We start from the raw sequence: 71,760 nt of genomic DNA, 5'->3' as shown, positions 1-71,760 counted from the left end.
CCGGTGTTGCATGATGTTAAGATTCTTTCTAGATATAAAGACAAAACAAGCAGAGAACTGCATGAGGCATTCGAAATTCGCGATAAACCAACTGGTCCATCGGCCTTTCAAACAAAGCTTGATTTTATCAAAAATGCTTTGCGGTGATATGATGATGACTAGAGTGGCCGATGGGACCTATATATGCACGTGTTCTTTCCGAATAAACTACAGCTCCGAGTGCGCCTTGTGTTGGTCTTACTTTGGCTTCGTCCTTTGTGTTTTCGGCGCTTTTATACCTTTTAAATGTGTACTGAGGAGGTTTCTGAGATCGCCTAAATAAGGCGATAACTCACTCTGCTCGCTCTAAGAATCCTGGAAATCCCTAAATCATGACGATATACGCGGCCGATTTCACCACTAAAAAGCAATCAAGGATCGCAACACACCGATTTCATCTCCGGCGACGGGAGGAGCATATTCCGAAACCGGGACCTCCTCGCGCCTCCGAGGTGAAAACGGGGGATTGAGAGTCAGTCGTGTATGCGCACGCGGCGCTTTTGTCACTGTGTAACCGCGGAGTGATATCTCGGATGCGCGCGGCTCGAGGATACAACTCTGCGAGCACGCTCTCGAGTGCTCGAGAGCTGTCCACCCTTCACTCCCACGAAAAAAAAAAAAAAAATAGTTTGCTGTTTTTGAGACGATTATGGTAGTTTTCTGTTCCCTCTCAGCGAAAAATAACATTTTTTTACTACTTTTTTACTTGTTTCTATATCATCTACAAAAGCATACACATTTCACAATTTGTAATAGGAGAGTTTACAATCTCAACGAAATGTCGCGTTTTCATTGGTCACATGCCGTCCTGGCTGCCGGAACAATGCTCCTCCCATCGCCGAAGATAATTTCGATCTTTGATTGCTTTTTAGATAGAGAAATCGGCCGCTTATCGTTATAATTTATGCATTTCTAGGATGCCTAGAGCCCGCAGTGTGAGTTATGGCCATATTTAGGTGATTTCAGAAACCGCCTCGGGGCACTTTTAACCTATGGACCAACTGGCCCGAATAAGCATCTTGCTGAAGTATAGGGCGCATGGAAGCGATTTGGCGAGCGACGAGACAAGCAATAGCGACCCGCTTCGCTGTCGCTCGGTCAGTCGCGCGACGAGGGAACCGTATGAAAGCGACGGGAGCAAGCGACTAAGGCGATGAGCGACGTCTTCTAGAAATCCAAAAACCGATCGACGCGACGAGCGACAGTGAGACATCTTCGTCGCTCGTCGCTGACTCTCGGCGCTGTCGCCGTCGCTCGTCTCGTCGCTCGCTAACTCGCTTAGATGCGGCCCAGCCTTTACTGAGTTTGCGGGACGCACGCTCGCCGAGTCGCCGCCGGGGAGCATCGGCTTGTGCCTTCCGCGACAGGGTAATCTTGGCAAGGAGCGAAAGTATGTAAGCCAGCTGGTTAGGAAACATCAGAATCTAAACACGAAGAAAAGATCTTTTTTGTCTCCTTGTCTCAGGGTTTAGATTATGACGGTAACCTTGCCAGGGATTTCCCAGGAATTGAAATTAGAAGGGGGGGGGGGGGGGGGGTTAAATTTTTATGGGGGGGGGGGGGGGGGGGTGGCATTAATAATAGAGGAGTCGTTGCGAATTAAGGGGCGCCTTCAGAAAAACAAGGGGGGGGGGTGTACACCCCCCACCCCCTTAGAGGGTGTGTAAGGAAATAACCGAACCTTGCGGTGTTTGCCAGTACTTCGCAAAATCGCACAAATTTCCTAGAGCCGCTCGTCAAATTTTCAAACACGCAACAAAGCTGCTTTTTTTTTTTTTTTTTTTTTCAACACGACAGTTTTTCGCGCCTAGAAGTTCGTCGACGGCATATCGAAGCTCTCTGCTCGTAGCGCAATCGCACCAACGTAGAAAAATTCCGCACGTACTGACTGAACGTCATCATCGTAAACTCGGCACGTTTCTCCAAGTTCACATGTCAAAAACTAGGTACATTTGTTGAAAATATGGTGCATGTCAGCGCATGTCGAAATTTTCGCTCATGTAATACGTCCGAAAGGACGTCTTTGAGCAACAATCAATGAAATGAAATGCAATGAAATGTCCGGGCAGTTAGTGGCATTCTACCCCTTCGTAAGCGTGTCCGCGCGGTGTGAAGTCAACCACCAGCATGGTGCGGGGCCCCGTCCTTCTCTGTAGCGTGATGTCACGTGCAAGGCATCATATGCGCATCTCCTTAACTCTGTGCAGTTGCAACTTGTTTTATGTTCCGATCCCCCTAGTTTTCTTTTCTCTCAGTTCTACCAATAGCAGCAAAAACTGACCCTGAACTTCTTATTCCAGGACCACCCTGGCGAACGTAAAAGGCAGCTGCAGTGGAACCCAGATATGCTTCAAGTTGCGCTCGGTGCATTCATTCATGCAGTCTGCTCCCCTCCCCCCTTTTCCCCCCCTTCCCCCATAGTTAAACTTTTCTCAATCGCTAGAAAAGATATAAAAAATCAACTAACTTTTTTTTTTTTTTTTTTTTTTTTTTTTTTTTTTTTTTTTAAGTACCTGAAAAAGAGCGTTGCACGGGTCCGGGCCATTCCGAAAACCGGGGTCGTGTTGCACGCATTTTTTCGGGCCCGGGCTCAGTAAACAAAAAGTTTGCTAATTGATCTTTTAGGTTCATTGAAAACAAGCAAGCGAAGTGCAAAGTCACTTTTTTGTCTTCTTCTTTTCTTCTTTTCTGAACGGCGCGTTCAGAAAAGAAGAAAAGAAGAAGACAAAAAATCATTTTTTTAAAGTGGATAAAAGAAAACCTATAGACTCCACCAGCATAGTGGGAGATTACACGCTTTATGCTTAGACAGTTTTTAGGTTAAAACCTGCAAACGTTTTCGGGGTCATGTTTATAATCTGTCGGGCTCGAGCCGGGCTCAGGCTCATATTTAAAAATAATTTGTCGGGCTCGGGCCGCGTGCTTGGGATTATGTCTAAAAATTCTGTCGGGATCGGCCGGGCTCGCTCAGTGTCTCTACCGGGCCGGGTCGGGCCGGGTCGGGCCGGGTCTAGAAATTCCGGCCCGTGCAGTGCTCTTACCTGAATATTGTGAGGCTTCATAAAACACACGAATTAACATATTTTGGTTTTATCCAGCTGGGATAGTAAAGCCCCCGTATACCCTCCAAAAAGAAAAACACACACAAAATAAAACAACACGAACCAAACACTGAATTCGCCCTGATTCAGCTGCATTGCACGAGCGATAATAGGCGAACTCTGCTAGTCTTCCCTTGCAGTGGGCGTGGCGTGCGTAATCGAACTGGCATACCATGAAGCCCTTCCCCGTTCATGGACGCAAGTACTTTCTCTGGAGACCCTCCTCCGTCAGCCAGCGACTTCGTTTTCGCCGTGCATACACAGCGCCACTTCTCCCCCTGGCGAGGCGCTCCCATACTTGTCAGCAGCGCGAGGAGATTCGAGAACGCAGACGGACGCGGGAGGCTGGTGCGCTTGTCGTGGTGGCCTCGCGCTTCGTAAAGTAATGTACCGAATGCGAAAGTTACTCAAATGCCACAGCATCGTATTAAACAGAAAGGTATCTGTCTTCCGAAGAGTTGTATTTGGTTCCCGGGAGGTGATTCAAGAATGATCGCCAGAAGCATGAACCGCCAGCTGTGCAAAGGACAGGGTTAATTATTGTTTCTCTATCTTGTCGCATGATTCAGTAGTGCAGCATTCGCTTACTTGTCACGCTAATAGGGACTTTTCTTAGATCACACGCGAGAGCATGCAAAAGTTTTGCGTTGCTTGGGGGAGCAGTCACTTTGAGGGCGGACTGAGCTGGCGCCCGTGGTGCCCGTAATCCGACGCTGACGTTCTACGATGAGTCCCTAATGTAATAGCTACGATGGTTCCCCATGGATGTCGACAAAAGAAACCCGAATATGCAGTTACCATTTTTTTAACTTTAAATTTGAGAACCAAGCTCACTTTGCTTACCCGCCAATTTTGTTCCCCGTTGTTAATAAAAGAAAGCGGTTAAGCGGCAAAACAGTTGAGGAAGAATTAGGCACAATATCGTAGCCCCTATTAGCGACGTGCGCGATCGAAAGCGTCGCTGTGGTCGGCCGGCCATGATTGGCCGAATGCTGACTATGACGTCAGGAAAGGATTTCTCATCGACGAAAATAAGAGGAATGTATACGAGCTTGAATATTGATGTTGTTGACAGTGTCGCTTTGAGAGGGTAATGATTTCAAGCTTCCACCATGCTCATTGCAAACACCATCAAACTTGTTGTTCGCAAGGTAATGACGTCACGAAAGGAAGCCATGGGAGGGCGCCACAAAAACATCTCGCCGCTAATTGCGTATTGACTTGAACGCATAATTGAAAAGAAACTGACGGCCGTATTCTATAGTTTTTTTATGTATTATTAAAATGATGTAGTTAGCCCACAACAGGTATAATGACTTTCCAAGGGACTCTCGAAAGGAGGCACTGGAACATTCCTGGGTCGACCAATTCGAGCGTGTTGGCAATGTTAGATGTTCCTAATGTAATAGCTACGATGGTTCCCCGCGTGGTTGTCGACAAAATAAACCCGATTATGCAGTTACTATTTTTTTAACAAGTTTTAAATTTGAGAACCCAGCTCACTTGGCTCACTTGCCAGTTTTCCATTTTGATGAATTAGTGGAGACTGGGTCGGGAGAAAACTAGAAACATCAACCGTGGAAGGGACAGAAAGAGCTACTATCTCTCTTCCACGGTTGATATTTTTAGTTTTTTCGCCCCAGTCTTTGGCAATTCCGATCCAAATTGTTAATATACACCACAGCTCGCCTGAGCTCTTACAGTAATTTCTGCCAATTTCGTTCCCCGATGCTTACAAGTTAAGGCGAGTAAGCAGCGAAAGACATGAGGGCAAATGAGGCAGATGATCGTAGTCCGTATTGCGCACTGACATGAGCGCACAGTTGAAAAAGGAGTTACACTAACGGCTGTACTGTAGTTTTTTTTTTTTATATTATTAAAAGGATATAGCTAACCTACAACAGGCATAATTACTTTCCAATGAACTCTAAATCATTAAACCCTAGCACACTCCTCGGTCGACCAATAAGAGTGTGTTGGCAATGTTAGATGTATAAATTGAAAGCAACATAAAGAGGACGAGGACACTGGCATATCACAAAAGACAATAACTAAACATTCAGGGCTGAAATTTAAAATTAAATATTATTTTCTTGCAGAGAGATAATGAAGAAATATTGACGTTCCTTTCCTGCAGCACAAAGACTCAAGATATATCAAATTTAATTGTATCTAAACAGTAAACGAAACAAATAGTGACACAAAAAACCTTATTAGAAGTAAACCTCAACAGTGTTCACAATTATCATTCTGCGCTCACATAAAAAATAAGTTACAAAAGACGACGCTTTACGACGAAAATGCAAGTCGATTGAAGACCACTCTCTTCACTAATAAAATTAAAAGTGGGTTACTGGCGCACGTACATGAATTGCGATTCTACCGCTTTGACGGCAGCAGCAGATGCGCGCAAACACAGCAAGGTGTCGCGGCGTAGTAAAAGTTTTTTTTTTTTTTATTTTTTTTTTATTTTGTTGTTTGACTCGCTGAAAATACATGAGAACAGATGAGCGATGGACTTTTTTTCCCTCTATTAATAGGAGTTTATTTTCCAACAAAGTACAGGTTGGAGGGCGGCTTGAAAAAAAAAGCTGTTAGCACAGCTTGACTGGTCTCAATCCCCCACGACATCACGACGTGTTGCAATCAGGCTGTGCATGCCTCGTCATTAACTTCATTCGGATGGATTGGAACAGGCGTGGCGTGCTTCCAGCCGGTACTGACCTGAGTTCAAGGGGTGTATGCGACATCGCAGCTGTGCGCGAAAGACCATTTAAACAATATTGCATCCTCACTTTGTCCGAATAGCCCTGACTTTGAAGAGCGAGCGAAACCATAAAGAAAAAGAGCATTTATCTTGAAGCGGATGTTAAGGTCAACGCTGTCTTGCACTTGCGAGACACACTTCGCAGACGACAAATGTTCTTATGCCTGGATTATTTCCTCCACCCCGGAGACCTGACACACAGGCAACCTATCTTTGCAAAGGTTCGCCTCCCTAAAAAAAATTATCAGTTTTTCAACAGACAGAAAGTCTCAACGAGGTGCTCGCCATTACAACTGGCAGCGCGATGGGACGAGCGAACGGGTAATTAGGGTCAATTTGCGCCACGGCGCGGCGCCACTGGTATCGCTCCAGCGCGCCCCCTGGTCCAGGTGAACGGTCCCTTTGACATCATTGAAACGTGCATTTCTTTCCGTTTCACTGGCTTATTACCTATAGGCTATACGGCATTGTTAGGAGTGTACGAACATGGCTTACTGCAAAATAAAAGAAAAAAAAAACGACTTTGAAATCGTATGCGGTGGGTTGCCACAACGACCGAATTTACAAGCGCGAAGGTCCCCTTCGGCAATTAGATATTTCAAATTTAAAACCAGGGGGTGCACAAAGCAACCATAATATAACTCTAGAATTTGAATAGTTTAAAAATTTATAAAGTGACTGAAATACACACTAACACCTTTTATTACACCCTTAAAGGTGTAGAATGTTGGTCCAGAGTCCTACACGCCATTGCGACCTTTTTCAGTACCCTTATTTCGAGTAATGCCCTAAAACAGGGTGTTGTTGCTTGGAATACCCTTAATTTTCGAAGGGTATAAGAGGGTTGTGCAAAAAGATGCTGAGGAAAAAAGTGTAAGCCGCCGATAAAACACAACTTTGAAACAGCTTTAGGGGAGGCCGTTTTAGCGTCTATATGGAATAAATATTGCCTTTTACTCAGATACACACTCCTTAAACTTCGAGATCTTCGCTTTGTGTGAAATATTGACGAGAACAAAACAAGGCAAGTACTTGTAACCTGCGTAATTTGGGAAGTGGTCACTGTGAATGAATTTGTTTAAAGTGTCTACCAATAAGGTGGCGGAGAAGTCAACAGTGTCGTGATTCCAGTCCCGTGCGTACTTCATTGCGTCTTTATTTATAGTTTTTGTATATGCATGTTACAACCATATGTGGTGCATGCTGCTTGCACACGTGTAATGTTTACAGTTTTAGATGGAATGACCACATTGACTAGTTGTGCCAGGGACCAGTGTTTAAATTATGGTATCTATGCTACATCTGTAAGGAAGTTAATAACGTACACGTTTTTTATTGGACCCCTTTAAAGAGTATGCCGACATTATTTGGGATCCACACACATAAACACATATACAAAAACTCAAAAGAATAAAAACAAATGTCCTTAGATTCATTTACAGCAAATATACAAGACAAGATTCTGTGAGATTCTGTGAACCCTAGCAGATATCCATTCCCTCCGAACGCGTAGGAAAATGAATAGACTCAGTTTCTTGTATCACGAGTTATGTCATTGTTATCCACGAAAGTACAAGAGGATATCATTCTTTAGCACTTACAGAACATAAATGTCAGTGATTGCTTTATTAATTTTTTTTTTCAAAAACCATTAAAGCTTGGTACGAATTTATTCCATTAAAGCTTGGAACAATAAACACAAAACGTTCAATAGCCTACCCACCGAAGAGCGCACCGAACCGACGGAGCCGGACAAGCCTGTCTTGTGTGAGGAAGCTTGACTGAACCCGTCGCCCTGACCCATCCGCCCCGAGAACCTGTCAACTGAGCCCGTCGCCCACAAGAACCCGTCAGGTAGACCGCGGACGACCCGTCCAGTCGCGCCCAACCCGTCACTCAACCCGTTGCCAATAAAGCATAGTCAGATTGGCCGCGTTCTGATAAGTTTGGTATATATGCAGCTGTCAGTGAGACTGTTTTACAGCACCGCTACACTGTGAAGGAAACTTTTGCATGGTGGTGGTTGCTGCTCTTGACCTCGATCCAGTGGATGATTGATGTTCTCATAAAACGCTCTTTGAAACGTGGATGTCGTACGAAACCTTCCGGCAACCTCTGGATGGGTCGCTAAGGGGTTCTGGAAATGCCTGTGGCAAAGAGGAATGGGCAGTGGAAAAACGGTGTCCACTGCGGACTTTGCTTTATAGGTGTTTGGAGATCGTGGCGTGGAAGGATGTTCTATCTGACGGTGGAAAGCGCACAGATGGTTTACTCATCACTTTCCAGCGACAACAAACATCTTTGGGGGAGGGAGCAGCTAGCTCCATGAATGCCTTCGAATCATTTCAGGAAAAAGTAAGCATTTTTATTATTTTTTGTCGAAATTTGTACAGCCACGGTCTTGAGCCCCGATGTGACATTGTAGATCTCTGATTAATTTCCATGACTGTGTTGTGGCAATTTTTAGGGGCGAAGCTCCTTAGGGGCTAGCCATGTCCGTATGTCCGTCCGATGTCCGGCGTCGGGTGCTCGTGCTCACGAGCACTTGAGCACGTGCTCCCGTGCTCGTGTAAGGCAAAAAAAAAAAAAAAAAAAAAAAAAAAAACGCATCTCCACGTGGTGAATGATGTTGATTGGGGCGAAGCTCTGGTGGTGCTTGTCTGCGTAGACGCTGAGCCACAGCATGCCGAGCCTTTCGTTCGTTTTCATCCATGTCAGAAAGAGAATGTGTGGTATGGAACGTGGTTATATACGCATTGGAGCATTTGACCGTAGCGTGACATGGATGAAAACGAACGAAAGGCTCGGCATGCTGTGGCTCAGCGTCTACGCAGACAAGCACCACCAGAGTTTCGCCCCAATCAACATCATTCACCACGTGGAAATGCGTTTTTTTTTTTTTCAGTTGTGTTTGTTCTTTTTTTGTTTCCACTTGTTTTATTTTTTTTTATTTTTTTTAATGTGTGCCCTCGCGAGACTCGTTTTGGGTTTAGGGGTGATACCGAAACGCCTCTATTTCTAGACGTCGAACCCGAGATAGAAGCACGTTTAGGTATAACTCAAATGAGTCTTGCGACGTAAACATTGAGTTTTTGGGTTGTTTTTTTTTTTCTTTTTTTTTTCCGAGGAAAGCTTTTTGCGACTGTCTTGTAGTTGCGTTCCGTGTTGTTGGTGAATATCAATAAACACCAAAAATTAATTCTTGAGCCGATGTGATCGAAATCAGAGAAAACCGAAAAACCCCGATGTCGAGCTGTCCTCAAACATAAAAAAAAAAACAAAAAAAAACATGTCTTTACGGGAAGAAATTCTGCATCTACGGGTTTATTTTATGTTGACCCAGGACACAGCCTCCAACGAATTGTCCGCGGGGCTGCTTCTTTTTTTCGGAACCACGCCCCTTACCTTGTTTCGTTTTCTTATCGGCACCAGGGCGTCCTCCAAATATTCGGGCACGCGCATGTTGCCTGGAGGTTGATGGATCATGTCCGTGTACTATTTTCTTTAACATTAGCCCCGATAAACACCCAAGTTTTGCCCGACACCGAAAATTTAGCCCGAAAAACACAGAATCTGTGGGAAAAAATAAACCCCGAACAAACACCCCCGAACTCGAAGACAAATAAACCCCAAGAACACGGAACTCTAGCCTTTACTGTACACAACGACTAAAAAAAAAAAAAAAGAAGAAATCCGAGGAATTTTAAGCATTTTTACTGAGTTATGAATGCGGAAGCATGACTGTCGTTCTTCCGCTCGCCTTGCTCGTCTATGGTGTACTGGCGTAGATGGCCACGTTTCGCTACTGCCGAGTTTGCGGCCGCCGACGATATCGATGCCTCAGGCGCCGCCATGTTTTTCGGCGCCGAGAGGAGCAGAAGCCCGCACTAGCCCTCCGACTAGATATTTCGGTACTACATATGGTGACGACAAAAGAAAAAACAGTCGAGTATATTGTTGCTCGAGGAGTGCCACAGGGTGGAGTGCTCAGTCCCACACTTTTAATATCACCCCTCATAGGACCGTGTAAACAAACGTCCTCGAAATGTCAAAATAACTCTGTACGCGGATGATATCTGCATACGGACCTCATCGATCACGCAGCGATGTAATTCGCTTAAAGCGCTTGAGATAATTTAAAATTACTTCAAGGGAAGATGGGGCACTTCTGCGTTTGAGAAAAAACACTTGAATTGCGTTCATTTGGCCTTTAGAATAACAGATGTCACAATTGTGTTTCAATGCGACGCGCCGGAGAGCCATAAGAGCAATTTCAAAATAGGGCTGAAGCCCCGCCTCCCTAGCCTTGGGCAGCCAAAAGATCTGTCGATGACGTCACGTACAGCGACTGTCTTTTGCGTTTTCTCGCGTTTAGCAATACTTGCGCAGCAATAGACCTTTTGCGAAATCCCCCAAGCGCCCCGGCCAGCGCGAGGAATTGTGGGAAAGACTGTCCCTCGTTTGGCAGCTCTGCCTTCAGATCGCATTGCCTTGTCGCTTGCCTCCTCTTAATCCTCTGTTTTTCCATTCCATTACCTATTTTTATCTATTGCAGTGTATATTTTATTGCTTCTAAGTGTTTCTATTCTCTTCTGCGCGCGATATTTCTTGTATATATATAGTATTTGTGTCTTTATTTCGCCTTTTTGTACGGGAGTGCCGACGGACAACACGCCGCTTCGCGCGTCGTTCTCCGGGTGAGTACTATACCTTTGCTACCGATTCCTGTCGCGCTGTTAGCTGTTCATTTTGGTTCATTTGGCCCGCGTGCATTCGAGAGGAGACGTTTATCAACACCAGCTCACATGTCATGAGGGCAGGCAGAGCTCTGAACCAACAATCGCGACGCGAGAGCAGAGTGCGCTGTGATTTGGCCGCTCGCGCTCGCTCCGTTGACTCGCACTGTAGCGTGTGCCTTCGAAGGCCGCTTACTCGACCAAGATACAGCACGCCGCTTTGTCGCCGCCAACCATTTGTCCGAAAGTTTGCGAAGCTGAGGCATATGCAACGCTGCGGCGCCTGACAGCTGCGCGTTGCGGCGCGATCCCTTCGGAAACGTCGACGGCTCAATGTCGCGGCTTGAATGCGCCTATGGCATGCCTTCGTAATCTGTCTGCTAAGCGGTTGTCAGTTGCCAACGCCTTTTTTCAAGTGCAGAGATGTTTTGCCGCAAATTATTTGTCCGAATGCCTGCGAACCCGTAACACGGTTCGTCGTATCTAACGTGCGGTGCCTGACAAACTGCCCGCAGCGGCGCGAGCGCTTCGCAAGCACCGGTGGCCCAACGTCGCGGCTTGTATGCACTTATGGTATGCCTTTTTGATCTATCTGCTAAGCGGTTGTCATTTGCAAACACCCGTTTTCAAGTGTAGAGACGTCCTGTCACCCAGGCAGTCGCCTTGAAACTCGTAGTTCCCTCGATAATTTTATTTCTCGAGTCAAGATGTCAGCTGATGCTCTAGTCAAGATGTCAGCAACTGACAACCGCCGAGGAGACTGATCATGAATGCAAGCCAAAGGCGCATACAAGCCGCGACGTTGAACCGCCGGCGCTTGCCAAGGGCTCGCGCTGCTGCGTGCAGTTATCAGGCGCCGCAGCGTTGGATATGCCGAACGGTGTTACGGTTTCGCAGGCATTCGGACAAGTGATTCGCGACGGCAAAGCGGCGTGCGAGTCAACGGAGCGAGCGCGGGCGGCCAAATCACAGTGCACTCGGCTTTTGCGTCGCGACTATTGATTCAGAGCTCTGCCTACTCTTATGACGTGTGCGCGAGTATTCATAAACGGATCCTCTCTACTGCACGCGGGTCGAATAAACCAAAATGAACAGCTAACAGCGCGATAGGAATCGGTAGCAAAGGTAGTACTCACCCGGGGAACGACGCGCGAAGCGGCGTGTTGTCCGTCGGCACTCCCGTTGAAAAAGGCGAAATAAAGACACAAATACTATATATATATATATATATATATATATATATATATATATATATATATAAGAAATATCGCGCGAAGAAGAGATTAGAAACACTTAGAAGCAATAAAAAATACACTGCAATAGATAAAAATTGGTAATGGAATGGAAAAACAGAGGAGGCAAGCGACAAGGCAATGCGATCTGAAGGCAGAGCGGCCAGGCAAGGGACAGTCTCTCCCACAATTCCTCGCGCGCGGGCCGGGGCGCTTGGGAAAATTGCAAATCGTCTATTGGTTCGGGTATTCGGGTTCACGGTGTAAAAATACACTAGAATTCACTTCTAACTCATTTTTTTCAAGAAGCTCCGTAGCTTCCCTTTAAAATGCCATGGGTTATCATCGCTATGCCCATCAAAATCCACGGCTATGGCTTTTACACGAAAAGTACCCTTGGGTGTCGGCTCACGATACCGTTCCATTAGGGTCATAGCAGAGGGGGTAAAAAGAGAAAAAAAAGAATGCCCTCCCCTCTCACCCGCATATCGTCTGCTCCGCCGAGTGGGCTGTACCTAGCATCCGGCTGGCGTGCGAACTCTGTTTAAAATCGCGTCATTTTTGGAAATTTCAAGCAAAGATGCGCAGATTTGGGTATGCCAGTTATCGTGTATTACTATGCTAGATAAAAAGACTAACAAGGTCCAATTGCGCTGTTACCTGCGTGCAAATACAAAAAAAAAAAAAAAAACATAGGGAAAACTGTGTCAGATTGGCTGGTCTTTCCGGCGAAAAGTAAATCCGGTTGCTGTACCTTTTTTACTCTACAAAGTTCGTACTGGTGTAGGCCTTTAGCGACCATGAGTGGAAGTGTGAAGTAATAAATAAAAACGTGCTCTCCTGCCGCAATATACGCAGTAGCTAAGGGTAGTACTGCCGGCTGACTCAACTGCTATTTAAGTAACGGAAAAAAGATATGCTAGTTGATCATTTACCGAAATAGAACAACAGAGAGTTGTAGGCTGATTTTGGAGTGGCCATAACCATTCTAAGAACGCGAACCACTTCACATCGGCTGCCACGAGCGAGAGTTCGATGTTCCGTAAAGCCCGCCGGTACAGCCCAAAGATGGAGAATGGCAACCCGTCGAACAAAATGGTGCCGCCCAGAGAGCGCTAAATGGAATGGTCTATATGCTATACGATATATATCATATGCCCAAACTCGCAAATTTCTTGGTCTTATCCTAGACAAAGGTTTAACGTGGACACCACACGTTAGGCAACTGAAAAGAAAGCTTATTAGCATTACCCACATCTTACGATTCACAAGTGGAACTACGTGGGGTGCATTTGTAGCTTCACTTAATCAACGATATTACGTTCTTTCGATCGGCTTTATTCGATACATTCTGCCTGTACTTCATGAGATGTGCCGCAAAAATATAAGAGTGCTTGAGAGTATGCAGGCCCAAATCCTACGTGCCTGTCTAGGGCTCCCAAAATGTACTTGCAATGTTGGAACTGTAGCTGAAGCAGGCGCTATTCCCATCGGTGTCCTTAGACTGCAAGAGACCCGTGGAACACACCTTCGTCATCTTACAGCGCATTTTTACAAGACCATACTCAAATTTTTTGTCTTCAAATTTGGGGAATGTACTTTGAAGCCAGGAGTTGTACTTTCTTTGGAAAGTACCATAATAAATACTTCAAGGAACGTACAAGTACATACTCAGAGGGTGGGCTCGAGTAAAGTACAAGTTTTCTAAATCTGCTTGAAGTAGTACTTTAAGTACAATGTGCTTAAAGTGCTTCAAGTACTTCAAGTAAAATGCATTTAAAGTACTTCCCAACACTGCTCCAAAGGGTCCGCACACCCACCCTTGAGAACCACTGTGCTGTGCCGTGTTATCTGCCCACTTCTTTTTCTCGAGACAATTGAAACAGGGGCTTGTCTCTGATGGGCTTATTTTGTTAATCCTATGACAGGAGGTTCATGCACATTCCCAGTTCTCTATGAGTGGAGGCAATACTCTCTCGGGGACAAAAGAGGCCATCGAGAGTGTGGTGGGAGACGAATGCGAGCAGTACCGCGATTGGGCTGAGTGATGCAAACCTCGAACGCTACGCCATACCAGCTAAAAGCTTTGCACAAGTCCTGACTTCGAACCCAGAAGTGGATGCTTTTGCTGTCTTCATCGGCTCGCTGGGGGACCAGGCTGCCAGGTTGGTGACTACTCGATAACCGGTACTAGGACTGCTGGAAGTGTATGGGAGTCAAAGGGGTGATGGGAGGGAGGAGTATGGGTGAAAAGGGGGGAAGGGGGGGGGGGGAATCGCCCCCCTTGCCTCCTCTCTCAGGAGCAGATTTAGGGGTCAGGCTTGTGGGGAAGTCTGCAAAGAGATGTGTAACGTCACGGATGGTTGTCACATCACTGACGATTCATCAATTAATGCCTTCTCAAAAAGCGTGTGTGCTTTCAAATAAAATAAGCCACTTGTTGCGCTTTGAGGCGCTCTTTTGCTAGGTACTCGTTGAGGACATTGAGGTCGAGAAAGAATAACAGCACAACCGGCTTCTGTTAAACGGTTTATCCGACTGCTCGTTCGCTCGCGCTCGCGATTCCCCATCCCCTCGTCTTCTTTTAGCTCCAGACTAAATGTCTCATTTTCAACACCACTCTTGCCTTCCCAAGGGGGGATCGGTGGCCGAGTGGGTTAAAGCGCACACCCAGCTCGACGCGCGTGGAGCGAAAGCTCGCGCTGCAGAACCCAGGGATCCTGGGCTCGAGCCCCACCCCTGCCCGTTTCGATCTGGATGAGCATCGTACCGGCGTGCGGTCGTGTATCACTACTGCGTGGTGCACGTTAAAGACCCCAGGCTAGCGGTTGTACCGCACTGGCTAAATTGCTCATCTACAGTGGGTAACAATGTCGCCATGTTCTGGTAGACTAAACTCCTGCTGTATAAACAACTAACGACTAATTTGTTTTGTTTTTCTTGCCTTCCCCTCTTTGCCCCTGCCCCCTGTTCCGACGCCAGTGATCAGAAGCATTATCGCATAGCTGGTTGTAATCTCGATAGCTGCCACTTACTTGTTGTGTTCTGCAGAAGCGACTGCCTGCTGGTCGTGCCTTCGTGTGCATGGACACTTCTGAATTGCCGCAGATACTGCAGCAGATCTTCAACTCTAGGCTTCGTTCTTCGAGTTTAAAATTTGAAAATATCTTTTGTTCCACTGGAGGTGACCATCACGGAACTATAGACGTGTGGCAGAACAAGTCGTATTGTATCAAAGCATTATAATTGTGATGCATATATAATTCCATCTTTACAGGACTGTAACGTCCACTGCAAATAGTTTATACCTATATTAAAAAAATAAAGCAAATGTTTAATGTATTGGTGAACAAACCAGTTTGCTGTGTACCCTGGGGTGCCCTCCTAAGGATGGTGCTTGAACCCATCATGACCTAAGACCTTCTTTTCGGAAACGGTTTCAAGGTAAGTAGATATAAGGATGCCAAGGCCTGTACTTACCAGTATTCTACACTTTCGTGCCATGTGTACAGCCTGTCTTTGCTCTATTATTTGTCCCTTTTAGGTCAGTAGTGGCAGGGACTACGTTTCAAGCCATCTCCCTTGGGCGCTACGTGTGGGGTACAATGCGAAAAACCTAATGTGCGCTTACTACGAGAAGCATAGGGAAATGCCCTTGATAGAGTTACAACACAGCCTCAACATTGAACCTTTTCCAATGAAGCAGTCCACGCAAAAGCACATGCCCAGTTCACAGAAAGGTGGACTCGTTGCGTAGCATTACACCCCTACTGTAGAGGAATGCACCAGCAATGCCCGTTTTTGCCATAGCTGGAAGTTTTTCCGCGGGACTACGGAAAGTTTGATCGTAGTTTACATACCTGGAAGGCTCAAATGCGATATTGCCGTGCGCAGGGTCACGGACTTGTAGAAGGTTCTCATTTATTCTTGCTGCGGACATAACTTCTATCGTTTATCTCTGCTTTTGTTGTTCTAGAAAGTGCGTGTTCATTATCGCACCCACCGCGCTACGCTCGAACCTTCTCCGCTGAATCTTCGAGATAGTGACTCACTCTACAGGGCGATACAAGGAGACGCTAGGCTCTTTAAATCGACCGGAAAATTCGGTTTCTTAACCTATCGCGCTACGACTTTGTGTGGCGTTGCCCACAAAAACTGTTTGGACCCATAGCCTGAACGGCTATGGGTCCAAACAGTTTTTGTGTATTTTGAAAGCAAGTTTGAAAATAAAGCATTGAATGAATGAATGAATGAATGAATGATGGTGCTTTTTTTTCTTTTTTTTGTAAAATTTGCAAAGAGCGAACTTACCTGAAGAAAAAGTAAAGAAAGAAAGAGGCTTAGCTCCTATGAAAACGCAGCGACGCCACCGGTCTTCAAACAACACGGCGCCGTTTCGCACGGGAGACAAGAGATGGCGCAACGAACGCCGCCAACGAACGAGCATACGGCGCCGAGAGCCAGCGTCTTTAGCAGACGATCTTTTCGACTCAAAAGCGGTGCGCGTTGCGCAGGCGGCGACAGTCGCAGAAACAAAAACCGGCACGGTAACAACAAGGAACTGCAGTTCCTTGTCTGCTAAATACGCCGGCTCTCGGCGTCGTCTGCTCGTTCGTTGGCGGCAGTTGGAGTCACGACCGCTTGCGCCATCTCTTGTCTCCCGTGCGAAACGGCGCCGTGTTGTTTGCAGACCGGTGGCTTCGCTGCGCTCTCTCGTTGCCGGGGATTCCAACATGACAAGGTATCCACTGAAAGGCCAACTTCCAGCCAAGGTCTTCAATGTTTGCCGCCGTGAATGCTACCCTTGCCAATAATGGAGTGATTTGCACATGTCGTTGAAGCTGCTGAAGGGCTCCCCTGGAGTCGGTGAAAATTACAGCTTTCGCTGGAGGTGAGACATTTTTGATTGATTCGAGGGCTGCCCAAATGGCAACTAATTCTGCAGTCGTGGATGTGGTCTCGAAGTCAATTCTGCCTGAGACGTCGTAACCCATGTCCGGAATGGTGACCGCGACCGTCGCCGATTTTTTTGACCTGTCTACTGACGCATCGGTATATACCTGAATCCAGCCTTCATGCGCTTCATTCAATCGACCGCGCGGCCAACACAGGGACGTTAGCTTTACGCTGGCCGGTTGGTAGCGTCTCATGTACGACTAGGGGTAAGCGGGTTGAGTGCGGAGGCGTGGAACTCAAGTATTCTGCAGGACCACCAATCTCATGTTGAAATAGAGATGCCAGTTGTCCCAGCTGAGAGTTTGGTCGTGCTAGAAGGCGAGTAAGAATGTTATCTTTTGTGGCGACGCTGCTGATTCGGGCAATATGCCGCATAGCTCTTTCCTTGAGTCTCAAAGAAAGTGCCATTCTTCTGCTGCTGTCAGAGTCGCCAGATTTTCGGCAGATGGTGGGAGCCCCAAGCAGAAACGCAGTGCTATACGGTGAAATATGTCAATGTCACGCATTTGGGCCGGCCCTATTCTTAGAAGTGCATGGCAGGGAGTATAAAAGCTTGGACATTATAAGGCCTTTGTACAACTGTAGCATTGATCGTTGTGGTGCTCCCCATGAAGCACCTCCAAGGTATCAGAGAACACGTAGAAGCTCACGGCATCGCTGTAGAGTTCTATGAACTTCTGGCCTCCAGGTCACACGGTCATCTATAATCATGCCCACGTAGGTGTGGTTTGTAACCCTTTTTACCAGAGTCGACTCCCACGTGCCGAGGCATCCTTGCTGCACAGGCTTCGATCTGGATGTGCGCATACTTCCAAACGCCTTCACATGTACGACCGCAAGTCAGACTCGTACTGTCCATCTTGCGGTGACCCTAAAGACACAGCGCACGCTCTTCTTCTATGCCCAAGCCACGACCAGCATCGGAAGCTTCTGATTCAGCGGTATGCGACGGCCGGCCTCTCCCACTCCAATCTTGAAGACCTTCTAAATCCAAACGGGACTCAAGGAGTAGCCGAGAAGGCCTTTCGTGCTCTCCTAGCTTATCTGTGCGAAAGTGGAATTGCAAGCCGGCTCTAGCGTAATTACGCACTAATCAATTGTGTCAGACCTGCTTCCTCCACAAAGTACGGATGCCCGTTTAAACGGGGCTATTCAGAGTCACGCTACTCGCCTGTCAGTTAACCGATTCAACGCCCCGTTAAAACGCCTCAATCATTCTTTCTTTTCTTTTTCTCTCTCTCTTTCCTCTCTATTCCTCCCATTCCCCAAAGGCAAGGTAACGACTTGCCCCTGTACGGAGGCCCACATTTCTCCTAGCTCCCCCCCTTCCCGACACCCCACAATAAACAAACAAACAAACAACAGCTTCGCTGCGTTTCCATAGGAGCTAAGCCTTTTTCTTTCTTTAATTTTTCCTCAAGTAAATTCGCTCTTCGCAAATTTTACAAACAAAAAAAAAAAAACAAAAAAACAAACAAAAAAACACCATTTGTGGCCAACGCTGCACGAAGTCGTAGCGCGATAGGTTAAGAAACCGAATTTTCCGGTCGATTTAAAGAGCCTGGTGTCTCCTTGTATCACCCTGTAGATAACAGGCCGCCCGCGACCTTGTCGAGTCAGTCTTGCCCCAGCGTTCGACTCTGCTCTTTCGCCGACTTCGACGCCCGCGGCGCTCTGCTCTTATCTTGTTTCCTTTTTATTTTTGGGCACAAGTTCGCCCCATTAAACGTTTCAGTTTCCCCAGTTATTCTTTGTTTCACCTTGTCATTCGTGACAATATAGGTTCTTTCTGATTGCACGCCTAGCTTCGGGCAAATATGTTGCATCATGTATGCACTGACATTGTTTCAAACTGTCAGGCAGAATATTTAATTTATGCCAAAAACTTTTTCTTTTCTACTTAAAATAAATTGCGTTGGCGAGCAAGCGCGTGAGTGGCCACATATATATATTTTTTTCATTATAATCATTATTTTTTTCAGGGAGAATAAAATGTAACAGAAAAATGCTGGTTTTCTTCAGATTACTCTCAATTGCTGTCAATCTTTTTCAGTTCTGGGATATTGAATGTACCATTGTATAATGTGTTTTTATGTTGATCGCAAGTTCAATTTGAGAAAAAAAAAAGTTTATACTGCACGTCCAAAACAAATGATAGAAGTTTTGAATTCCAACTCTGGTTATGGTGGGAGCTTGGAACTACCCTGACACTAGGGGATACAAGAGCTGAGGGTGCCTTTCCCACCAGTCAGGCCTGTGGCTGTGGAGCATAGCACTGGCCTCCGGATCCCCATTTGGCGGGTTTGAACCCCGGTTGAGGTGTTTGCAGTATGACGAAGGCTTATTGCGTGAACAACGTTGCTCTGCTCGTCAAAAGTTTTTAAGTTAGTTGAAATTAATCTTCAGCCCTTCACTGGGACGTGACAGATGCCTGCCAAAATTTTGCATGTAGACCGCCAAATTTCAAGTTTCTTTATTCCTCTTCATAGAAGAAGAGAGGGAGGAGAGAAAAAAGCAGTACAAAACTAAAGCCCCTCGATGTGTTTGCGTTTGTCTTGCAAGTAGCGTCAAATACGCGAGTGCACGAGGCCCATGTCTCGAGCGGCCCTTGGAAGCAAATGGCGGCGCAGTACTGAAATGAGCGAGCCTTAGAAGCGAATACCGGTGGAGTACCCGCTCATGGCACGTGTCTCGCGCGCTTCCACAACAATGGTTGGCGGTACTTGTAAAAAAACGCTTTTATCAAGGGGCTTTATACAAAACTGCTTGACAGCGCCCTCTCCTCCCCCAACAGCAGAAGAGGCACTCAAAACAAAACCGCTCTCAAGAGTACACAATCAGATTTCTCACGAAACCAGTAAAGATAGTATGCGTTAGTTGGAACAGTTTTCAATTGTAATATTCCGCGATAAAAAATAGTTGAACATTTTGGGTAGCTGGTATCTAACCATCTGATTTCCGTAGTTTGTTCTTGAGCGCGGGACCATCCAGGCGTCGGCATGGCGGGTGGCATACGAGGTGTGAGTGAAGGGAAGAAAGAAGAAGAAGACTATTTACCTTACCATTTCCCGCTGCTCGATCGAGAGCCTCGGTGAGTGTTGCAAGCTTAGCCTTAAGTGCACATTCTCAGCTTGGGAAAGAAAGACATGCTGAAAGCATACACATCTCTTTTCTTAGTCTTTTTTTTTATGTATAATATGCCACTCACGTGAGATACCTTCTGCAACACAGGTACCCTGAGCACAATATTTGGACTTTTGTGCATTTTCTTTCTACATATCAGCACCACATGCCGAATTCTAGCCCAAAGCTGCTGGTGTCTGTTAGCAGATTCCACTACACTAGTAACTTCCATAACAGTTTTTTGAGCTCCAGAAGGAAAAATATTAAAACCGTTCGTTGATCGCATGCTCATGACAACTGTGTTGCACTCTATATAAATGAATATAATATTGGCTACATTCATAGTGTGAATGACCTTTAGAATATAAGCTTCATTACCAAATAATGAATAGACAAAAAACAACAACAAAAAAAAATCATTGGTTCCTTTATTTTAACGAGTACAGATATCGAAGAGGCAAGCAAGGTTGCTAGCACATTCATTGTCTTTGAACAAGCGGGTGGCACGCTTGCCCTTAGTTGCACTGGCAACAATGCTAACAACTGCCCCATGCTTTTCCTGCAATGCCACTGCAACGTCTTTTCAACCGAAAGTAATACCCGGCTTCGGAAGGAGTCCAAACAACAAAGTTATGCTATAGGCGGCATCAGAAATGAATAACATGTTACTGTCCAATTTGCCTCTAGACTTGTAGAGAATGCGGAAATGCGCTACATCAGGATGCTCTGCAGGTTGCTGCGGATCTTGACTATCTCGTGCTCTTGAGCGTCGGTGAGAATCTTCTGGAGGCTGAGGATTTCGTCCTTGACTTCCGAGTTGAGCTTCTGCTGTTGAGCTGTCTGCTTGGCATCCATCTTTTTAGTTGCCTATCAGGACGGGGAGAGGAGGGGATGACTCACTGTACATACTATACCAGATTCTACTGTACACGCTTGTGATGGTCGCTGCAATTCGCTTTGAACCCATAGATATCGATGCATTGGCTAACATGGACTTTACTAAGTTATCTTTTGGGCAGCACCGATCTCTTTCTACCATGTTGTGCACGGTGGCAGGAAAAACACATGTGCTAGGCTCTCTCTCAAGCAGGTGCGTTTTATTTGAACGGGCACTTAGGCGTCTAAATTCCTTTCCCAAGCACGACTTGTTTTCCCAACAATGCTGAACAGAAATTACGCGAGTTGGCAAAAAAGTTTGGTTTGAAAGTAGAAAATAGCCAGAATTAGCGTCGCAGCTTGCAGAGCTTACGTCAAAGTAGGTAGTCCAGAGTGACTTCAAAAACCTGAACTTGATGGTACTGCGTTCTATGAACTGCTGGTGATTCTTCTGGTATTGCACAATGGCTTTCTGGAAGGTGAATACGTCCAAGTTCGAGAAGTGTCCCATTTCTGACTAGACTGAACTAGGATATCTTACCGTAATCTTCTCCTCCGACTCCTTCACTTTTTGCAAGTCGTTTTCGATTTGTTCGATAATGACGGTAACTTGTTTCCCAAACTCTTCGTCAACTTTCTGCCGTTCGGCTAGCGAGGATTCATCCAAGCCCGAAATCTTATTTGTAATAGCTTTCGTTGATGTCTGAAACGAGATTACGGTGAATTAATTGAATATGTTGTTAGAAAATAGAAGAAAAATATTTTTTGGGGAGGGAGTTGTAAGAATAGAAAAGTAAGCAATAATACTACTAATTTAAGAAAAAGAACCAAGAAAAGCAACGCAGAAGAACGGGGAAAAGCTAAAGGAAAAGGTTTGATTTGGTCACCTAGACTTACACGAAGGTGTTTCCGAAGTCGTCCTTTCTTGGCATGCAGTGATTTGGCGACATCGTTGCCAAAACTGTCGAGAATCTTGGACATTTCTCCCGACATTGCCGGAGATTCATCTTCGTCAGAAAGAAATCGCTTGTTGCAGGTGCTACCCGAGCTGCCGCTGACCGAAGGCTCCTTATTCTCGTCGTCGCTGCAAACGCGTTTTCCACTACTTGTCGAAGGAAAAACATTAATGGGTAGTTTCGGCATGGTGAGCCTTTTGCTAAGCTTCGACAGCTTACTGTCGTTCATCTCGATGCCAAGGAATGTAAAAAAATTAACCTGTTTTTGTTAGCGACGAATGTAGACGCAACGTAAAGCGAAGTAGCTTTTCAGAACAGGCGTTTTTGGTCGGCTTTGGTTGTCTGCTTTGATCGGCTTTGAAATTCGCGCCATAAGATTTGAGTGAACGTCATCGAGCTGTTTGAAACGCTCCCAATGTTCTTAAAAACAAAATAAACTAAAAATGACGACGGTTTAAGGCCCATTTACACTGCTCCATTTTCTTACGTTAAGTTACGTTACGTATAAGTCACCGAAACATTCGTGTCTTGAATGTCGCGTGTAACGCTTTCTCCTTGAACTGGTATCCTCGCTTAATATGAAGCACAGAGGCCCGGTGACTTCAACGTAATATTTCGTAATGTAACTTACCGTAAGAAAATAGGGCAGTGTGAACCAGCCTTTAGTCTCAATCAATGTTAATCTAATTATTTACCATCCGGTGGCCGCACCCGCTCCGCGAGTGCGGCCACCGGACGGCCATTTTGTGTGCAGCGAAATCGCATTTTTGCTAGCGTTGCACAGGCTGGCGGCAGCCTGCTGAAGACACGTTTTCTACTCATTCATCGTCATTTGCAGAAGAAGTTTTTTAAGACCATTGTAAGCGATGAGAATTGCCGTTCAGAATACAAGGACATTTTTACGAAAACGCAGTATCGCAGGAAAGAGCCACAACTAAGTCGAGAGCAAGCTCCGCCAGTATCGCGTCGTGATCAAAGCTTCCCTGGCACGCCAAAGTGCTGCGTCTCTGTGCCTTCGCATGCCTGGATACCGATCAAGAATCAGCGCCGTGTGGATGTGTTTTGCGAGTGCAATGTGCGTGGAGCCGTATGGAAAGGTACAACTCGTTGAAAGCAAGTTTCGCCGTCCTCGCGGCGTGATCAAAGCTTTCTTGGCACGCCGAAGTGCTGCGTCTCTGTGCCTTCGCACGCTTGGATACCGATCAAGAAACGGCGCCGCGGGAAAGTTTTGGAGGTATGTCGCGCGTAGATGTCTTTGCATCATATATCGGCCACGAAGTTCCGGACCGTCTAGCTGTTCCGGCGAGTGCTGTCAATAAAAAAAAAAAAAAAAAGGGAGGGGGGGGGGGGGGGTGGGGGTCTGTACGGTTGCTCCTATGCATGACTGTGTTTCAAATCTACTCTAATGGATCACATGGCAGCACAAATAGAGCAACGCTGTGGAGCAAGGAGGGTTCAGGCAAAGGTCAGTTGGCCCTGGAAGTATATCTGATGTGGGTGTTCATGTCGCATCGTGTAGTCCACCTCTCTCTCTCTCTCTCTCTCTCTCTCTCTCTCTCTCTATATATATATATATATATATAGTGTTTTTTTTTTAAATTTAACAGATTTGTTTAAAAAACGCTGTGATCGCTATACTTGTGCGGTTTGTTCAGGTGAGTTATACGGCCAGGGGGACATAGTATATGGGGCTAATCATAACGATCAGTTGGATAATTAACTAAAATTCGTTAATCAACTTTTTAATTAGTGAAAATAGACATATAGTTCCAATTAGAAACTTGCTGAGCGTGATCGAAAACCACTAAATCAGTTATTTTCAGAAAAACCTTGAGCGCGTGAGAAGCGCAGTAGTGCGCTAAAGTTGCCACTCGTGGAGCTATCCACTCGCGCTGCTAGCTTTTGCGCTTAGACCATGTTAAAATAGTGAGTTTTGGTAGGTAGTTTTCAGAGGCCCGCTATCGCTCCTGGCCCGCGCTTCAGAGCATGCTTCAAGGTGGCAGCGACACAAAACGACTCCACACTGCACACGGCCACACCACCCGCCCCACATGTCCAACGATCGAAACCGAAACATCATGGCCAACTAGTTCCCTGCATGCATTGCGTGGACATGCATACGCATAAATGACAACTAAATGCGACTAACTCTGGGAAATAAAACAAAGTGAGTTATTTAATATAGTATGCCGATGTAGTGTAATGTTTTAAATATCCGCAGATACAGTCTCCAATTTGGATGGTTTGAATGGCTTAGGATGGCTAGATGGCTGGATGCTAGCAAAAACGAAACAACACAGTGCGTTGCTGTTACCTACCGTTGCTCCACCGGCTACACTCCACCGTTGGTGCTGTCAGGTGCTTTTGTGAGGCGGCATCGGCTGTATCGGCGGGATTTCTTCCGATGTTCGTCGCGGTTTGAGAATGAGCGAAATCAGCAGCGTCCCCGTGGTCGACGTAACCGAAGAGAACGTGGCCAGCATCTGGCCATCCCTTATCCTTGCCGTGAAGACGTCTCTCTACGTCGCTATCGACTTGGTGAGACACTTTAGCCGGCCAAAAACTGCAGCACTCTTATTACGTTTTCCGTCACATCGCAGGAGCTGAGTGGGATTGGGGGCAGAAAAGAAATAAATGCCAAGTAAGTTTGGGCTGCTGCAACGTCCTGGACTTTTTGAACACCTTTCGTGTCCACAGGTCGGTGGAGGACCGCTACAGCGCAGTATCTCGGGTGGCGGACACCAGAGCCATAATTTCCATCGGACTGTCGTGTTTTCGGCACGATTCCAGGTCTTCGGTCACCGGGTCCCTCAAGTAAGAAACGCTTCTTTCACGCCACGCAAACCGAAAACCGAGGAAACGGCCAAAGTGACTGCTTCTAGACTTCCTAGGCTGCATACCTCAACCTACAGAAGTCCTTCCTGTAGGGGTATTTATTATTTTATTTAGGACAACTTTCTAGTCTAATAAAACTAAATATACATACTTGAAAAAAAAAAAATAGTTTTCATTAAGAGATAGATTCGCAGGAAAATTTTAATACCAACAGAGTTTAATAACACAATGTTTCGGCAAGAGTCTTTCGTTCTTCAAGTGTACACACCACAGGTGCAGGATGTTTCTGGTATCCTGATACAAAAACGTTCTGCAACTGTGGTTGTACAGGCCTGAACAAAAGAATCGGGAATGACGAAGCGACAGCCTCTCGCCCTTGTTGTGCCATTCAACGGGTGTCAGCGTAAGCTCTCACGCAGCCTGTGGTGCACTTAGAGAGCAGTGATGGTACCAAGTGGACTGCCCTTTTCGTAAATAAAATTTGCACCTATTTGCTTCAGTTTCCCATTACATTCGGTGCTGATTGCGAAGCTAACGATGCGACACGTGCGTTTCGAATTCCCACTGATGACGCATAGAAAACACTAAGACCAGTCGCAATATTACAATGGCAATGATTTACACAGAAGAGTAAGACTCATAAAAGATTATTTTGGGGGGCATAAGAAACGCCAGGGCTGCATTTTCAACACAGAGAAGCTGCGGCGATTAATGCTGCATGGCGAAGTGAACTGAATAAAATCTGTGAATTCTATTAAATAAAAAGGTCAGCCATTTGGCACCATCACTAATCTCAATTCGCACCACAGGCAGCGCGAGAGCTTTTGCTGACAACGGTTGAATGGCGTGACAAGAGCAAGAGGCTGTTGCTCCGTTGTTCAGGATTGTACACTTGAAGGAGGAAAGACTCAATTCCGAAACATTGTGTTATTAAAGTCTTTATTCAAATTTCTCTAAATGTTCCAATGAAGCCAAAGCTATTGGTGCTCTCGCACCTGGATCACCAATCAAGACTATGCACTCACACTCTTCGCTTCTGAAAGGACACAGAGAGTTGCCTCCGTATTTTGGTGACAAGATGTTTTATTTAGATTACCAGTTAAGAAATGACAAGTTGGTGGTGTGTGTAAAAAGTCATTGGAACAATGATTTTAATGTGAAAAGAATTTGCAATTTCTATTTTTTGTATTGCTTAGGCACAAGTGATAAAAAATGCGCCCCTTGCCCCAACAAAGTGCTATTCTGCTGCGTAATCACGAAGGAAAAATCTAATTATTTGCCGATCTCCAGCCGCGTGTGGCGGTTACGGGAACTATGGTGAAACGTCTTGTGGGGGACACTTGGAAGTCAACAAAACCTGTTCCCCTCTGCTGCTACAGTTGCCGTGAGCCCCCTAGCGAACTCTCTTTTGTGTTTATCTCTCGCCGCGACCTTTTGCGATGCTAATCCTTGAAAAGTCGACAACCACTGAGGAAGCGGCTGGGGGATCTGTAGAGAGAACCCCACAGGAAACCAGGGAGTCCCCCAGAGTATGTTACTGGAAAGACGACATAAAACTTGAGAGGCACTTTGACCTTTGATTTGTTTAATTTGTTTATAATAAAAACTAGCACGCCCAAGAAAAGACTGTTTTCTGTTCTTCATTCCATAGGTGACACATTAATTCCTGCAGTTGATTGGCCAAAGTCAGAAAAATGTTGCACTGCCCCTTTAAACGAGCACCATCAAAGTTGACAGCCCGACATGACTCTTATTTTTGTTGTGTAAAGTAGAATTAATCGGAGCAGTCATAATGATTGTTCAGCCAATCATGGATGATTGACAACAGCGGTGCTTTTGGAGACCCCCTTGCCGGGGGAAGAGGCGGGAGGTGAGGTGGGAGGCGGAAGGCTATTTTTGCCCAATTCCTCAAAGGTCATCCTGGTGGTATCCTGCACCGCTCGGTAATAGTTACGAAATTGTAGAGGGTAAGCAAGTTGGCTAAGGAAAGAAATACTTTTGGTTATTCATTTCTAGGCTAGGTGGCACAAATTACCACCTGCTATAAAGGGTACAACCGTTAGCATCCATCCATGCATCCATCCACATTTCACCAGTAGTTCCACTCGAGGAACCATTGATTAGCTGCGCTATCCTACATCCGATACAAAATTTTCAAAAGATGTACTATATGACAATATTCTTTGTCATTTTGTTTGCCTGAAATTGCCCAAGAGAAGAAAGGACATTAATCATTCTTAAACATGTACTGTCTAATGGCTCTGGTCTGGTTCTTTTAGATTTAGAGACCTGGGTGGGGGTAAGGTGACAATGGATGTTACGGTTGCCGCTGAGGATGTTGTACAAAAACCTTTAATCTGTCTATTCTTGCTCTTGTTTGCAGCTCAACTTTTTGAACAATTCTGTAGATTATTATTCCGTTCCAGGATTATTAAAAATTAAGCAGCTAATTTTACATTAATTTCTAGTGTATTAATTACATCTGTGGTGGAAGGGCCCCATATTGAGCTTGAAAATTCTATTATTGGTCTAACAAAACTATTCTAGAGACAACACGCTTCATTTCTGATTCAGCAAACTTTAATTTCCTTTTTCATTGCAGACAACTTACCTGTGGCTTTATTGGCAGTCGCTTGCAGATGCTGGTTCTATTTCAGGTTATTATTTAAGAGAAGTCCTAGATCCTTGTATTCACTTACACTCGCTTTACACAGACCCTAACCTGGACACTTGGCGAGAAATCCGGGGGCATTTATTGGCCAATGCCAAGGTCAAGTGTGGCGCCGGCCAGTCACGGCCGTCAGATTTTTCGCCAAGTGTCCAGATTGGGGCTCCAGGTCATCCGTCAAAAGAATAGTTCAGTTGAATTCACCTTTTTTTTTTACACAAGATTGTCATGACAGCTGTTTCATCATAATTTAGTTCCATTTGCCATTTTTTGTTCGATCCAGTACTGTAAGGAGTGCTTAAATTGTCATTGTTTTCTATTATTTTGTAATGTATGATGCTGTCCTCTGCACAGCCTAAGTGAAACATTTACAATAATGGTTATGTTATCAATATGAACTAAAAATGAAAGCACAAACTTCCTGATGTGGCAAGAAGTCTGTTAAATTCAACTTCATTAAGTTGATAAGTGTTTGAGATGCCACAAAGTTCTTTTTTCCCCGTTTACTTAGGGCTAACTGGCACTTCAAATTCCATAAAATACCGGGGGAATGCCAATCCCACTTTCACTGAAAACTGGGTTAATCTAAACATGGGCGCTTGTACGGTAAACTCGGGCACTTAACATATGATATAACTAGGGTGTGTATTTTCCGGTTTTAACCGAAAAACACTGATAAACATCCGTCGGTGACGAAAATACAAAATCGGTTAAAACCGAAAAACACCGGTGATTGGATATTTTCGTCCTGGTTAAAACCGAAAAACACCGGTTGAAAAACACCGACCTAGCGAAACCCTTTCCCCGTAGAGGTTCGTCAAACGTGTTATCTCGTGGATCCTGCATTCTTGCACGTGGCGTCAGTCCGCCCTCCTTTCTGGGGGTCAAAAGCGTCTAGTTAATGCATGGAAGCTAAGCTCTGACACGCCTTTCCCCCATTGTGTCTCCCATGGCCCTCTTTTGTGAAAAAATTAACGCAGTGGAGGGTACGCTCTCACGTGCCCTTTCCCCATTGTGTCTGGCCAAGTGATGCCGGTGCAAGCCATGTATTCAGAGGTTGCTCTGGTTCCTGGAAGACACTGCCAACATCCGTGTCGTACAGACCTTTGAGAACTGAGATGCGTTCATTGTTATCTGTTTAGTTTCCGTGGGTTTTTGGGGAAACGGATAAAAGTTTTCGTTGGCATGGGGGTTTTCATCATTCATCATGGAGAAATCGTCGTTCTGGTTCCGCGTGCAAATTGTTAATCCGTGCATAAAAGTGGAGCTGCCAGAAGGATTTGTGCCCTATGAAAGTATCTATCGGCTGGTCCTCCGAGACGAGCGCAAGCCGAGTGACCTAGAATCAGAGTTTCTTTGTTACTGCCAGTAGGCTGTGACTAGCACCGTTAATCCAGTGTTATTTTGGAAACTTCATTTACCTGACTGGCTACTACTGTCCCAAGCCTCGCTGGACATTTTGTGATTTCCCGTGTCCAGCGCAAATGTGGAACGTGCGTTTTCAAAATTGCGGGTTGTGAACCGCAAGGAACGTGCTGCCATGACGGATGCAAGCCTCTCGAAGTATGCTTGCATCTACTATAATAACCAAGCGTGAGAAATAGATGCTTCCTTGACAATAAGTGTATAAAATATGTGAATAAAATTGGAACTCTCTGTCCGTGATCAATCGCATTTTTTTTTCCACCGATAATCACAGATTTTATCCTCGTCGTGAGACGTTCTACCGAAATACACCGGTGTTTCGAAAATAAATAAACACCGAAAAACATCCGCCGATTTTTCCCACAAATAAACACCGGAAAGTACACACCCTAGATATAACTTCCAGAATTTCCAAGTTTTTCAAATGTTAATGGTGCGCACTTGAATGAAGTGGGCGCTTACACAGTATTTTACGGTAGACTCTTATAGGCATGGTTCACCCTTTTTGCTGTAGCACAGACCAGCCTGTAGACTATTACGGTGAAGTAAGTTTTGAAATTCTGCATTTGAAGTAGATGGAAAACTTTCAGAGAAACACTTGTTTCTGCCTAAGAGCACTCTTCCACGCAGATTAAGATTATGCTAGAACCTCAATTACTCTGACATGCATGTGCTAGGGCTCTGGAAGGCCAATTCCTTTTCCACTGAATGTTTACTGTTCTGAATGTTTTTTTCTGTTCCCAGATTCACGGTGCAGACGTTCAATATTCTAGTCCTCTGCAAAGAAAACTATATCGTCGAGCCGTCATCTCTTCAGTTCCTCATTAGCCATGGTTTCGACTTCAACAGGCAGTACTCTCTTGGAGTGCCCTATTACCGGGGAAATGACCGGGTAAGGAATTTAATCACTGCATTCATCCCTGGGGCAGCAGTACAGATGTATAGTTGGTACTGAAACGGTTATAAACAAGCGAGCGGCTATTGCTGGGCAGCTCCCCTCTGTGCAGCATGAAGGAGGTCTGCTGAAATACGCCTTTCCCAAAGCAGTCTTTCAATATGCCGCTGCTCTCTCTGCTTCAGGCCTTCGCCGGTTGTGTAGGACCGTGCACAGGGGTTCTCTTTTCACTCTTGTATTGAGAGCAGCTGTATCTTCCCTGCCACCAGTGTGGTAGAGCTGTTTTTACAGCTTTCTACACTTCCTTTCGATGACAGTGTTACGATTTGAGTGGTTTATGTCTTTATTCAGGAATATTCACAGTTTCTACGTGCATGTCCGTAATGGGAGCGAAGCTGACCAAAGAACAAGGAGCGACACCTAGGAGGTGCGACGTAATATATGTTGAATGTTCACAAAGGGTAACTAAAATATATGTTACTGGGAGTACCTTGTTTCCTCTGACAAGAAGGAAGTACTGTCTCATGCTTGACCTGTTGCCCTTGACAGCCATACTGCTCATGAAAAAACAAATTTTTCACAAACAATAATGGTCTGCTGAAACGTCCCCGAGGTTGAAAAGTGAGTATGATCCGGCCTAGGGTGCATTCATGTGTGCTTTGCTTAAGATGATGACATTTGACTATTTCATTCTGAACGCTTTTTTTCTTTTCTGTTCTGGAACGTGTGAAAACATGTATTTTCCCTATGAGCACATGTTATTGGCATCGGGTGCTACAAAGAACTTCATCGCCCTAAACAGAAGGTGATTTGGGCACTCTAGTCCAGCCACTCTTGGTCCAAGCGTACTTGCAGCACCACTCTGCCACATGCGGTGATTTCACCACTCTGGTCATTGGTTGCTTGTGCTAATTTCTTAGTGCTGAGCACACGGAGAAGAAAAACCCATGTGTATTAACTAGTTTATCTCGGGCCTATCCACATTCAACCTTAGATTTTTTCTCTCACTTTCCACCACCCCTGAAAAATCTGACGGTAGCAATTCTCAGTTATTAAATGTCAGAGCAGTTGAACACTTAACTTTCTGCTGTTCGTGGTGTATGAAAAAGTAAACCAAGGATTCCGTTAGTTAGTATCATTACTCTAGATCCCCTTATCCTTTTTGCTGCAGCAGTCCTTAAAGGGAAACTCCGCTTCATTCTCGGTTGTGAGAAAACAATACAGCTCTCTCTAGTATCATCTATATAGATCACATGTCAAATATTAGAATGTCATACCACCTAAATGATCATTGAACCGGCCAACAAAGACAAAGATGCCAGAAGTCACCAAAATCCGCTAATTTAGCGGGCGACGTGCGGCGCAGCCAACATTGTATTTCCATTGTGGCTGGCATCTGTTGCATGCACAGTTTTCTCCTGTTTCTTCGTGCCAAGTCTGAGCGAGAGATGAAAAAGAATGAAATCAAGGAAAACCGAAAGAAGGAGAGGGTGGTACGGGATGTCGCACGCTATGTTTCGCTGACTAGCCGCCTGTGTTGCAACCTACATAGCCTGCTTCGTTGCCACTTGCGTCGCCTCTTCTCTGCCGCCGCTTCGCCTGTCTTCCCTTTCCACTTCTTGCCCTTCCCCATGCATCCGCGACATTTCTAGGTTACCACAGATAAATCACGTGACCCCTCGTATCCCACGTGGGTGCGTATACAACTGACGTCGAGGGTACAGTGTTGCTCGGCTGTGTCGAAGTTTTGGCTTGCGATTACAATAAATAACAAGATTGCACAAAATTTTTTTTTTGTTTTCATGAGACAAACGATCTAGGGTTGTCTTGGACTACTTTTCAGATTTATATCACCCACTATCTCAAAATTTGTGAAATCGAGCAGAGTTGCCTTTAAAGGAGCTGTGCAACGATTTTAACATTGAAAGAATTTGCATCTTCTATTTTTGACATTGTTTATCTTGTCGCAAAGGACAGAAAACACATCTCCTTCCTTTAAAATGCTGCGATTCCGCCGCGCAGTCGCGAGGCAAAAGTTAGAATATTTCCCGACCTGCAGCCGTGAGCGGCAGCCATGAGAACCACGTAGGATGACGTCAATGGGGGACTTGTAAAAAGATAGGAAGTTGTGCAAATACCTGCTTGATAAACGGTAATTTTTCTATAAATCTTGTTGTTCAAATAAATATAAAGGCATCAAAAACCTGGTACCAACGACTAAACTTCTATTATATGGAGTTTTAGTGGTGCCATCTATCCGAAGTCAACAAAACCGTCGGCTCTATCTGCTACCGCGAACAGCCGCCAGAAGCCGGAGGGGGACGGGGGCAGAGTGGGATGGGGATGGCCGGACCCGGACGAGACTTTCCTCCTTTCGCCATGTTGATCGTGCTGCGCAAGCACGGGGTCACATGGTCGCGAGCGGGTGAGTTCTCGTTGCTCACTGATGGCTCTAGAGAGAGCTTCACCAGAACCCCGTGCGTCCCCCATTCACGTCGCAGCGCACATGACGCGGAAGGTGGTGAAGGAGTTGAGAGGTGCCGAAAATCTCAATCTTTGTCAATTTTTAAAATAAAAACTAGGACATGCAGGCAAAAGCGGTTTTTTGTTCTTTATTTCAGAAAGGTCGAACCACCAACTCCTAAATTATTTAAGCAGAGCACTGGAATTGTTGCACAGCTCCTTTAATGCTGATGTGCTGTCTACTTATTTTGTATTCTTCATCAGGAAGGCTAATTACTTCGGTGTTCAACCTTGTACTACTCCCTCATCTAGTTGTACTATCTTGAAATCCAAAATTGGATAATAGTTAATGCGCCAGTGGGGACACAGCTCTGTTCTTCGCACGTCTAGTTGCCTAGATGTTCCTCCACGCAGTAAAACCTTGCTTGAGCGAACCCCCACTTTAGCGAAGGTCTTGAAACGAAAAACTTTTAACATTCCCTTACTGGAACCACACATGTATTCCAGTGAGGTTTGAGTTGAGTGAAAACAGGGTCCCAGAGTGAAGTTTCGGCGCAATGGACACAGCGGCGCGCTGTGCGGCAAACAAACTGAGCCAGGTTTTGCCTTGCAGCCGAATGAGGCGAACGAGGATGGCGGCGTCTCACTGCGGACGCTGTTCCTCCAGCTGCTGCTGTGGCGCAAGCCCATCGTGCTGCACAATGGGCTGCTGGACCTGGCCTTCCTCTACCATAGCTTCTACCTGGCACTGCCTGCAAAGCTGCCCAGCTTCCTGGCCGACCTGACCGAGATGTTTCCCAGTGGCGTGTACGACACCAAGTACATCTCGGAGACCAGGGCTGCCCTGCAGGCGTCCTACCTCGAATATGTCTTCAGGAAAAGGTTGGTTGCGGGAGGGTCTGTCATCGCAGTATAGTGCCTGGAACGCGTCTCTGATTGGTGTGTTTGCCACGTTTACATTTGGAATCCCTCGATTCTTGCCCAGTGACACTATGCTCGTGTCATGCTGTTGCCAACCACAATCCTGGTGGTGGCATGGCAGGGGAGGCGGATCTTAACAGTTTGCAGAAACCTCGGCAGCCAGGAGTTGGGACACTCCAACGATGACAACACTCGCGTTCGCTTGCCTTTTTTGTTGTGACGTCTACGGCCAACTGCCGAGATGGCAACATCCAGCAGCGTGGCATGTTGGTTCCTGTGACTTGATTTGTTGCCACTTGAATACTTTCGTTGGTGGATGGTATTAGAAGTGTGCGACAAGACAGTCGGACCACGGTGCTGCTCCTAGCAAAAGCACTTTGCACCAGTGGCATAGCTAGGGGGGAGGCTTATGGGGCTTCGGCACCCCCCCCCCCCCCCCCCCCACTCCAAATACTGCCGAATCTATAATATACACATGCAATTTGGCCCCCCCTTCCCGCCCTTCGCACTGCAAGTTGTGGACATCGCAGCCACCTTTGCCCCCCCTGAAAAAAATTCTTGGATACACCACTGCTTTGCACAGATATCCTGTGTAGCAGCCGACCTCAGTTTCCAATCAATGTCAGCTTACTTGAGTACAACACTACTATACAAAACGTTCGGTGCCGCAGTGGGTGCTAACTTCTTTTACGCAAGACCTGGAAATTAAGAACACTTATATCTTCATGTGCTGGCGAAAATAGCCACAGCCAGCTCAATCCCAGTACATCTACTTTATCTGCCAGCAAGCAAAGAGCAATCGGATAATAACAGGAGCGAAAAATACTTTTCATGGCAGATTTTATCAATTATTGCCGCTTGGCACACGCATAAGCAGTAAGGTGACAACCTTCCTGCAAGCGAAATGCGGGACAGCGGGGCAATGAGGGCGTTAAGCGGCGCGGGGGGGGGGGGGGGGGGGGGGGGGGGGGGGCGGGCGGTGGGGGTGCGGGGGGGGAGGGAGGGAGGGAGGGAGGGAGGGAGGGAGGGAGGGAGGGAGGGAGGGGAGGGGGGGGGGCGGGAGGGGGGGAGGGGAGGGGAGGAGGGAGAGAGAGAAAGAGAGGAGAGGGGAGGGGGGGAGGAATTTATTAACTTGCACATTATGAACCGAGGCTCTGTTAACACATTTAATATCCTGTGCTGTTTGTACACCTTCTAATTGTATTGCAGGCTCAGCAATTTAGCTCAAATATTTTTTACTCCCAGTGATATACTTTTTTTATGCCAAATGTGTTATTAAATGTGTTGAAACCTAAAACATAAAAATCAACTGAAGCAGAACTCAATGCATCAAATGGAAATAAGAAATCGTAAATCTTTTTCTGGTTATTGTTTCCTGTTAATGCTTACTGGTATCAACATGGTGCTACACTAAAAAAAGCCCGTGCGTCTACTTTCACGCACAACACTCGGCGGGCCAATCACCGCGAGTTATGGAAGCAGCTCAGCGAATGGCTATGCCGAAACATATGTTTAGACCGAAAAGCACAGTAGAAGTTTTGACATTAAGCAATGCAAAACGTCATGCTTGCATTGCGTAATGTCACAACTCGGGCGGCGTTTTTTTGTCTAAACATATGTTTCGGCGTCATCATTCGCTGAGCTGCCTCCGTAACTTGCGGTGATTGGCCCGCCGAGTGTTGTGCATGAAAGTAGACGCCTGGGCTTTTTTTAGAGTGTAGACAAATTTTTAGCAGTATGTTATTTTTCGACCCTTGTGAGTTGCAGGCTTTTTCCCTTGTGTAGTTGTCTTCACGAAAAAATTAAAAATAAATCACGGCAAACCTTTTGCTGTAACACAGCGATATGAAAATAATTACAGTAACTTATATTTAAAATTTTGGTGAGCAATTTTCTTTAGAATATTTTGCCACCAAGGGGTGAGGCGCAACGGAGCAAGCGTGTCGGTTCTACTGCAAGAACGACGTTCGCTTCCCGCAATGCTTGGATAGAAAATGGCGTACCCACGCGATTCACACGATCACCAGCGACCTCCGCGCTTCCCCGTGCCCCGTTGTTGGGCAGCGCCATGAATTGCAGAGTGAATTTTACGACAGTATGAAATGCGGGACATTTTGAAGATTTGGGAATTTCTTGCGGGACGCGGGACACGAGCCCTCAATGAGGGACAGTCCCGCGAGTCGCGGGACGGGTGGTCACCCTAATGAGGAGTGATCACGCATCAGTCGAGAGATATATTCTGTTTAATACCGTGATGGTCTTGCTCTTTTACACCCAAAGCCTCTGGTTTCTGATCAAGCCAGCGGTGACGCCTTATGATATCACATATTTATAATAATAATAATAACCTTTATTTGGACTTTTTCAGTCACGGGCAAGTGGGTAAAAGGTAAACAGACTTTACCTGACAAGGCCCCCCCCACCCCACCACATTGTGCAGCAGAAAAAAAAAAAAAAAAAAAAAAGAAAATGGTAAAAATAAACACAAACAGACCAATCGGTTGCAAGCATAGAAACATGGGATTAACATATGCACATTAAACAGGGAAACACATTTTACGATCAAGTTTCAACTTGAATGCACAGAAAGATAACGGATGGCGTATGGCTAGAAGCTTCTCACAAAACTACAAATAAAAATGCAGAATACGAAATACATACCATTCATACATGCATACATTCATACATAAATAGAGAACTATTCGATGCGTGCGAAAGGTAGTGTTTGATGGTCTTTTTAAATCTAGGTAATGAAGTAGGAGATTTTAATAGTTCAACTACACAGGAGTGTCTATTCAAGATTTCAGGTGTTTTGTAGGCCAATGGGGCTTGTGAGCCATAGTTTGTCCGTATTTTGGGTTTCATGTAAATTTCATTCCGCAGATTATATTGGGTTGTCTTAGTATGATAAGTTTCAAAAAAATTAATTTTGTTCATTGTTATAGTAATAATACATTTCCATGGTTAGTTTTAGCGTATAAGCGTCTTTATATCCAAAATTTGGTACTTTTTGAAGTATGGAGATGAATGAGAGGTGAAATGAGCACCTGCAATACAGCAAACTGCTTTTTTCTGTATGCCTAATAATCTATCTAGATTGGTTTAAGTGGTGGTTCCCCAGATTAATAAGCAGTAATGGAGGTGCGATTGAATTTGACTGTAGTAGAACTGACATTTTAGCCAACTAGGAAGGAGATCTTTTAGTTTGTATATGATGCCTGTGGATAGAGATATTTTAAAACTGACATGGTTTATATGGTGGGTCCAGCTTAGTGTTTCTTCGAACCAAACGCCCAGGAATTTTAGGAAGGTCACTCGCTCCATATCCATGTTATCAAACATTATTTTAAAATAACTACCTAGTTGCTTTAGACCAGGTTTGAAAATAGTTATTTTGTTTTGTTAATGTTTAGTTCTAGCTGGTTGGAGTTAAGCCAGAGTTAGCTCGCGCAGCCATGCATTTGATGCATCCTCGATAACACCTACCGTAATATCCCGAGTCATCGCCCACCCCCCTACCGCCTGAAATTCATTAAAAAAGTGGGGTGGGCCATGTCTCGGTGGGTGAGCACAAACACTTGAAAAAAAGCGGAAAAAACCGCCTATTCTTCTCTGTGTATCTAGCGCTGATACACAAGAGATACATCAAACTCAAAACTCGATTTAGCTTCATTGTTTTATAGAAAAAAATGCTCACGAAAGAATATTTTACTATAGCGAAGTCCGTTGCTTGCATACGCGCTAGAAACACCGCCGATCTGCATATAGCGCGAACGTTTGTTCCGTGAAAGAATGTCACCACTATGTTCTCCTAGTTAGTAAAAAAAAAAAAAGAAAGAAAAGTCTACAAGAAAATAGAAAAACCGACCAGGCGCAACGAGCGAGCGAGCGAGCGAGCGAGCGGACCAAAGAAGCGACCAAGAGCAATGCTGGGAAAGCGGGAAAGCCGGCGGTCGCGTTGGCAAATACTTTGGCGTCAAGCCAAGTCGGGCGCCTTGTCAATCGCAAGGTCTTGCGCAACTTTCTTGTTTGGTGCGTACATACGTGCGTCCGTGCACGGCGGGCTATCAATGCACGGTTGGGACGCTCTGCAAACGTCTGTGTAGGGCGTTCCAGCAAAGCTTTATTTACGCGTTGGCTTTGCCTAAAATATTGCACAACCGCGGTCGCGATGGGCGGGAAGAAGGAGCGGGTTCGCGGTGACCTTACTTCGGCGGAGACAGACTTTGACCTAACACTCCGCGGTTACATTAACAAACTCTTATTTTGTTATCTCCATCGTTTTCTTTTCGCACGGATACACGACCACTTTGGGGTCGCTCACGGAGGAAATGCGTAAACAAAAAGAAGTGTCTTTCCCTCCTTCGTTTTACTTTGTCACGGACGTCCTCCAACTGTAAGGTCCGCGGCCGCGTCATTCGGGTAGGATGAGTGTTCGCGGATCGCAGAGTCCGCGCTGGAGTATTTGAAGGGGTGGGCGATGACTCGGTGTTTTTTCAGAAATCGATATCGGCCCAAAAAATGGGGTGGGCGATGGCTCGGGGATGGGCGATGACTCGGGATATTACGGTATATCTTTATCCGTATAAAACACATTAGTATCATCTGCGTAAAGTATAATGTCTGGAGTTTTAGGTATATTTATTATATCATTGATATAAATAAGGAACTGTAATGGCCCTAGAATTGATCCTTGAGGTATGCCATACCTTATTTTTTCTTGCTCAGATACATTATTTATTTTTACATATTGTGACCCGTCGGATAAATAGCTGCAAATTAAATCCCAAGTTTTTCCCCTTATACCGTAAAATAACTTCAATAAAAGAATGTTGCGATTAATTGAATCAAAAGCTTTGCGAAAGTCTAAGAAGGTTCCTACAGTGTATACCGTATTTACTCGCGTATAGGTCGACCTGTTTTTCAAAAATCGCCTCATCAAAACTGGGGGGTCGACCAATACGCGAATCCCGGTATTATATTTTTCAACTTTTTTTTTTCGGGGTTCCCGAAGTTAGGGGGTCGACCTATACGACGTATCGACCAATATGCGAGTAAATACGGTAGTTGTTTTTCAAAACTACTTATCAGCTTATCCTTAGTGTGTAACAATGCCTTTTCAGTCGACTTATTTTTCTGGAATTTGTATTGTTGTTTTACAATTATTTTCTTTTCTGTCGAGTAATTTGTAAGTCAAAACGTTTTTAACCTGCTCTAGGACTTTAGAGAATAAAGGCAGCACTGAAATCAGCTTATAAATATTTACATTGTTATGTGGGCCACCTTTATGTATTACGCACACTCGGGCTAGTTTCCTTTTTTCTGGAAATATGCCTGTCAGTATTGAAGTGCTGCAAATATATGCCAGGGGACGACTTAAAAATGGGATACCGCTTTGGTCGGTATAGCCTTTAGGTCGTCGGCTTCAGCTGCTTTGTTATTTTTTAAGGCAAATAGTAAATTCATTATCTGCTCCTCTGTCACAGGGCTAAGAAAAATTGAGCTTGCAGATCCAGTTGAAGGCATGTGAAAATCAATACTGCTACCAGGTGAGGATGCAGCGGAAGAGGCCCCGGAATTTAAGAAATGTGTGTTAAATTTATTAGCCATGAGGAATTAGAATACAAAACGTCGTCAGTTAATAGCTCATTAGGAAGTGTATCATGTGGCCGAGTGATAAGGCTCCCTATCCCTAGACTATTCCAAACTTAGAGCTTTCTAAAAGGGGTGGTGCAACGATATTCAATTGGAATGTTTTTCACTTTACATGGGCTTACTGGTACTAGTGGTACTCAAGGATATTCACACGCAACGCCACTGGCCAAGAAACTCCTTTGTTGGGCTGTAATTGCAAGGACAAAAGCTAGCGCTGTGATTCAATCTCTCCTTCGGAAAACTTGATGACGTAGCTGGGCGGACGCAGTGCCGCCCAGTGACGATATTTGAATGGGGCTCATAGGTTGGACCCGAGCATTGCGTGGCACTCGATTTGGGCTCGTGATAATCGATAGCTCGAAAAGCATTCGGGTAATGGCCCATGTCCAATCGCTGCAATGACGACAACAGACAAACCATAACAATGCGTGGAACTTAGCGTGTGTCTTGTGCCTTGCCTACCCCAGCACGTGTCTATGATCAACATTGGCGGCATATAATCGGCCCTAGATCACGTGGCCACTTCTTCTGGCTGCAAGTTTGAAGGGGTGAACTCTGCTCGGTTCTCCTTTAATATTTCCTGCAACTTAGATTGCGTGAGGTGAAAAACAAATTGGTGTTTCACATATCATTCACGTCAAGGATTCGTTCTAAGCGGTATTTGCGCAAAGTACAAAAATCGTTGCATCGCCCCTTTAATACCTGCATTTAGCTTATTCCTATATGTCTTATATTCGCATAGTATTGGCCTCAAGATCGACCTAGAGGTGGTGCTACAGGCGCGCTATCATCATCATCAAAGCGGGGATAGGAGAACGGCCGCCCCATCGGCTCTCCAGGTTCTCGCGCGAGACGGCGTAGACTCTTGCGTTTATTTTGTCGCATACTATCGGTGGAAAACAATTCTAGCGGAAAAGGGTGCGGTACTGTTCGGTGCTTCAGTGAAGATCGAATCGTGTTGCCAGCGTGCGACCTAAATTTATATAATCGCTTCTCTGGGTACGTCGTCTGCTCTACGCAGACGTTGGAAAGCATGGATCACCACGACTGATGCCTGTCTCTGGCTGAACTGGAATATTTATGTTAAATATTTGTTTCTTTTAAAATAGAAGTATCGGTTCATCAACGTGGGAATTAAAAAAAAAAAAAAAAAAAAAATTCCAATTCAGATGACATAATACTGGTACTGGTACTGTGGGCTGTGAAATTGCAGCTTCTATGCTTGTTTTTTAACTTCTAGCTTTTGCAGTAATATAAACATTTAGAGTGAGGATAAGTTAGAGATGTATTGGAAATTACCATGCTATTGAGTTCCTCTGCCCTTTTACTGTGCCATAGTGTGGGTACGTTTTTTTAAGTCTGAATAAATCTACTGCGTTGCGATGAGGAGAGTGTGTATATTCTAGTTAAGATCTGCGAACTGCACGGTTGGCAGGACAACTGAAACAAGTGAAACAAACTGTTCTAATATATCTGCCGTGACTAATAAGCGAGTGTAACCGAGCAACGCAGCAATGTTCCTGTTATTAAATGCTTTTCTCGGTAGTGTCGGTTCACCCGCTTCAATTTTCTTGGTGAGGGCCGCGGATGTCAAGAGGCTAATACTATAAATTTCTTGCTAAATAATTTTGTATTCAAACACAGTAGACTGTAACCCCAACAAACGACGCGCACCACGACACAGACAGCATCGGCCGCAGTGATACTCTTTTACTGACGAGGGCTAGCGACCTTTATGAGACTTTCTGATCACCCTCCGCCCTCACCTAACGTATATCGGGACTGGGCAGTTCATCGATTAACTTTCAGATTATTCAAGTAATATGCTTTAATTGCAATTTCTTTGCCGGTTAATTGGAGTCTTGTGCTGGAGAAAGTCAACAAGGAGTAAAAAATAGCTGCTTTAATATTTTTGACGTCTTTATTTCTTTTCTGACACAGCCTTGCACTGTAAACCACTTCAGCGTGCTTGTCATTTCACCGAGGGTGATTTTACTGTTTCAATAATATCTTCAATAATATCTTAAAAAATACTTCATTTTAAAAGGCTTCCCGGCTTCATATTTATGTAGGACTCACAACGCGAAGTTTAGAATGGGAATGCAATATGCCTTTTATGACATAGTAAAACCAGTAAAAAATGTGTAGTTTTAACGTCTTTCACGCAATATGACCGGCGAAAAATCAACATACGGATTTATTGATTGATTAGAATATTAAGGGATAGCGATCAGTCGGGTTAATTTTCTGATCAAACCACAGACCCACTCAACATTCAGTGCTTTATGAAAGCCACGGTTTGTGCGAGATAACAAAAATACGTGGGACCAGCGATTGTATACAAACAAACACACTAAGTTTAGAAAAGCTTCCGACTTAATAATGATCGCTTTGCTGAATTTGTACGCATGGGACACAATACAACAAAATCTTTAGTAAGAAGAAACGGCAACAAAAACATAGTACATTTAATAAGGAATGTCAAGCTCAGCCTGACACGGGCTTGCTTCGTTGAGATCCATGCTTCTGAGCGTGCGCCCGGAGCAGACGATGCGTGGCGGTATCCCCGCTTTCACGTGTTTCCAATTTCGGCCACACGGTGGCGACACGGTTCAATCTCGAGGCGAATTGCTTCATTCCTCGTTTTTATGAAATTATCGTAAGGTTTATTTTGACGATTGATTCGTTTGTACAAATCACGAGTTACCCAGGCCTTTTTTATTTTTTTGTTTTTCTTTACATTTCGAACAGGAAATGCATCATCATAGCAGTGTCTTATTTTATGTATAAATATATCATACCATGTACTAGGATTCTGCTTGCCATATACGTCGTACCAATTTATGGACGAAATCATGTCACCGAATTTATGTATAGTATCATAATTGAAGCATCTTATGGTTGCTAAAGCCACTTCGTTACAGTGTTGGGTTTTGCTTGTTTTTTTTCTTTTAGAAGTATGAACGATACAGAATATCGGAAATGATCTCTTATAGCGTATGAAAAGATTCCAGAAGTCACTTCAGTGGGTATTTGGCTTGTAAAGTAATGCATAAATCAATCGAAGAAGCACTATCACAAGTTATTCTGGTTGGTTTTGTGATGACGTTATGACATCCAAAAGGTTGAATGATATCAAGAAATTCTTGACACAGCGTCTGTGAACCCAGAAGGTTGATATTGGAGGTCACCTATCAGTATGACTGGCAAGTTTATTGCAGTAACATGCTGTAAGAGATTAGTTATGTAATTTTATAAATTCACATGTTGACCCCAAAGGACATGCAGAAACGACTACCAACTCTTCACATTTTGCAGTAATCGATTCATAGCGATTAGTAACGACTGAAAATTTGGGCATGACGATATATGTAATGTCTCTATGAAAATATAGTGAAACTCCTCCTCCTCTCGTTTGTTCTACATACTCCCTCACACTTGTACCCCAAAAAAGTAACCTCATCAGTGTTGCTTGTTTGCCATGTTTCTGTAAGAGCTAAGACATCAGAGCTATAATTCAGAGAGTTCAAAAGCATAATAATTTCATCATGTTTATTTCCACTGCTCCTAGCATTTAAATGAAAAACTGAAAAATGGGCAGGAAACGCTGTATTTTCAGCAACGAGTCGGTTACATGTAGTAGGATGATAATACAATGACTTAGATATTTGATCATCCGTTTTAGATTATTTTGGCAAGATCGTCCTTGGGGGGGGGGGGGGGGGGGGGGGTCCGATTTTAATGACATTGTTACCTTCCGCTTTTCGTACATAGATGTTTCCATTTTTTTGCCGTGTAAACCGGTAGCCTTTATCCTGGGCTTTTGTTTTCGTCATCCATAGTAGTTGCCTGTTGTGTGCGGTGAGGTATCAAAAAGGGTCATATTCATATTGGTTTCTTTCAAGCCATTCTTTTTAGCTAGCCATTTGTCACGTGTAGCCTGTGATACAAAGCGCATCAAGATGACTGTATTCTTTCCAGGCTTAGGCGGCAGTCTGTGCAGCTTATTATTTCAGGTCATTTGTTGTTAATTCATTTAGACCAAGTTTTTTTGCAATGTCATTTATATTAGAGAGATTTTCATCTTCGGTTTTTGGTAGTCAGTGAATCTTCATGTTCTGCCTTCGACTTCACTGTTCTAGCCTATTTGTCTCTTGTTTTCGTGTTTTACCTTTTTGGTAGTTCCTTGGTCTTGGGTTTCGATGTCAGTTACTCAATCCCTTAGTTCTTTGATTTCCTAAGACTGTTCTTCGAATACAGAAAGTAGGTTGTCATATTTGTCAGACATCTTTTGTACACTTTGTTCGATACTGTAAACAGTAGCCTTCACTGTCATCAAGGTATCCACCTTTTCCCTAACTGATGCAAGATCACCCAACTTCGTGTTCATTTCAGTCAACACCCTACCCAGATCAGATTCTGTCTCCCGCTCATTTTTGTCTCCTTGGAATTTTGAAGTTTGGCATGTTTTGCACCTCCACGATTGTTTTGCGGTCTCACCTTTAGATTTAAAGGTACTTTTGCTAACTTTTGAGCATGAGCCCAGATGGTACCCATACTCGCAATCCCAACATTCTGGAAACAGACCATCTTCTGATCTTCTGGTAGCAGCTCATTACAAAGCATACACCGATTATCCGCCATTCAACCTAACAGACAACAGTGCTCTTTGACAGTAGCAGCAGCAGCAGCGGCAGGGAAACTAGATGGCATGTATAGGTAAACATTGTGTACCACCAACCTGAAAAATTGCTGATTGCATAAGTAGCTGCTCCTGTTTTCGCCGCTGCTGCTGTGCGAGTGATTCATCTTTCCCCTTCAAAGTGGAGACAAAGTTCACTAGTTCACGGCACTTGAAGGAAGCTTTTTTCGTGGTTCAGTCTTCTCAGGGGGGTGATGCCATCTAGCTGGTGTGCAAGCTTGTTGTCCATGCTATGGGTTGGGAAACCATGCTATGGGCGGTCAGTTGGTTTGTTCGTGGTGACAGCAGTGGTGATAATGGGGTAGCTAACTCTGGGGCCCCGACCAGTGGAGTCTCGTCCTCAATGTCGCCGTGTAGGAAAAATAATTCTCGTGTTGGCTTGAGATGCTTCCTGTTTGTGCGAAGTAACCGGTTGTATTCCAACAGAGCGACATAGGACCTTGGTGTAACTTTACAGAATACCTTCACTTTAGCGGTCCAGACAGTAAGGGATGCGACTCTGACGCTATCACCTGGCCAAAGATCCTGCAGACAAGCCCACCTTTACGTTGCTTATACTGCACAGAGGACATAATCGCGGCCACTAAATTTCGCGAATTCCAGACCCCTGCATTGAAACACTTAAGGACCGAAATTTTTGCGTGGCTGTTCGCGAAATTCGCGAAAATTAAGGGCTCGCGAACATTAAGGGTTTTACATTATTTTCTCACTTGTGCTACTGGCGTCTGTTCGAAGTCTGGCACGCGAGACTGCAGCCTTCGGCCCATGAGAAGCTCACCCGGAGTACGGCTGTCTTCCAATGGAGTTGTCCAATAATTAAGAATACCCAGCCAGAAGTCTTCTCATCCTTCGGTTGTTTTCTTGAGAATGGGCTTGGCTATTTAGGCACCTTTTTCGGCCAGTCCGTTAGAATGTGGGAAGTGAGGACTCGGATGTGGTATGCTGGAAATCATAGAGAAAAGAAAACGTTTTAAACTCTTGATGAAAATGGGGGTCCATTATCTGAGGAAACTTTGACAGGGAGACCATGTCTTGCAAATGTGGCACTTAACTTCTCAATTGCAGTTTGCACTGTAGTGTCATCAAGTGGCTCGATCTTGAGAAAGTTTGAGCGTGAGTCATAAATAATCAAATATAGAGGACCTGCATATTAAAATTTGTCTACCTCAACACGGGTCCACGGATGGGAAGAGGTCTTGTGCATTAGTAGTGGTTTACTCGGTTGAGAGTAAGCATGTCACTTACAGGTGCTACATTTATCGATCATGGATTCTATGTCCGAATTTAGGCCAAGCCAAAAAATAAGGCTACGAGCTTTAGCTTTACATTTAGAAATGCTTTGGTGACCATCATATATGTGCGTTAACATTTCCGATCGAATTGATTGAGGAATAGCTACTCAGGCTCCTTTAGGCACAATGCCTTTGAGAACAGACAACTCTGACATCATGTCTTGAAAAAAGCCATCAAGCGTTTTCTTGTTAGTAATTGCAATAACCTCTGTCTTCAGTACTGGATCTTGTGCAGTGGCTTCTTCAAGCCTCTTCACAGTTAGACACACCCTGTCTAAAAGTACATTGGCGGCGTGAATCTCGACTTGGTCCACAGCATCCTCAATGCCTGTTGGGGCTCTGGACAGCGTGTCAACCGAGGCCAGTTCCTTTTCTGAAACAAACTGGAGGTTGAAGTCATATTTTATTAGGCAAAGAAAGAAACGTTAAAGTTTGGGTGGTATGTTTCCCAATGCCTTGCTGGCAGTTTGAATGAGCGACTGGTGATCAGTTTCGTCTGTGAACTTGATGCCATAGACAAAGGCGTGAAATTTCTCGCAGCCAAAGGTTAGAGTGGGTCTCCTTTTCAATTCGTGAATATCGGGAGTTGGCATCCATTAGTACTCGGCAAGCGTAAGCAGTTGTTCGCCACTCTTTGCCGTGAAGCTGAAGCAACATCGAGCCTAGTCCAAATCTGGATGCATCCGAAATTCGCCTTAGTCGGCTTCGTCGGGTTGCCAACTGAGGTTGTTGCGAATAATTGAGTTTTTTATTTGTTTTTGGTGTGTTGGAAGCCATTCAAATTCTCGTCTTTTCAACTCTTTGAGTATGTGTGTACCTATTTTCTGCTAGGTGAGGCTGAAGTAATTGATTACGCCTAGGAGATGATGGATTGCTTTCTTGTCTTCAGGCTCAAGCATGTTTTTAACGAATTGCTGATTAACGCACGGCTGGGCTTGATGCTGCTTGAGCTGATAACGTCACCCAAAAAAGTGATTTCTGTTTGCGAAAGTTTGCATTTTTCGGCATTGAACGTTAACCCGGCTTGATGAGCTACTTGCAAGGTTGCCCTTAATCTAATGTCATGTTAGTGTTGGGAACGACCCTAGATTAAAAGGTCATCAATATATCCCTTAACTCCTGGGATTCCCTCGAAAATTTTGTTCAATGTCTTCTGAAACACCTCGGGGGCCGATGAAATGCCAAAAGGAAGGCGCAAGTAGCAGTATCGGCCAAATAGCATAGCAAACGTGCATATTTTGCATGTTTCTTCGTCTAGAGGGATCTGATGGAAACCTGATTCCGCATGTAATTTCGTAACAAACTTAGCTTATGATAGTTCCGCCTCTATATCTTCTCTACTTGGCAGCTGATAGCGCTCACGCTTGATGCTTTTATTTACCCTTCTTGGGTCCATTTATACCCGCAGGCATCCATCTTTCTTTTTAACGACTATGTGTGGACCAGGGTGTAAGATAGACAGGTGGAGAAACGGCCCATAGAAGCCTACCGCAGCGCCGTGACCGGATTGTGTACTTGTCTGCTTGTGGGTACCGCCGATTTGCGACAGATGGCGCTGCGGCGAGAAGAAAAAAATCGGAATCGGATTTGCATAGAACTTTATGGGAGAGTGCGCAAAATAAACCGAGAACACGAAAGTCCTCCATTGAAAATCCACGAGAAACCATCTCCGTCAGTTTAGCCGATCGCCATCGGTCGCCCACCCGGAGTGAGAGTTCGCGGTGCTTCACATAGATGGCGCCACAGAAAAAGAGAAAACCGAGGGGGACACAATGCAGTCGCTCATTTGGCTCTCGTTTCCCCACCTGTCTATCTTACACCCTGGTGCGGACTCAGCCAGTCAGTCAGTTTGTCGACTTGTTGGATGATCCCTGCCTTTTCCATCCACCCGAGTTCAGTGTGCAAGGGCTCCCGTAGCGCCAAAAGTACTCATTGAGCAGGTTGTACAGATGACTTGGCATCTTCCCCAAGGACCATGTGGTAGTGTTGCTTTGCACATCCGGTTCCTTCAAAAGTTCCGGGGAACTTTTCTGCAATAGATGGTTTCACATGGACGGTACACAGGCGCAACACCAGTTCAAACATCTCGCACGCCTCCAATCCTAAAAGTGGCTGGCGACCATTCTTCACAACAAAAAAAGTCGACGTAAGCTTCTTCTTTGATCTTGAGCCGGAGTCTCATCACGCCGAAGTGCTTTATCTGTCTGCCGTCGTAAGCTCGAAGTGCAGCTTGACTGGGCTTCAAATCTAGTGCTTGGCACTGCTTAGTGTACAGTGATTAAGGCAGAAGGTTTGCCTGAGACCCAGTATCCACTTTAAGCTTGATTTTTGCTCCTTCAAAGGTTTAAGCACTCACCATCCAGCATGTCTGACTTTCTGGCTTTTTGATGCCAACATTAGGGATGTCAAAGTCATCATTCCCACAAAGCCGTTCGCTGCATCCCGCATCAATGTCCTTGCTTATGCAGCAGTTCTGCGTGCCCGCCACTTGTCGACCTGTGAGACAGCACGCCGCAAAATGGTTATTTTTCCCGCACTTTTGGCAGGTTTTTCGCATGGCAGGACAGCGTTGAGAGTTGTGAACGAAGTTACACTGACTGCAACGAGTTCTCTGCTTGACGCGCATCTGCCCCACATTTGCTCTTCTGACTGTATTAGCCTGCTTGAGGCTTTGTTTTCCATGCTTGATTCTGCTTTTTTTTGGAATTTCAGCAGTTTGATAGATTTGTACCGCTTTGTCAAGTGGGAGGTTGATTTCCTGCAAAAAAAAAAAAAAAAAAAAACTGTGAATGAAGCGTTTACAGTTTTTTTCGTCTAAAATTCCAAGCACGATTTGGTCTCGAAGCATTGAATCTGTAACACTTCTGAAATCGCACGACTGGATCTTGGTTCTTAAAGGGGCTATGAAACAAACTTTGGGCTGGGATAAATTAATTTAGATTGGGATTTTACTAATAGCATATCGTTTAGTGGGCCAAAAGAAAGAAGGTAGAAACTCAAAAGCCTGATTTTTAGTACGAAAAATTTAAATTGCAGCGAACTACTTCATACTTCCTTCCCTTCGAAAGCTCTCTGCCTTTTCACTGTGATACGTCCGCGGTACCCAAAGCGCGTCATCAGGCCCAAACGCATGTCGCAGGTCGCCGGGCCTCACTTATTTCCTTGACCCCTAAGCTGACAGTGCAATGGAAGCTATAAGCTTGCCGAACCAATTAGCTGCCTCCCTTTCATCACCTGACTTCATTCTCTGTGTGTGGGTATGCGCGAGGGTGTGTGGCAAAAGTATGGCTGGTCCAAGGAGCATGTAGCTTCCACTGCACTGTCAGCTTCGGGGTGAACGAGGTGGGGAAAGCAGCTTTTGTCCAAATTTTGAGCGACGGGCTAATCTTCTAGGAGGAGAATGGCGGCGTCCGGGTGCACAAACGAGGGTCCGAGCAAGAGGGGAGTCCTTCCTTTCTGTCTTCTTAAACTGTTTGGTACAATCTCGAGTTGCTTGATTTGAAAAGCGAACCAAAATTCCAGGTATCCTGTCATGGCGCGAGGAAAGCCGATGCACGGTCATGATTGGATCTGCTGTCAAGTCTGGCACTTCCAGTTGCTTTGTTAGGTCATTTATCTTAGCCAAAAGGTTTTCCTGTTCGCTCATCGGGATCCCGTGTATCTCAAGGTTTTTTCTGTGGCTCTTCCATTGAAGGTCGTGAACTTTTTGTTTTAACCTGTCAATCTCCGCTGTTGGTTCTGTTTTTTCCAAGTGCGTCACCTTTTTTTTATTTCCACGTCGTGTTCAGCCATTTGCTTCAGCGCTGCATCATATTTTGCCGACATATGCTGAAGTGATTGCTCCATGGCATCCACTGTTTCTTTTAAGTTTAACAGGGTGTCTAGTTCAGCATTCATGCTGACCAGCATAGCAGCTACATCCAAATTTTTGTTTGGTTTGCTGCTCTGACTGCCTCGAGATTTGGCTCTTTACATGTCTGACAGCGCCAGATTTTACATGAAGCAACACGTGAATCTTCCGGGACGCCAGAAGAAGTGCCTATATGGTAAGAGTACTGGCACTCTACGCATTTGATTTGCAAGCCTTTTTCCGGGAAGGCTTGACTGCAATTCAGACAGATATCTTTCGAGTCATCTGTCATGTTGGAGCATCCGTCAAGTATCGCAACACAGCAACAAATAACAGCACAAATTGCAGCAGGAACAGCAGCAGCAGCAGCAGCAGTGGCAACAGCAGCAGCAGCAGCAGATGGTAAAGATAAATATCAGTTTGTACAAAGCAAAACAGTACCAACCTGCAATGGCGAAAAAACATTACTTAGGTTCCAGCGTAACCTGCTGCCACTGCCGCTGTGTCCCTCAGGGCTCAGAAACGCTGTCTTTATACTGCCGATGCAGCCGAGGTCGATGGCATGGGACCAATCACCGCTCAAACAGGTGGGCGTACACCGGTGCAGGCAGCTGATTCCCTCGCTGGGATAATGCTTCGCCTCAAACGACACCGGGCAATAGAAATCCAGCACCGGAGATGACTCGGACTGATGCTGTCGCAACGGTGAGAGTTGAAGAACAGCACTCGGCAAACTGTGCTGAAATCACTTCCCTCAATCGCTTCTTCTCTAACCTTTGCTTGAACTTGAGCCAGTTCTGCTTGAGGTTGCCGGTCGCACGCAGTACCTCTGGGGGCTTCGGCGTATCCATTTCAGTCGTCGGCTGTGCTTAGCCTACTCGTTCTAGTGTCCTGTCGTCTGCGCCATGGCTCGCGTGCAAGCAGTGATCATGCATCAGTCACGAAATATGTTCTGTTTAATACCATGATGATCTTGCTTTTTTATACCCAAACTCCCTGGTGTGAGATCAAGCCAGCGGTGACATCTTATAACATCACATATCTGATACAGCGCTGGTGAATGTCGTCCCATAGTGATTTTCGGACCGTTGGAGCACACAAGCACTTTGTACAGACATATTTCATCACCTACTGGTGGCGTGCGCGAACTGCAGCTATCATCTGCTTCATTGTTTGTGACGTAATGAGCGGGAGAGAGAGGAGTCAACGGTGCAGATTCCTCTGTTCGTCAGTTCACTTCTTGTGTAGCTCAGGTACTGCGACAATCCCTATTTTGCGCTTTGCATTTTCTTTGGTGGAGTGATACTTGCGGTATGACATTTTATCATAGCTTGAAGGCGTGGCACGTGTAGTCATGCCAATCAAGCATTTTTAGTGTTTAAATGTCGAAGCTGTGGATTGTGGTATATTGTTCCCAATGACACTAAAGAGGCACTAAATAATGAAGAATATCCAGCATTTTACTGCACCTACCACAGTGAACACGGTATAATTTTTTATTATTATTGGAACGAGAGGAGAGTTAGAAAGGAACGATTGATCAGGTTGAAAATAAGCAAGCCAAGCTTGAGAACCTCTTGCATATGCAGTAAATGCTTCACACTGTTTTATGTGAGTTCTGGCCTCTTATTAGTTCCAAGATGATTCCTTTTTGCTTGTTAACAACCAGTAAACATTTGGTTTCCTAAAGCAAGTGGCTGGAAGACTGGCTCCCGCATTCTCTTCAACCAAGTGCCTGCTTATTCTCCCGGTTGACGAGAAACGTGCGGAACCAGCTCCGCATTCGAGACCCGTAATATCTAGAAGTCAGTTACACTTCAGCATCCCAAATATGAGTTGGACGCCTGCTATAGACCTTCTCATCCTCTGTTGCATGGGTACTGCCATCTTGGAATCACATGATGCGGCTGCCATCAGGTTGCTTCGACTCATCGCTGTGCTCTCCTCTCCTCGCCTTGGCGAATGCATTGTATTAATCTTTTTTGTGTCTTTTCACCGCACATTCTTGCCTTACTTCGTATAGTCCAATACTCATATTTCCCACCTAGGTAATTGCATTATGTGATGATGTGCACTTCTTCTGCAGTTAATTTTGTAGCACAATGTGACTATTTTTACCGTCGGTGTACCGAATGCGTGTGAGGATGAGGCACAGGAATCAGCGTTAGCACTGAGCCACATTAATTATGTGGATGACTAAGACAGCACGAGGGTTCACAGGTCAGTGACTTATTACAACTCAGGTTTATTTATTAATAGTGGCGGGATATTCGCCATTAGAAGCGTGTATATTCTGCATATTCATGATCACTCATTTAAGATCAGAGGGTGTTAAGAATAGTCAACGTAAAGAGACTCTATATGTGTTTTCTGCATTGTCCTTTGTACTCGTAATAGACTTAAAACAGTTTCTGTCAAATATGTGAGGGAACTCGTGGAGGACGTGAGCAATGATCGTTTAACTTGCATTTTATCTAATGCTAGGAATGACGGTACGTCAAAATGAGGCGATTTGTTTGTTCATAATATCACACCTACATCTGTTTGACATTCTTAATCGTTTTTGCGATATATACATTCAGTTTGCTGGTTTACTAAGCATTTTAAGAAACTGTATACCGTGCTTGGCCCCATTTTGGCAGTCTTTCTAGTTATTTATTGATCATCTTTAGATAACCAGTTCATTTCACTTAATTTATTTTAACGCAAAAGGTTGGGACTTTCTGCAGAAGAAACCGTCTCAGACAGCTTAAGAGTACATAGTTTTAGATCAGCATACACAAAATCTTTGAATACACAAATAAATAGCGTCGTCTCTATGCACCAATCCAAACACATTTGGGCTCGGCGCATGCGCAGTAGTGACAGCGCTTTTTTTTCTTTTCTTGTTTACGCACAAATTTTGCATACGCTATTGCCAGTGCCTGTAGTCCGCAATATTTGACACAGAAAAAAGTCCATCCGCGTAAGAATCGCCCGAGTTCAGCGTTGTCGATGGCAAATAGAGGTTTACTTTTAGTGGCTGGTGATGCCTAAATTTACAAAGTGCATTTGTTCAGACAAAGAAGATCTGTTTACACAGGTCCATGAAGTGTGGCGCCTAGCATTAGACTTCAGCCAAACTTTTCGAGGTACTTCTGCTGCCCCCTTTAATTTTATTTGGCCAATTTTACGGAAGACAAATGTCAAACTTAATTTGACGGGCCACTGACTGTAACTTGTGTGTGCCATAAGCAAATGTCCATATAAAAATAGTTTATTTCCTAGGGCCAATATTGTGAAATGCTGCTTATAAATACATAAGCAGGGCTGATAATTAAAAAAACTTCCTTCTTGGCTTAGGTCGCACTGTCGAAATATTTTTCGACAACTTAATTTATTTAAAATAAAACAGTCCGAGGCGGTATATTTGGTTTTTATAAATTCTCTGCATCATTGTAAAATACTTTCTTTTAGCCTGTGAATTTCACTAAAGATTGGGTGTCCACGAAAACAAAACAGTCAGGAGTAAACTTGCGAGTTCATCTGTTCTTCCCGATTCAGCGCATTGCAAATCTAGATGTCGACCTTTTTTTTTTCTTATCATGTATTAATCTCTTGATTGGTTTATTTTTCTGAAAACTAGTGTCATGGGATACGTCCGTAGACGATGGTAATTTTCCCTGTACTTCAGTTCAGTCGTTTCTCTGCCGACCATAATCGGATGCATCCAAGGTGTTGGTAATAAGGCCTGCAATTTAGGATTGAAACCACTTCGCAGTCCTCAGGGTGGCTCAGTACTAGTGTTTCTTTGGTTGTGTGCTACAAGGACAACATTTGTGTGTCACAAAATTAAGCAAAAACTACATAAAACAGCAACACAGCCACATGCGTGTTGAAACTGAAACCAACCAAAATTAAAGCAACCTAAAGTTTGGATGGATGATGATGAAGCTGAAACCTTTGAATAGGGTGGCGCTTGCACCACCTAGCCAGTGTTTTCTTTTTTTTTACATTTATTTAACATAGAGTTATATATCTAGAGATTATATTTAAAAGGTAAATCCGTACAACGGAGGCGCCTCTATGCAACCGGGTGCACACACCTCCATCCTTATGGGTCTCCTTGAAAGAATAAGAAAACATTCATTCTTCCCTCGACTTATGCCACCAGTCAGATAATCTCTTCCTGGTTACCTTCCCCTTGTCTATTTTTCCCTCGCTATCCCTAAATCCTAGTGCACTTGTTAAAATAGTTGCCTCTTCAGCTGCTACATGGTTACAGTAAAGTATCAACTGCTGAACTGTCTTGTCCTTCTCTCCACAAGCTCCACACACTGTATCTACTTCCTGATATCTATGGTGGCGAGTGCGTCGGTGCCCTCTGTCGATTGGTCGGGCAACTACTGAGATGAGAAGGTCTATAGATTACGAACAGTCATGTTTTTTTGCGGACCCGAGTAGGTAATTGTGCAAAACGTGTAGTCCGCTTCTTGTGGAGGGCATTTATAATCAATCTTTAGCAGAAATTGGAGAAAACAAGCTAATGCCTTAATTTGATGGACACAGCCTCACAATCTATGATATGATGGGAACTTCAGTTTTCCTTTGAGCAGAAATTTCTCTCTGGCGGATTGCTTTGCCACACATTCGATGTGGGAGATGGGAAGTACCACTGTAAAAGAACAACTATCACTTAGATTTGGTTCTCACGGTGCCATACAAGTGTTTGACAAGCAACTGTCGTATCACACTTGGACGGAAGCGTCGTTGTCGGCAACCTCCATTAGCCAAAGCAAGAGTGTGGCACCCCACACAACACAGCAGTGCGCATCTGTACACTTAAGATGACAGCTCGTCCTTCAGTTTGGGGGCAACAATGAAAAAGTTTCTACAGGAGCCTCCGCGGGTCCTACGAAACAAGAATCGGGAACGCCAAGAATAGCCGTGATGCACACGGCTAAACGTATACATTGCGTCGAACTCCAAGCTTGTTTTTTTAACATTTTAGGAGTTGTATCAGACAAAGCGACTCATAAGCGGTTTATTACGACAGAAAGAACTCGCAGAAATGTTGTGCACCTTTTTTGAAACTAAATAAACCGTTATCAATTGGCATAGAAGGGAGCAAACATGACCACACTGTGCGACTACTTAGCATGTCGTCCGCTAGAGTCCTATTCGCTAAATAGGGTGAGTGCGCCCGCACGGTGGTGCCACCAAAAGATCTCGTTGCCAAAAAATTAGAAACGTGGCGGTGTATTGCTGTGATTGCTGTTTACAGCTTCGGGGAACACGAAGACCAATCTCACCAGCCAGTTTGACCACACCACCGCTGCCGCTATGCATCGAGGGAACTTTAGTATATCTGCACGTGCGGCAACCTGCTGGAGCTCTTCACGTGTAGAGCACGAGACTTGAAGAGCCCTCTCGTGCACCATTGTCTGCCTCCTGTTAACTAAAGTTTCAGTGGCATCACAGACGCACCAAACTCTTGGTGAGACCATTTTATTGAATCCGAGCTTCGAGTAGCTGCTGCGGGTTGAGTGACGGGAGAGCACATACCAAACAATGCTGGACGCAGATAGATTCTCAAATGTCAAGGTGCGAAATCTTTGTTCTGAAGCTAGATCGAGAAACACGACCGCAAGAAGGTGCAGGTGCGGCCAGGACGCTGCGTGTGTATTAGAAGAGGTCGAAGCGGGCAGTGCTTCACTATGCGATGTAACGCAGACTCAGTCATTGGTGGCACTGCCAACCAGCTGCCAGGGTGGAGCGGTGCACCCGGTTTGGATGTCGCACGTTCTCCATGGGACGCTCAGTGCACCAGTTGAGGACGTGTTCCAGACAATGCAATCATAGTAAAGAACACACCCCACGCAGGCAGCGCGACAATGCATCAAGGGAAGCAGAGGGCAAGTCCTTTGTGAGCATCCAGTTCCTCCAGTACAACAAGGAGCATTCGGTCGATCATGGAAACTGTGCCCTGAGGACGGAACGCTTGGACGTCCAGCTCGAGATCTGCAAGAACTTTGCCGTGAGTCTTTCGTTTTGAGGGTAAACCTTTTCTTAAAAGTGCTATTGAGCACCTCCATTGTGCAATTGTTAATTTGTGTCCGTAATCTTGTCAAAATGGACGGCGCTGTCGCCGTGAGTAATATCGGTTAACACACACATGCTTACAGTGCGTGAGCAATCGAATGCATCGGTCACACACCCGTATTTAGCGTGCATGTGGTGCTCATAGTCTTTCTACCGATTCCTTGTGACTCACTTTTTTGGGGAGTTTTTTTTTCTATTTGCACGTGCTTTCGACGAGCGTCCGATCGATGTCTGGTTGTAGTAAACCGTGCTTCCTTGTTGATGCTCTCGAATCACCACTTTAAAAAGTTTTGCACTACAATTGCGCTTTGGCACCAGTTCGTATAAGCTTGAGGTACCTGGTGCCCACCTAACTTTGCAGCAAGCCTGTTTTTCCTGTCCTCATCTATGTGCACAAAACTCGCTTTTGCCTTTTCAGTATTTTTTTTTCCTTTTATATTTTACTTTGGTGGTATCGGCGCTGATGACTTATTGGAATCAGAGTGGACAGAAATAATGATTAAAAAAGAAAAATCTGATTTATGTGATTTATTTCTGATTTTTTATGATTTAAATTTCTGATAAGCTGCTCTAACATTTTCTGCTCCTAATCTGCTCCAAACTGTAGACTTTTGTGCTTCGAAGTTGCTCCAAACTGTAGACTTATGTGCTTCGAAGTTGCTCTAAAATGCATAAACTGCTGCTCCAAAATGAGAATTTTGTGCTCCTAAGCTGCTCCAAAATCCAGGTTTTTCTGCTCCAAAAATTGCTCCAAAACTTGTTCTACCTGTCTCACCTCTGCAATTAATTTTTTCGTACATATCCCAGACATAAAAAAAGTGCCGCATTTCCTTTGGCATGGAATGACTCGCTGGCAGTCTGTTCCCGGAAAGAGTTCCCTGTTTTTTCAACCACCCTAATTTTAGGGATTTTTGAAAGACTTTGATGAAACAACATCTATATTAAAATATTGCATCAAACACATTTTTGTGTTATTCTGGAGCATAAATATCAGTTGTGAGTCAACATTCAGTCTCTTTTTGGTACAAGTCTTCATTTTTAAATTTGTTTCTTTATTCTTGGAATGAATCAGTGAATGCCTTCGTGAACATCATTGTCTTTGCAAGCAACGGTGGGGGGCCATCTTTCTACGCATTACTCGACATGCCAATATACAAAACATATTATTGAAAGTTATTGTGACAGGTTGAGTAGGTGAAATTTTAAAAGCATACATAATTAGTAGTTTGGGAGAGCAGTGTGTCAGTGAAACTTCGCTGACCTTGACAGATAATGAAATATTTTCTAGCTAACAATTGAAGGGGCATTTCTTGACTTTTGTGTTCTGACCCGTTGCACCCCCTGAGCCTAGGGTGACCACCTTGCTGCGAGCGAAATGCGGGACACGCTGACCCGGGGGGGGAGGGGAGGGAGGGGGGAGAGGGAGGGAGGGAGGGGGGAGGGGGGGTGGTAAGAGAAGAATGGTATTATATTTCGACTGTGGCAACTGCAGGAAAGAACTTAGTGCACAGTCGAGCTGGTTGAAGTTTGCCATGATGCTTTTTAACCCGAGACTGGAGCAGAAGGAGAAAACATTTTTTCCCTCCTGCCCTGGTAAACATCATGGAAAAAAAAAAAAAAACTATTCAGAGAAATTTAACAACACACGCCAGGAATTATGGCTCTGCTAACAGATTTAATATCCTGTCTTGTCCGAAAGCACACCTGCAAATTGCATTGCGGCAATTAAGCTTAAATAATTTTCACTCCCAGCGATATATTTTAAGTTTTAATGCCACATATGTTAATAAATGTGTCGAAGTTGTAAACAAAATCGACTGTAGCAGAACTCAATTAATCATAAGGAAAGAATAAGCAGTAAATATTTTACAGTTTCTTGTTTCCTGTCGATTCTTATTTTGACTAACATGCTCCTACACAAATTTAGAACGTTATGTTGTTGTTTTTGATCGTTGTGAGTTGCAGTCTTAAATTGTGTAGTCGTCTTCAATATTTTGCATTGACACAGCACGATTTGTAAATAATTACAATAATCTATTTTTCACCTTTTGGTGAGAAATTTTCTCTTCCAATATTTTGCCACCTAGGGAAGAGAGGCATAACGGCGCATGCGCGTCAGTTCTCCTGCAAGAACGACAGTCGCTTCCCTCAATGTTTGGATATAGAAAATGATGTACCATTGCAATTCACGAGTTTATCAGCGACCTCCACTTATACCCGTGCCCCGTTGTTTGGCAGTGCCATGAGTTGCGTAGTGACAGTGTGAAATGCGGGACATTTTGAAGATTTTAATATTTCTTGCGGGACGCGGGACACGAGCCTTCAATACGGGACAGTCCCGCGAGTCGCGGGACGGGTGGTCACCCTACCTGAGCCACCAATTCGTTCGTTGTGGGCGAATTTTCCTCCTCCTTTTCGTATATAGTATATCAGTTGGCAATTCAACCCTTGTGTGTGTCTTATGTGTTCCTTCTGCATGTTTTCATCCCTGTGTGCTGTTTTTCTCATTATGTCTAACGGCTTTTTTATTTTATTTGAGTCATCTTTGTATCTGAGCCTGCCGTGAGCAAGACTGGCGTGAAGTACAAAAGCATGAGCCCTTAGACCTAGAGGGGTCTCGGTATTGCTCCAGCACTCTCACTGTTGATGCTGACAATCTCGTTTATATTTTTACGACAGCCAAGTGGTTGAAAACTTTTTTGCCTAAACATAGCTGTTATGCGTTTAATGTGTTCACTCCCAGTATTGGAAAAAATAATTTGTTTAGCAATACTGCAAAGATTTTGAACGTCTCCTGTCAAGTTAAGTGTAGTTCTCGCGTTTGAGTGTGATTGACCCTGTTGCAATTGGTTGTGTCTGCCTACGATGGGATAACATACTGGTGCCATCTATTGTGTAAACTCACTTTTGGTCTGCCCTTATTTGCAAATTTTTACGCATTATTTTCTCACCACAGGCTCGAAATAATCCGGGCCATATTATAAGCGACCATTTCGCATAAGTAGTGTATTATTTTATCTTACAAATGCCATCAAACTGTCACCCTCATGCAGACTGGAAGAGGGCCAGGGCTAGCCAATGGATGGTGGCAGTGTATTCTCTCATCGTAAGCTACTTGCGGGCGATTTCAACATATTCGGTCACTCTGAAGCACCGCAAACCTGCTTTTAAGTTGGCTTCGAATCTGTCTCACAAAAGTGACAAGTCAAGGACACCAACAGTCTTGTCCCCCTAGGGAATTCCAGAGATGACTATATTCAATGACTTTGTTGTTGAGTCACACTGGAAAACGTTTATTCCTTCACCAGCGCTTTGGATGGTGCGCCAAGGGGGACCAGTGCCGTGGCTCCCACAGCGTCGACGATGTCTTGGATGCGGAGAACGCCAAACGCCGCAAACGCAAGCGTGGCAAGAAGAATGGTGCGACGATCAGTAGCAATGCCTCTTCCGATTCTGAAGCATCCACAAAGGAAACCCCGTGCGACGTCACAACGGTCGATGAAAACGGTGCCGCGGTCACATCGGCGGATCGCAGATACACAACGGGACTACACAGGGCGGGCTACGACGCCTTCATGACTGGATACGCATTTGCAACGTTTCTGCTGGAATATGCCAAGTGTCGTCCAGGACCCTCCGGTGGTCTCGACGCGGACGATGCGGGGTTGGAGGGTCTGGTAAACAGGGTGTACCTGACTGGGAAAACGGACCCGCTTCAGATCAGGGTTGGCAACTTTGCAAGGCACAGTGCTAAGCACGTCGAGAAATATAATGCTCTCTTTGGGAACAAGTGAGAAGGACAATAGTGTGTTGTAAATAAAAGGCTGTTGCGTTATGCTTGTACTTCCCCTTGCTGTGTTTTAGGAGCTTGTAAACTTTCCAGTTGTATCTGTGAATTCGTCAAACTCTTCTAAGTAGGCATTCATGTCTCCAATGATAATTGTTTCCTGATTAAGGCCAATTTCTCTGATGTTCCTCGATATACATGTAAAGTGTTCTGTATTTTCCTCTGTTGAGTTTTTTTCCTTTTTTCAGGTAAGCAAACCCCAGAAGAGTGTTCAGGCCTTTTACCCTACCTTTCAGCCATAAGTGTTCTCTGCAGCTTTCTTTCTCTTTCCCAGTCTTGTCCTTTAACTAACATGCCTAGACCTCTGCTTTTGCCTTTTTAACCCCCCCCCCCCCCCCCCCCCTCCCCCAAATGACGAAGCAGGGTGAACTCGGCGGTGGGGACGCTCACGCGAAGATTAGGGAGGCGCTGTAAAGATATAAGCGGGTAAAGCTGCATTGTCATTTTTCAAAACGGGAGCTGGCTCCATTTAGAGGAATACTGGCGTGATGGCTGACTGTTCTACGGTCGTTGTAGTTGCGGCCCACCAGCTTTAAACGCTTCCCCACAGCGCACAACTCCCTCCTCTTTTTGAGGCACCACTCCATTACCGACGCGTGCCAATAAAAAAAAAAAAAAAAAAAAAAAAAAAAAGCTATACTGTCACAAAAAAATTAAACAGCAAAAAAAAAAAAAAGTCTACGTTGAAAAATCGGAGCAAGCGTCCACCCACAAACAGGCAATATTCCAAGCCGCCATTAAAATGTCCGAGACAGCGGAAGTTGCAAAATGCCGCGGGTACAGTTCCGCGAGTAACAAGTCTGCAACGTCACCGCTCTAACATTCCTGCTAGAAGCACGGAAGAGCATTTTAAACGCCCCGTGTTCCTTTCATGGATTACCCGATGACACATTTAGATGGGAGATTTAAAAAGCACCGGCGTACGTTGCAATTACTTTCGTCGCTTCTGCCGGCAAAGATCTTGGAAAGTGGGGCAGCTCCCGGGCCGTGAAGAGTTTTTGGGGCTCTATTCAGGCCTGGTTTCAATTCCTGTACTCCAATGCGAGCTGCTCATGGGCTGCGAAATGCAGGAGGGAAAAACGTGAAACGCCCGTCACGTCTGCGCTACAGGCGGTCGCCCTCTGTCCGGAGGCCCTATTCCAAAACGTCTATCGTCTCCTCAAAATCCTAGCGACTCTGCGCGTAACAACGGCGGAAGCTGAGCGCTCGTTCTCTTCACTACGACGGTTGAAAACATACCTGAGGGCGTCCGCTTCGAATGAGCGACTGCTCGGTCTAGCGCTTTTGAATATTCACCGCGACATTGAAGTTCAAGCGGAGGACGTCCTGGATATTTTTTGCCATGAACGCAGGTGGCTGCGTCTGAAAGGCGCTTGGTATAAATAAGATGATCAAGAGAGCCTCTAAATTGCTTTCTGAAGTAACTAGTCACAGTTACTTTTTTATTCGTGGTAATTTCTAGTCGAAAGCACGTAATTCCGACCAGTACTCAAGGTGCGTGAGCGCAGCGCCACCCGTTGCTTACAGTGTATTGGTTTTTACAAATCATTTATTATTACATCACTGACACTATTTTATATTATCACCATGTGTCCGTTTTATTATGTTCGCTTTGGTTTGAACTGTATTTTAGTGAGGATAGTTTGACACACTTGGCTTTTAAATTGCCATCCTTCACCCCACAAATGTTTCGAAATATCGATTCCGCATCCCATAAAATAAACGTGAATGATTTATCTGAGCATTTTCTACCCCACAAGCGCTTTTCCTGAAAGCATATAAGTTGGAGATAGTCCGCGGTCCCCCTTTGCCCCATGCCCCGTGCAAACCCGACTGCGTGAGCAGGGGAGCGAGCGGGCTCCCGGGAGGAGGGGGGATGGGGGGGGGGGGGGGGGGGGGGGGGTGTTCGACCCCCTGCCTACGTCAATGACGGTAGCTCACTGAAGCTAATAGGGAGTTTTAGTAGACCGTGTTTCCCGCTTCGCTAGCCCTCCGCTACGAAGAAACCGCCACTGCGCCTGCGCGCCGATGGCCTTGGCTGTAGAGTTCCGGGTAGCGGAGGGGCTTAGTGTAGGGGGAAACACCGTCTACTAAAACTCGCTAATACGGAGGGCAAGTTCGTCTGCTCCAGGGTGTAAGATAGACAGGTGGGGAAACGGCCCATAGAAGCCTACCGCAGCGCCGTGACCGGATTGTGTACTCGTCTGCTTGCGGGTACCCCCGATTTGCGACAGATGGCGCTGCGGCGAGAGGAAAAAAATCGGAATTGGATTTGCGTGGAACTCTATGGGAGACTGCGCAAAATAAACCGAGAGCACGACAGTCTTTCATTAAAAATCCACAAAAAACCATCTCCGTCAGTTTAGCCGGTCGCCATCGGTCGGCCACCCGGAGTGAGAGTTCGCGGTGCTCCACATAGATGGCGCCACAGAAAAAGAGAAAACCGAGGGGGACACAATGCGGTCACTCATTTGGCTCTCGTTTCCCCACCTGTCTATCTTGCACCCTGGTCTGCTCCTTGCGCAGGGGGTAGCGGTGACGTCAGAACGCCGAGCCCTGATTGGCTGATCGCGACCCCCTATCTGAGCGCCGTCTGCTCCTTTGCAACGTCGTCTGCTCGCAACGTCGTCTGCGTCTGTCTTACCTTTCCTGCGACTTTCGAAAGTGCAGAGGGTTCACAAAACGATCGTACGCCAAAAATATGCGTAAGACAAAACTTGAGAACAAATTTGTATTCACGAAACGAAATTTTCGTAAGTTTTGCGCAGGTTACGACGAAATCCTACGACAGCTCCGAAGCTGTCTTACGCACTTCTTACGATCAAAACAGCATGGCCGACAGCGTTTACCTGATTTACCCTCAGTCTCGTGGTTTTTTCAACCCGACAGCGTCGCTGTCGCGACGACCGACGGACGTTTATTTTTCTTTGTGCGCTTCTCGCGCGTCCCGACTTCAAGCAGCAAGAAAAAAGTAAAAAGTACTTGAAACAGACCACGACGAACAAGAACGCTGGATCCACAAACACCCGGGAAAAGCTCCAACGGCCACGATTCCACCGACAACGACCAAGCGAGCACGACAGATAGGCCTAGCAGGCACTCCGACTCGGCGACCGTCTGCCCACGACCGGCTAGCGTGCTGAATGGGACATGCCCGCGCGACCCTTGTGAACCCTTCCCGCCTTATACTTTGATCGCTGACCTCAATTTTAGATTAAGAGGTCAATCTCTTCCTCTTGTCATCTCCTTGTTTTCCGAGGCAACGGTGACTCTCGCCGGTCAAAAAGCGGTGAATCTCCGACAGACGCAGGAAAGGTAAAGCAGCCGTCGCTTTGACTAGCAGACGTAAATCAGACGATGTTAACTGTGCCAACCATTCCGCCGACGCCGTTAAGGCCCATACGCACATTCGCGTTTGAACGCGTTTGAGTGCGTTGCGGAGTCCTTGCGGCCAGGCGCAGTCGCTTGCGGAGCGACGCGCGCCTTCCGGCAACGCTCAGTAGCGCGACGCAAGCGAGTGGAGACTCGCTCAACTTTCCGAAGCGTTGCGGTGCGTTCGGGTGCGTTCGACCAATCAGAAGCCGAAAGAGGAGAGGGGATGACGTGTTCGCTCGCCCCACCCGGCCGACTCGGCGAGGCGTATCCGGTTCGCCGGTCGCAGTGCTTGCTTTTTCGTTTTGGGGAGCGGTGGGGACTGTATTTTCCAAGGCTGCGATGCTTCAAGCTTGACAAAACGTCGGGGAAGCCGGCGAGATTCTCCCAAGATCGAACACTTCGACGCTGTCGCCGTGCGCCGCCATGTTGCCTTGGATTTCGCTTACTATTGGTGAGCCACTAGCGACGATAGCGCGTTCTTATTGGCTCTTGACTGCGGTTGACTGCGTGTCAACGCGACTGTGCGTACAAGTTTGGCGCAAGCGGTCTTCGCAACGCAACGCGCCCGCATGCCGCTACGGAACGCACCGCGCTCAAACGCGAATGTGCGTATGGGCCTTTAGAGAGAGGAGTCTCGCCGCACACGAAAGGAGGTAAAAGGTATTTGGGAGGGAACTTGCGGACACTAACCACCCTTACTCTCGGTTCTTAGCAAACAAACCTCGGCACCTCGGGACACCTCGCCAGTGAGTCCTTTGACTTCCCTCCTTGATGCGCGTCTGCTAGTTGTTAGACAAAAACAACGTACCGCTCGAGTTATTTCGTCTGCCCTCTCTGAAAGGCGAAGTCGAGCTCGCTCGACTTCCGAAAGTCGCAGGAAAGGTAAGACAGACGCAGACGACGTTGCGAGCAGACGACGCTCAGATAGGGGGTCGCGATCAGCCAATCAGTGCTCGGCGTTCTGACGTCACCGCTGCTTCCCTTCTCATGCGCAGAAGACGAAAATGAGCCCACTTGCGAGGCGTATATGATCTAGCGTCACGCCCACGCATCTTCACATTGAAAATCCCTGAGGGCGGGAACCCGGGAAAGGCGGACTGTCGCTTTGTGTCCATGCTGAAGTATCTTGTAAATCTACTCCAACCCCCCCCCCCCCCCCTCAAAAAAAAAAAAAAAAAAAAGTAATAATTACCGCGTTAGGGTTTGAAGTAGCCTAAAAGGAGCCACATAGCCGACCGCCAAATTTCGACGCCAAATGCAGTGCAAAGTAGCGCAATTTGCTACCTGGTAACCCCGTCCCCTCCCCAACCCGAACAACTATTTTTGGCGATGACTGAGAAGGACTCTACGCAGATTATCTCTGGGAGGGAAGGGGGAGAACAGTTGTCATTGTTCGCAAAATCGCGTCGAGGGCCGTTCGACGTTCTTCCCCTCCTTCGTTTCCCGCGAATGTTGAGCAGAAACGCTCGAATATTTACCAACCCTATTTCTCGCGGTGGAAGATAACACAAAATGGGTACGCAGCGTGCATAAGAAAAATAAAGTGGAACTCCCGAGAGAGGCCGGAAAACTTCAAATGCAAAACCACAGAACATATGTGGAGGATCGCGCTGAGCAGGTGTTAAGAGCCCAGGAGAGTGGCAGAAGATTTCTAGCTGAAGGGGGCGCGAGAGTCGCGCCAGCTGCATCATCAGCAGCAACACGGTGGCGGCCTAGAGGCGTAGCCGCCGCTGTTTCTCTGCTCGTGCGGACAAGCACATGCAATTGCAAGCTTGCAATAGACCGATCTCACCAGCCAGTTTGACTACGCCACCGCTACCGCAATGCATCGAGGGAACTTCAGTCTTTCTGCGCGTGCGAAAACCTCACTGGAGCTCGCGCGTGCAAGGCACGAACAGTCTCGTGCACTGCCGATTGCCTCCTGTGAACTAAAGTTAAGGTTGCCTCGCGCATGCGCCAAACGCTTGATGAGATCGGTCTATTAATTACCTAAATTATCCAAGCATCAAGAAGTATGTAGGGAACGTAGTTACACGCGCTGCGGTCGCTCGCCTTACCTGTATTAAAGATTTTAAAGAAATCGTAACAAAAAGGCGTTTGCGGACGCACGTGCGAACTGCCTCTTGTTTTAGATTTTTAGTTTCAAAAGTGCTACTGCCAACGCCAGAGCGCGCAGCGCGTGTAACTACGTTCCCCGCATGCTTCTTGATGCTTGCGTAATTTAGCAATAGGTATATTGTCTATAGTGTACAACCAGTGTTCACCGTGTCACTCGCGCCGCTCGCGTTATACTTAATTGCCTCACCAGTGCGCGCACGTAAAGCTTCACCGCTTCGCTCCGGGGCGATGGGAGGAGCGGCTCGCATGGGGGAGCGCCTCGGTTGGCGCGACGAGTTCAAAAATCGCGCTCAGCTCAGACCTTTTACTGGTCGACCTTCTTTGATCTTGGTTGTAAGTTGACTTCTAATTTTTAAAACAATTGTGCCGAAAAAGGGGAAAAAATGTATATATTTGAATAAACACGGTAGTTAATGTAGTTCCCGTGCAGCAATCGATTGAAAGGGTGGCAAACTCTATGTCGCCAAAGTGCACTTTCAAAGCACAACTGTATCTTTTTTATAATATCTGTGGGTGGTTACTTTTTCAGTTTATGGTATTGGAATCTTGAGTTTGGTTGGTTCACAAAGCTTGGTGGGACGTGTTTTCATTTATCAATGTTTTAGCAGAGAAACTGGTTTTTGTCAGCATCTTACAGACACATTTACGGGATAAATAAACTACGAGGGTACAAGGGTGAGGGAGAAAGAGGCTTTATCTCAAGTGAAATGTTGTGCTATGATTAATGTTTCAACTAATTTTTTTTCTTTCTTGTTAATACCCATTGTAAACGGAACCTACTCTAGGAGCTTTATTTCTAATAAGAAAGTTCTGTGTTTTTCTGCGTCAGTTCATACAATGATGATCCAACTCATCTTTTATATTTATGTAGAATATATATGTGAAAGCCATGTTCTTGGGAGGAGCATTCAGTTATATGGGACGCTGTAGCTAAGTTTCATCAGGAGATGGAAAATTTCGAAGCTCAAGGCGAGGGCATGGCCAAGGTTTCACTAAGGTACTCTGCACCGAAACATACAGGCAGTAGTAATTTTTTTATTTTCATTTTATGAAAGATTTTGCAGTATGTAAATATTGCTATAAAATATTCCCATGAAAAAAAAAAAAAAAGCAACGAAACACACAAACACATTTTAGACACTTTCACAAGTTATTTACCACCAAACTATTTTTTTATATAACGAAGCAAAATATATCAAAATTAGCATTTTTTAAATTCATTTTACTAAAGTGTGAAGAGGTAGGCTTAACCAGAATTGCAGTTTTGTCTTTAATGCAGAGATTGCACGTCAATATTTAGAAACTTCACGTGCAAGATTGCACGTCAATATTTAGAAAACTGCACCTTTTATTTTCTGTAAACTCCCCTTAACCGTTCATAGTGACTTGAACTAACTTGTGATTGCAAAACATTGAGTAACATGTGATCTTCCAGAGAGAAAACTTCAACTTAAATTGAGCTAGCTTGTCTTCGTTATGGGGGCTTTGCCGCACGACGATGACTCCAAGGAGGTGTTTTCTGGCATCGACAAAAACTGTACAGCGGTGCTGCTCTATCGTAGGGTGTAGACGGTCATACTCATTCTGTCCCTAACTTAGTTTTTTTACTTGTTTCTCTACGTTGCCTCCCCTTCAAAATGCGTCCAAATTTAGTGTTCCGTAAAATGCTGCGTATATCTTTATAATGAGGGTAGATTTAATAGTTTTTGGTAATGCTCAGCATGGGGGTTTCTAATTAAAATGATACCTTTAAATTTAGTAGTTACAAGTTAACTACTATAAACGTTTGCAGAAACCATTAAGGTGGTTGTGTACGATATGTGAAGCATTGTGTATGAAGACTCACGAGTCACGGCATCACCTACAAGAAGAGGCCAGATTTTGTTACGATGCCAGATAGACACATCGTAACTCACGACGCAGCTCACTATGAATACGATGACGCAAATCTTGAGTAATCACTGTATGCATATGATTGCCTAATGCCGAGTATAAATGAATACACAATTATTTTTGCCCACAAAAAAAAAAGTGGGACAACGATTTGCATATTATGAAGAGAGATTCGCGCCGACAGTGTAGTAAAGCTTGGTAGTAAATAACTTACGTGATAATGTTAGGAGAAATATATCCGTAATAAGATAAATGAAAAAAAAAATTGACTGGGCGATCTATGGAGATGCGACTTCTAAAGTTAATCAGAAATGAGCGATAAACATGGGGACACCTCCCATGGACACACATGATAGGAACTGATACTGCAAATGGCGGACACGACAGATCAACCTTTTTCCAGATTCCCAGTTTGAGGGGTTATCGGCGTGAACCTGCGTGGGCGTGGCACGAGCGAGCGCGAACATTCCTTCGCGCGAGGATGCTAGATCCCATTAAGCCTCAAACACATGAGCGACGGAAACGGGCGTCGCGCAACGGTTACCAAGCGTCCGTCGCTGAAGCTGTGGCGGCGCGGCATAGGGTCACGTCACAGCGTTAGCGACGCTTGTTATGGTAACCGCCGCGCGACACCCGTTTTTATCGCTGATCTGTTTGGTGCGTAGCTCCATTGAGCTACGGTGACGTAGATTCAGCTCCTGGATCAGTTACGTAACTGCCCATAGACGCTGCTTGCACAAACAGTGCTCCCCCTTGTTTCCCGTCGTTCGACGCGCCACCGGTCTAAGGAAGGTTGCTATGGTAGCTGCAGTGTATTTTATGGAATGCACGTGTCTTGATGCACAGCGCCTGGATGGCGTTTCACCGTGTTCTATCGAAAACACAGTTCTGGAACAACGATCTAAATGGCGCTTCAAACGACGGGAGGCAGACTTGGAACACGAAATTGCAAAATACGTATGATTGTACTACACTAAAAAAGGCCGTGGACGGGAAGGAAGGCACAACGTTTCGGGCGGACGCCCTTCTTCGAGTGATAAACACGAAAAACGGCAGAGAACAAGTAAGGGTGCGAGAAGAGTGCGGAGGTTTGGTGGACGGGCGGTAAGCGACGGAAGGGGCCTTGGAAATTAGTTGGGAGACGTGCAGGTGAGATGTTGCAGAGAGGAGTTCGTGAGCTAGTCTTGGGACTGCAGGATGGTACGCGACTATAAGGGAGTTCTTGCTTTAGGACGGGGGTCTTCGAAAAGGGCGTCATGTCTGGTAATGCCGAAGACCCGTCGTTTAGCCCTCTCGAGCAAGTGGAGAAGGTAGCCCCGGTCGACGAAAAAGGAAATCATTTCGATCACTTTGTTTTTAAAGTCAACAAAGTTGCTGCATATACGACGCAGGCGAAGGAACTGTGAAAATGGAATCTAATATTTTTTTTTTTTTTAAATTGAGGGCGGCAGGTGGAATAGAGCAGGTAGCTCTAGGAGTCGGTGGGTTTATAATGGAGGTTTCTAAGAGGCTCTCGCCCACTGATATGCGGAGGTTCAGGAAAGTCACAGTCTGGGAGACTGATGATGTGAATTTTAGAGACGGGTGCGCTTTTGAGAGGCTCTGAATGAAGTTGGCGACGGTGCTGGGGGATCCAAATTCAAATATGTCGTCGATGTAGCGGCCGTAGAAATCGGGGTGCGGATCGGGAAAGAGATCAAAGAAGGCCATTTCCACATACCCCAAAAAGAGCTTAGGGAAAGAAGGGCCCATCTTTGTGCCCATTGCAACCCCTCATTTCTGACAGAAGAAAGAGTTGCCGAATCGAAATGCGTCTAGGCTACCCTTACAAAAAACGGGTGTCAACATTCGTTTTCATTTTATTAGACTTCTTACTGGCTTTCCGGGATTTTACTGAATTCCTCTATAAACGTACTTTGTTTTGATTATTGTCAAAAAAAAAACTTTCAAAAGAAAAAAATAAGGAATTTTTTGTAGACTATTTGACGATTTTCTGTCGGTTTTTTTGTAAAATAAAATTCAAAAGGAAAAATAATGGATTTTTGTAGACTTATTTATAAAAAATAAAAATGAAATAAGTTTGTCATGACGTTTTTCTGTATGTTATTTTCTAATAAAATTCAAGAGTAAAAAATAACATTTTTTCTAGACTTACTTATAAAAAAATTAAAAAGAAGTTCTAATAACTTTTTGTAGACTTTTTTTCAAAAAAATAAATAAAGATAAAACTTATTGACATGGTTTTATATTATTTCATAAAAAGTGAGAAATATTATTAATATTTTATTAAAAACATCGAGGACTTTTTTTTTAATTTGGAAGAAAGGTTTGAAGAATTGTTTTGAAAATATTGAAAGGAAAAAAACATTTCTACAGATTTTTCTCTGTTGACGTATTTGTAAGAGTTTTAAAAACGACAGTAGGTTGCTTTGCACTTCTTTTTCTTTTAATTTAGGATACTTTTTTTTTAGAATCAGACGACAAAGGCAACTGACCTTTTTGCATTCCCTTTCCTGTTTCTATTTAATAAAACATTCTGACAACGCCGTCCGACGTAACAAAAATAAAATTAAAGTTACGTTACACGTATCATAAAAGGTCGCTGTGCCACAAGCGTTACGTCCGGACGGACCGCTGAAACGCGTTAACCTAACCCCCCTCCCACTCTCTTTCTAGCCGATAAAGGCTGAAAAGCGATAACATTTCTTCTAAGAGCTGTTATTGTGGATGTTGTTTTAGCGACTGCGCCGAATTATTATTAGTTGTACCAATGCCTTTTAGTAAGAGATAGAGCCACGAACTTCGAAGCACTGTTTTTCCGTTGACAGATTCCCGAGAAGGAGATCGGACTCTTGGAACCTTATTAAGTGCTGAGGTGGTCACCGGCCAAATGATTACCCTCAATATGTAGGCTATATAGTTCTGGAGCAGGTAAAGAAACTGCGACCCTAAGGCGAGTGTTTAATAATAAAAAGAAGGTTGTGATTTTTAGTGTTTGTGTTATTTTCTAATGTGTATTTGTGGGATGTGTACCAATGCCTTTTAGTAGGGAACATATTTCCCTACAAAACCCAATATATGTATGAAAAAAAAAAAAGTTCGAGTGTTTTTTTTTTTTTTTTTTTTTTTTTTTTAACGGTGATCTGCGGTTCCGTGAAGAAGAGTTCAGCAAAAGTTATGTAAGAAGGAATTCTAAAAACATTAAGTTGCCAATTTTAACTAGCTGTTAAGTTGTCAAAATGAACTCTAAAAAAAACCAAAAAAGTTTAAAAAAAAAATTCAGTACGATTCCAGAAAAATTTCTACAGAAATTAAAAAAAATTTAAATACAGATTTTTGTAAGGGTAGCACCGGCTCTGCAAGGTGGACAATGGTTTGAGAGGGAGGGTCCGGATTTCGTATACGATAAAGAAAATATTGCCGTGCCAGACGAACGTCCTGGTGGGCAATGACAGTGTAAAAGGAGGTAACATCCGTGGTGAATAGAACGGTGTCGGAGTGAGGCGTGGATGTATGAACTTGTGGGAGGAAATGCGGTGTGTCTTTTATATACAAAGTCTGAACGATATAGCTGCAGGATAGAGTCCACAGAAGCGGATATGTAGGCAGTAGGGCAAGAGATGGCAGAAACAATGGGGTGACCGGGGTGCCGGCCTTGTGTATTTTTGCCAGAGGATAGAAAGATGAGGGTTGGGGATGATTTACAATAAGGCGGCGGGCGGGAGAGGGCAACGCGTGAATATCGATAGCGCGTTGAATTGTGGATTTAATGGGCTCTTCCTGAGGCATTGCTTTACACAGTGCTTGGATGGCGTTTCACCGTACTTTATGGATTGCGCAGTTTTGCTAAGATTATCTAGATGGCGCTTCAAACGACAGGAGGCGGACTGAAGTGACTGAGGGGGAAGAGGGGGGGGGGGGGGGAAGGGGGAGGTACCCCGCTTCCGCGGCAGTTCCACAACTTAGCCACAACCGACCTAACCTAGTTACGTTGCTCCTGAAGCATTGTTTTATCGTATCTTTCGCCCCCAAGTTAGTACAAAGAAGCTTCTCAGCTCTCCTTCGTTACTCCGTTCACCCGTAAGCTGAGACAGCGTTCCAATTTTTACAAGTCCTCAGCCCAGCATGCGATCTCCTCAGCCCAGCACGCGCATGTTCGTCGGTTAGCAAAGCGAGCAAACCACGCGCCATACGCACGAACACTGAAAATGGAACCGGCCAGGAGCCCCTTTTGTGGAAAGCTAATCCTCCGACAGGAGGCACCGCTTCTGCCGAAAGATTCGCGTTCCATGGCGCGCTAAACACGTGGGAACCACGCCATACACTACAAGTTCGCGTGTCGCAGAAACTGCAGGGATACCGCAGATTGCGGTCACGGCAAGCTCGGGTCCCATGGATCGATACGCACTCAAGAATCCGCTACGAATTCGCTTGTCACGGGAATTGATACCGAAGATCGCAAACACTGCAAATAGACCGATCTCCCTAAGCGTTCCACGCATGTGTGACGCTGTCATCATTGTAAAGGGATTGATCGAGAGAATGAAACCCGGTTTGTCGGCCCGAACAAGTAAACTACTCATCGAGCTAGAACTCCGTGAGAATGTGACGCTAGCGATGGCGATAAAATCTGAAAGTTTGAGCACATCAGACGAGCTGGATCAAAATGTACAAAAGAAAAAAAAAAACAACAAAAAAAAAGCAAATTTCTTTATGAGCCGACGTCCACCTAAGCCTAGTATTCATCAAACCGAAATGTGAGCTTGTGGGCGACTGTAGCATTTATTTCAGCGAAAACTCCAGTCAGCAAGAAACAAAACAATATGATGAAAATAATCCCTGGAGAAGGGGAACAAGAGGGACAAAGGACAAACACAAATCTCTAAACACAGCTAGGTGACTGGTGAGCGACCGAAAAAATCCGCCTGGTCCGGGTATCGAACCCGGGACCTCTCCATTACAGGTGGAGCGCTCTACCAACTGAGCTAACCAGGGGTTAGACGTCAGTAGAGCAAACGGGTTTTATCAGTTTCCACCAGTCTAACACCAACAAGGGTGAAGCTTGCAAGTTAAGGTTGTAATTATAATGCAATTAAATGCAAAGGTGCAAGCGAGCTGGACAAGAATGATGAAAATAATCCCTGGAGAAGGGGAACAAAAGGGACAAAGGACAAACATAAATCTCCAAACACAGCTAGGTTTTCGGTCGCTCACCAGTCACCTAGCTGTGTTTGGAGATTTATGTTTGTCCTTTGTCCCTCTTGTTCCCCTTCTCCAGGGATTATTTTCATCATTATTGTCCAGCTCGCTTGCACCTTTGCATTTACTTGCGTTACAATTAAAACAATATGGTCTTTCTTACTGACAAGTTTTTTTCCCTGAAATAATTGCTACAAACGCCAACAATCTCAAGCCTCGATTTGGTGAATATTAATTAGGCTTAGGTGGACGTGAGCTCATTGAGACATTCTGTTTTATTTTTGTATCTTTTGATTCAGATAACGCCATCTGTTCAAACTTTCGCATTTTATCACCACCGCTAGCGTCACAATCTCACGAAATTCCAGATTTTTACGATGAGCACACGCACATAGAAATCTGGAACTTCGTGAGAATGTGACTCGGTAGTGATTTCATTTTCTCGATCGACCCAGTTTACAGGAGGCAGTGCATGAGGAGACAATGCACGAGAAAGGTCGTGCCGTCTCGTGCTCTGCTCTTGCCAACGTTGGCTCGTGCCGAACCTCAGCAAGGTTGCCGCGCGTGCAGAAGATCTACAGTTCCCACAATGCATGATGGCAGCGGTGGCGTAACGAAACTGGCTGGTGAGATCGGTCTATTCGCGTTTTCGCTGTGCAATAAACACGTGGGAACACAGACGCGTTCTTTTCCTGCTCGGAATACACCAAACAATCCCGAAGTCTTCCATTCTTCATTTGCGTTGAGCTGCAATG

General features: G+C 45.1%; 2 protein-coding genes across 2 annotated transcripts; one reads left to right on the top strand and one right to left on the bottom strand.

Annotated features, from left to right (window-relative positions):
- Positions 1-20,393: 20,393 nt before the first annotated feature.
- On the bottom strand, positions 20,394-21,944 carry LOC115310563. The gene is made up of 4 exons (XM_029968983.3): positions 21,728-21,944; positions 21,372-21,533; positions 21,204-21,302; positions 20,394-20,821 (listed from the first exon to the last, which is right to left on the bottom strand). Exons 1-4 carry the CDS (start codon positions 21,821-21,823, stop codon positions 20,666-20,668), a joined length of 513 nt encoding a protein of 170 aa, XP_029824843.3. The 5' UTR covers positions 21,824-21,944; the 3' UTR covers positions 20,394-20,665.
- A 1,882-nt stretch (positions 21,945-23,826) lies between these two features.
- Positions 23,827-58,416, top strand: LOC8039937 (target of EGR1 protein 1). Its single transcript, XM_029968982.4, has 7 exons — positions 23,827-24,324; positions 24,387-24,427; positions 24,484-24,600; positions 29,459-29,606; positions 32,686-32,954; positions 54,355-54,508; positions 57,882-58,416. The coding sequence occupies exons 1-7, from the start codon at positions 24,211-24,213 to the stop codon at positions 58,365-58,367; spliced, it is 1,329 nt and encodes a 442-aa protein (XP_029824842.3). The 5' UTR covers positions 23,827-24,210; the 3' UTR covers positions 58,368-58,416.
- The last annotated feature ends 13,344 nt before the right edge of the window (positions 58,417-71,760 follow it).

This window comes from Ixodes scapularis, unplaced genomic scaffold (genome assembly GCF_016920785.2).
Source record: "Ixodes scapularis isolate PalLabHiFi unplaced genomic scaffold, ASM1692078v2 PGA_scaffold9__187_contigs__length_104089568, whole genome shotgun sequence".
In the NCBI taxonomy this organism is placed as follows: Eukaryota; Metazoa; Arthropoda; class Arachnida; order Ixodida; family Ixodidae; genus Ixodes; species Ixodes scapularis.
The sequence above is the reverse complement of the archived record's forward strand: the minus strand, read 5'-3'. Positions and strand labels throughout refer to the sequence as shown.

Excerpts from the sequence above, each read along its gene's own strand:
- LOC115310563 (XM_029968983.3), bottom strand. The coding sequence starts at position 21,823 with ATGTCGGGAGAAATGTCCAAGATTCTCGACAGTTTTGGCAACGATGTC. Across the intron at positions 21,534-21,727 it reads GACTTCGGAAACACCTTCGT|ACATCAACGAAAGCTATTAC; the intron begins GTAAGTCTAGGT and ends ATCTCGTTTCAG. Across the intron at positions 21,303-21,371 it reads AGTCGGAGGAGAAGATTACG|AAAGCCATTGTGCAATACCA; the intron begins GTAAGATATCCT and ends TTCACCTTCCAG.
- LOC8039937 (XM_029968982.4), top strand. The coding sequence starts at position 24,211 with ATGAGCGAAATCAGCAGCGTCCCCGTGGTCGACGTAACCGAAGAGAAC. Across the intron at positions 24,428-24,483 it reads AGAAAAGAAATAAATGCCAA|GTCGGTGGAGGACCGCTACA; the intron begins GTAAGTTTGGGC and ends TCGTGTCCACAG. Across the intron at positions 24,601-29,458 it reads TCGGTCACCGGGTCCCTCAA|ATTCACGGTGCAGACGTTCA; the intron begins GTAAGAAACGCT and ends TTCTGTTCCCAG.